Below are 71,790 nucleotides of genomic sequence, written 5' to 3' on the forward strand. Positions count from 1 at the left end.
GATCTGATGTGGAACTGAAAACACTAGCATAGGTATCTCCAACTTGCTTAAAACCCACATTTGTATGAAGACTGATCACAATCTCCTTTCCCAAGGCTTATGGCATCAATTTATTTATTATTATTATACTTTATAATTTCAACTAAACATTCAAAAATGTATCACAAATACCATTCACTGGTTGATACGGGTTGCTGCCAGCGTCCTAGGTATCAATCAAGTACCTTCTTAAGATGAACAATGCTCCGAGTAGCAGAACATATATATTTTAAGAAGTTGCTGTTGTTGTTATTATCATCATCATCACCACCACCTTTATCTATCTATATAAAAATGGCTCTGTGTATGTTCCAGCATAACTCTGGAATACCACAAGCAATTTCAACCAAACTTGGTACACAGATGACTTACTCTTTGGAGACAAATACTATGGGGGTAAGACACCCTTAACACACCTCAGTGTGTGTATTCTGTTATGATACAGCCCGTTGTCCCTTAAAATGGCTTCTACTGTACAGCGCAGTAAAGTTGCCATGGTAATGGCTTCACAGTACTCCACAAGGGGGCTCCCTCTGGTAAGGGGGGAAATCCAACATTAGGAAATAAGTTTGTTCTGGATATATTTTCTTATTTCAGGTTACAAAAGTTTCCTTGCAGAACTGCTGGAACCTTCCTGCTTTGTGTCTAATTATACAAATAGCTACTTATAAATCTGCAAGGTATTTCCAAAGCAGAAAATCAACAAAAAGAGGCGATTTTGCTGGTCCACGCTCCCGCTGATTGAGCCAGAAAGGTATGTCAGTTCTGGAAGGAATATTTGGATCATAACCCAAGCCACAGACTATTACGACTGCATGATAAACCTCATAATGTTTGGCTGCGAAAGACTCATTACATGGAAGCCTCTTTCATAAATCTGACTTGTCCTCAAGTGTCCTCCAGTAATCATTTGGCTTAATATTGGGATATTAAACAAATACGGAAAGATTTTAAAATAATTATTAAAACACAATTAGCTATGCGTTTGACTTAAGAAGCAATATCACTTTTTCCATTAAAAAAAATAAAAGGAAAAACCCTTAAGTTGATTGTGTTGAAGGCCTTTGCACCTTTCAGAGATAATAAAACTGCCAATCAAAGGGATTTTCAAATATGGAAAGGCTCATCCTTTATGTTTTATAGCCCCCTCAGTGAACATTAAAAACGCATTATGAAGCTCTTGCTGCAGTAACAACTACCCCCTAAATCTGCATTCATAACTACTGAAATCACATTTCCCTTCCTTCTGAGCCAGCTAAAGTCCCAGTTGTGCCTTATCCCCACCTATCCTTTTCCACAGCCAAAGAGTCCCGCGGATCAGTCCTGGATGAACTTGCCATTTTGGAAAAATAAAAACAGAATTCTCTATTTCCCCGTAGAGACAGCTTGGGTCAGTCAGTAAAACTGGAACAGATTATGCCTCCTGCCACACCAAATTCAGGCAAAAGACATTTCATAAACGAGTATAGTTGTTCAACAGAAAATATCGCCCCCTTATGTCCAAAGGGGGAATTCCACACTTTTTAAAAATGAAAATATCAGGGATTTAAGAGTTTAAGTTTACTGATCTCTGCGGATAAAAAAGGCCACCTGAGTTCCACAAGGTTTCTCTCAGCTATAATACAATAGCAGAGTTGGAAGGGACCTTGGAGGTCTTCTAGTCCAACCCCCTGCCTAGGCAGGAAACCCTATACCGTTTCAGACTAATGGCTATCCAACATCTTCTTAAAGACTTCCAGTGTTGGAGCATTCACAACTTCTGGAGGCAACTTCTGTTCCACTGATTAATTGTTCTAATTGTCAGGAAATTTCTCCTCAGTTCTAAGTTGCTTCTCTCCTTGATTAGTTTCCACCCATTGCTTCTTGTCCTACCCTCAGGTGCCTTGGAGAATAGTTTGACTCCCTCTTCTTTGTGGCAACCCCTGAGATATTGGAACACTGCTGTCATGTCTCCCCTAGTCCTTCTTTCTATTAAACTAGACATACCCAGTTCATACACACTCTGCTAGAAATAGTTCTCCGTAAGGCAGCAAGCCCTATTGAAAAATAGAATAGAATAACAGAGTTGGAAGGGACCTTGGAGGTCTTCTAGTCCAACCCCCTGCTTAGGCAGGAAAGCCAACACCATTTCAGACAATTGGTTAGCCAACATCTTCTTAAAAACTTCCAGTGTTGCAGCATTCACAACTGTGAGACCTGCTCCAGAATAACGGTCCACATGTACTTTTTCACTATTTATTTATCTGAAAGACTATCAAAATTAGAGTCATGTTTTTTTTTAAAGTTGAAGGAAGCTGTATAACAACAGGAATCAGAATTGGAATAGAGCTGGGACACTTGAAGGTCTTCTAGCCCAACCCCCTGCTCAAATAGGAGACCGTATACTATTTCAGACAGGTGGCTGTCCAGTCTTTTCCTAAAAACCTCCAGGGATGAAGCACCTACAACTTCTGGAGGCAACTTCTGTTCCTCCGGTTAATTGTTCTCACTGTTGGGAAGTTTCTCCTTAATTGCAAGTTGCTTCCCTCCTTGATTAGTTTCCATCCATTGTTTCTCATCTTGCCTTCTGGTGCTTCGAAAAATAAGTTGACACCCCCCCCCCTCTTCTTTGTGGTGGCTCTTCAAATACTGGAATACTGCTATCGTGTCACTCCTATTAAGTTCTTTTCTCTAGTCTAGGCATACCCAACTCCTGCAATCATTCTTCATACATTTTTGTCTTTAGGCCTTTTATCATCTTAATTGTTGGTTCTCTCTCTCTCTCTCTCCCTCTCCTTCTCTCTCTCTCTCTCTCTCTCTCTCTCTCTCTCTCTCCCTCCCTCCCTCCCTCCCTCCCCCTCTCCATCTCCCTCTAATTCTGCATGTAATATAACAGTACACTGACTGGATTCACAACCTATGATCTATTTGGTTCATTTAGAGCAGGGGTGTCAAACTTGCATCCTGTGACATATCAGGACTTTTTTCCTCTTCGCAAGGGACGCAGTGACTAAGACGCTTCACTTGTAGATCAGAGAGGCTGGCATTCACCGGTTCGAATCCCTAGCGCCGCGTAACAGAGGGAGCTCCCGTGACTTGTCCCAGCTTCTGCCAACCTAGCAGTTCGAAAGCACGTTAAAAAATGCAAGTAGAAAAATAGGAACCACCTTTGGTGGGAAGGGAACAGCATTCCGTGCGCCTTCAGGAGTTGAGTCATGCCGGCCACATGACCACGGAGACGTCTTCGGACAGCGCTGGCTCTTCGGCTTTGAAACGGAGATGAGCACCGCCCCCTAGAGTTGGGAACGACTAGCACACATATGCAAGGGGAAGCTTTATCTTTACTTAAACCGGGCAGGGGCAGGGCCAGCATGTGACGCATCTGGTTTGCGGGCTGCGGGTTTGACACCCCTGATTTAGAGAATCCCAGGATCAAATTTTTGGCCTTTGGAGGTAAAACTCAACAATCCTCTGCCTGCAATCAAAGATTCACTGTCTGCCAACTCAATGCATGGCAATCTCCTATGCTGCTCCTACCTGTCTCTTGACAGGTGAGTGCATCTCGAGCAGGGCTGTCAAACTCCCATCATACGCTGGCCATGTCCACACCTGGTTTAGCGAAGGGGGGAAGTCCTGATACATCATGTGACACTGCCATGATGATGCAGCTTGACACCCCTACTTTAGAGTAAGGACTATAATAAAAGTTAGGACATATTTAAGCCATTTATCAGCGCTTCACCAATAATTATCATTAAAGAGTTGCCTCTTTATGAATTCAATGCTTCACCCAAACAGTATTAACAGTCCCTTCATCATATGGATCAATTGGCAGCCATCGCCCCAATTCTTCCTCCCATTTTCTCCTTTATAGAGAAAAGCTAGAGATACTTAAATTCCTGGCATCGTGGTTGATGTTGCTTCCAGTCCCAGAGTGCAAATGACTTTCTTGTTCTAATGAGAAAACAGCTGTGCTGGAGCAGCTCCGTTGCTGAATCCTGCTGTGGTAATTGCCAGCTCTCTGCGTTATTTAGACTGGGAGCTTTCGGCTGCTTGCATCTTGCTGTGTCAATGGAGCTAATGGCTGGGAGAGAGAGAGCCATGTTTCCAGTAGTCTCAGCAAGGGCCATTTTCTGCCCCTTGCCCACAAGACATTTGCTGATGTCGTGCCCTGCTCCAGTCCAACTAGGCCATTTTGAATTGAAATGTCCAAAGGCCACAACTTCTATATAACTATGGAATTCTAGACAAGAAGCAAACTATCCTTTAAAAGTATTTTCAGAAAAGATATTGGAAAAGTGAGGCTCCCTGTAACTTGATTTAGTGATATATATACATACATACATACGTGCAATAAATGGAAGGGTGACTCAGTGGCTAAGACGCTGAGCTTGTCGATCAGAAGGGTCAGCAGTTCGGTGGTTCGAATCCCTAGCACCGCGTAACAGAGTGAGTTCTCGTTACTTTTCCCAGCCTAGCCGTTCAAAAGCACGACAAAAATGCAAGTAGAAAAAACAGGGACCACCTTTGGTGGGAAGGGAACAGCGTTCTGTGCGCCTTCGGCCTTTAGTCACGTCGGCCACATGACCACGGAGACATCTTCAGACAGCGCTGGCTACTTGGCTTTGAAACAGAGATGAGCACTGCCACCTAGAGTCGGGAACGACTAGCACAGATGTGAGAGGGGAACCTTTACCTTTTATGCAATAAATGCAGGTCGGGTATGCTGCTTTTGGAGCCAAAGGTATAAAGGATCCAGCTGGCCCTTCCATTTTGAAAAGGACCAGATTCGAGGTTCGAGGTTCATTTTATTTATATGCCGCCCTATTCCCAACGGGACTCAGGGCGGCGCACAAACCCAAGGAGGGGAAGGGAAACACAAAAACTACAACAAAAGTACAGGGCATTTAAAACAACCAACAGCCACACGATTCGAGAGGGGAAGGGAACTCATCAACCCCAGGCCTGCCAACACAGCCAGGTTTTAACGGCTTTTCGGAAGGCCTGGAGAGAGGTGAGGGTCCGAATCTCTGCGGGGAGCTCGTTCCAAAGGGCCGGAGCCGCCACAGAGAAGGCCCTCCCCCGGGTAGTGGCCAGATGACATTGGCTAGTAGACGGAACCCGGAGGAGGCCTAATCTGTGTGATCTAATGGGTCTTTGGGAGGTAATTGGCAGCAGGCGGTCTCTCAAGTACCCAGGTCCAATACCATGAAGGGCTTTATAAGTGACGACTAGCAAGATTGGTACAGTATGATGCAGGCCCAGCAAATATTCACGTAGGAACTTAAGCATTTTCATTAAGGATAACAAAGCAGCAGGTGGAAATAGGTTGAGGCCTATTGACTATAGCAGCCGCTAAGTGGCAGTAAAGGGACACTCTGTTCAGAGGTTTCTCTCCTGCACTATTTAGCACAGTATTTCTCAGTCTGTGCAACTTTTAAGATGCACAGACTTCAACTCCTAGAGTTCCCCAGCCAGCGTGCGATTCTGGGAGCTGAAATCCACACATCTTAAGATTGTCGCGGTTGAAAAACACTCACCTAGCAGTTGTCCAGATTTTTGTTCCCTAAGTCCCTTGGTGCTGATGCAACCTGCCACATTGTTCTGTTGGAAGAAATGTCCTTCTGTGTTCAGTTCCAAGTGGGGGAAAAGACACTTGAAACATGGAGGCTGCTTGGAAAGATGGTTTAATGGTGGCTTGAGCTCCCGAAGAGAAAAGGAGGGTTACATGCTTCCTGAAGTTGAGAGAAGAAGAAAAAGAGACCGAGATGCTGAAAGTCCCTGGTTTTATGCCCCCTCTGGCCTTTGATCTTGATCTTCTATTCTGATGGGTTGTCAGACTCCTATGAGGCCATGCAGGGACAACTCTATAGGCTGTGTTTTGAGTCCAAGTTTGGTTGAGCATTGCTTCTTCCCAGGTGCCCTGCGGTGAGATGGGTAAAGGGCTAATGCGATCATGCCTTGACCCCGTCGCCCTGGAGCTGAAAGGGGGAGATCTTTGTTATGTAGAATAGACTGGATCTAGGCCCTTTAATGGCCCATGTACAAAGGGTGGCGACTATTAAGAGTGAGTCTGTTTCCTGCCTAAAAACACGTTTCTCTCCATTTCTTACCCAGGGAAATATAATATTCTGCCTTTTCAATATTTCCCAGGATATTTCGTTTTTTCTAGGAGAGGGGTGGGTTTTAACTTCCTACAGTTTTAAGCAAGGAAGCTCTCCGGGCAACCTGTGATGCCATTTTGCTTCTGTGGGGAAGTCCCAAGCAACGACTTCTCTGTTCTTAATGTGGACAAGGGCTGCTCATTTGAGATGAGAAAATACTATTTATGGTTTTGCTTGGCTTGTTAGTTTTCATGACACTGTCGTTGTAAAAATAATTAAAGCAGTGTTTCTCAACCTTGACAACTTGAAGTCCTGTGGACTTCAACTCTCAGAATCCCCCAGCCAGCATAGCTGGCTGGGGAATTCCGGGAGTTGAAGTCCACAGGACTTCAAGTTGTCAAGGTTGAGAAACACTGAATTAAAGCAAGCGCACAGATAAAAGGGTTCAGAAGACTAGGTTTTGGCAAGAGAGTAAACATGGGAGGAATGTGAGTTGGAAACGGTCAGTTCTTCAGAGGGTCAAGCAGTGGTGAAAGGTTACAGATTCGGGCCGGTTTGCCAGAACCAGGAGTAAAAAAAAAAAATGCTTCAAAAAAGTATTTTAAAAAGCCAGCTGCGTGAGAATCAGCGGTGCCTGAGGTTTCTCCTTGCTGAGACGGAAATTTTGTGCGAAGTCCAGCTGCTTTTGCATTGTGCGTGAGTCAGTTGTGCAGCCACGCCCACCCAGTCACATGACCACCAAGCCACGCCCACCCAAGCCACGCCCACTAGACCATGCTTACAGAACCGGTAGGGAAAATATTTGAATTTCACCACTGAGGTCAAGCTATTGTATCCATCAACCCACAGTAAACAGGTTATCTCTGATTCAGACAAAGAAGAAAAACCAAGATTGGTTTGAAAGTCAAAGATCTCACAACAGATAGTTATTTGAAGCTAAGCTATTTTACAAATAGCTATATTTCAATACCTATTCCTGCTTCTTTGTTGCTCCATCATAACTGTTAGGATCAGCAGCTAATCCTTACATCGTATGCATATTTACCTGGACAACAAGTCATTTACTTTACCATGTTACATATTAGGTTGTGGGTACACTTAACTAAACATGTTTAGTAGCTGCAGATTTATATTCCATGGGGCATTTGCTAAACTGTTGTGGCATGGGAATACTTGAAGATCAATATACCCAACCGAGCTGTTATGCCAAGATAAAGATTTTATTATAATTAACATCAGCTGCTAAAAAAAGCCAACACAGTTCTAGGCTGCATAAACAGAGGAATAGAATCAAGATCACATAACGTGTTAATATCACTTTATAAGGCCTTGGTAAGGCCACACTCGGAATACTGCATCCAGTTTTGGTCGCCACGAAGTAAAAAGGCTGTGGAGATTCTAGAGAGAGTGCAGAGAAGAGCAACCAAGATGATTAGGGGACTGGAGGCTAAAACATATGAAGAACAGTTGCAGGAACTGGGTCTGTCTAGTTTAATGAAAAGAAGGACTAAGAGTGACATGATAGCATTGTTCCAATATCTCAGGGGTGTCAAGGTATTCTCTAAGCATCAGAGGGTAGGACAAGAAGCAATGGGTGGAAACTAATCAAGGAAAGAAGCAACTTAGAACTAAGGAGAAATTTCCTGACAGTTAGAACGATTAATCAGTGGAACGACTTGCCTCCAGAAGTTGTGAATGTTCCAACATTGGAAATTTAAACCAGTGTTTTTCAACCACTGTGCCGCGGCACACTAGTGTGCCGTGACATAGTGTAAGGTGTGCTGTGGGAAAATTACTTTATATATAGTCAATATAGGCACAGAGTTAATTTTTTTTAACATTTTCTAATGGTGGTGTGCCTCATGATTTTTTTCATGAAAAAAGTGTGCCTTTGCACAAAAAAGGTTGAAAAACACTGGTTTAAAGAACATATTGGATAACCACTTGTCTGGAGTGGTGTAGGGTTTCCTGCCTAGGCAGGGGGTTGGACTAAAGACCTCCAACTCTGTTCTTCTATATTCTATTCTATTATGTGATTTAAAACTGCATTTGGTAAAGAAACAAGTGAAGAAAGTAGGATTATTATATCAGAATTCCCAATGACTAAAACAATTTTTTGCAGTGTGTGCAAATCAGAAGCCTAGAAGCTAATCACAATATTAGGATTATTCTTTTTTAGCTGGAACAAAATAAAGTGTAAATATTCATAGTTTTCAAGTACTTACCTGTGTAGAGTCTCTTTTCTTTGTCTTCAGACCACTTGTGTTTCCACCAGAAATGTTTCTGCAACATGTTAACTAAGGAGAAAAATAAATCAAAATAAGCTGGAAGTCAAATGCAATTGAACCATTAGCAACATTTTACAACTTCAGACACTACAATAAACAAATAATCCACACATTTTTTCAGAGGCAAGGTGTAGAACTAAGTTTTCACCTGCACTTGGTTCATTTATCTCCAGGTAGGATTGCATGTTGCCAACAGGAAAAATGTTTTGTAGAAGAGCCCTGAAACTTCTCTTATCAGATACATGATTAGGAAGACTCCCAGTTTCATTAGCCCTAAATTGGGGGATCAAATGACATTTAGAAGATTAATAAACTATATAGAAATTTCTTACAATTAACAGGAAACGAAATTTAATAAGAAGATATTAAACCTGTCCCATCAGCTTCTAACTATAAATGCCAATTTCAAAAGAATGGTTTCCTTTGGAAAAAAAATCATATTTCATCGTAAGGTTATGCTGTTCAAACATTTCATAGACATTTCTAGAGTTCTTGTTGCTCTTTCTGTTTAACTATATTAACTTTAACCTGAACCTGGACCAACTTGCTTTCAAACAGAGAATATCTTCAATAAGATAGTATTGTGTAAAGTTATAAGGCACAACTATGCTCTCCAAAACAGATGAAATAGTTTAGAAATAACAAATAGGAGGAAAAGAATAAGTAAAACCAAAATTTAGGTCTGTTCTTGAATATTTCTAAGGCATTTGTAATATCTTAAAAATATTATCCTCTACCTGATCTTGGAGGTTTGGTTTCACCTCCTAATTTGATTCACACATAAACATCAAGCTATGCTTTGATTGCCAGGCCCCATTTGCCTGTATTTTATACATGTTTTATACACTCCAACATTGTACTAACTAACCCATCATGGAAAGTCACAATGTGGCTGCTGTGTTGGTTTTGCTTACTACATGTGAAGCCAGCTATTACAGTGTGTGACCCATGGTTTATCGTTCAGTATACTGCAACAGCCACTTTCTACAGAGGAATTATTGAATCTGTCCTCTGCACCTCCATAACTGTCTGGTTTGGCTCTGCAACCCAACAAGACAGACACAGACTTCAGAGGAGAATTAGAACTGCAGAAAAATTAATTACAGTACTACCAACCTGCCTTCCATTGAGGACCTGCATACTGCACGAGTCAAAAAGTGGGCTGTGAAAATATCTACAGACCCCTCACATCCTGGATGTAAATTGTTTCAACTTCTACCCTCAAAACGAGGCTATAGAGCACTGCACACCAGAACAACTAGACACAAGGACAGTTTTTTCCCCAAATGCCATCACTCTGCTAAACAAATAATTGGATCTGCACTACTATTAATCTCTCATCGTTCCTATTACCCATCTCCCCCCACTTATGACTGTATGACTATAACTTTGTTGCTTGTATCCTTACAATTTATATTGTTTCCTAATAGGATTTGATTGCTTATTTGTACCCTATAACTATCATTAAGTGTTGTACCTTATGATTCTTGATGAACATATTTTTTTCTTTTATGTACATGAGAGGATAATGCATTAAAGACAAATTCCTTGTGTGACCAATCATACTTGGCCAATAAAAGAATTCTATTTTATTCTATTCCTCCTCTCCTCTCTATTCTATTCTATTCTATTCTAGTTTTGGGTTATTCAGTACACGGCCACCAAAATATCTTGGTTTAGTCACAATGTAAAGACATTCCTTGTTAGAAAAACAGATTAATTTTAGATATTGGATGTGGGCCATAAAGAGAGAGGTTAAACCAGACTGCAAGTTACATAGCATTTAATTTTTAAAAACTGCCATCTCAAGTGGTAAGAAAATAGCTTTCTTTACAGTAAATTGTCCCATTCTTTTTTCTTTGCTACTCTCTCAGGAGCGGGAGGCATATGTTAAAAAAGCAATATACAAAATGTATTTTAAAGAAATGAAAAAAACAGGGTTTTTTTAATTTGTACCCAACTTATTCTGTGGGTTTCTTTCTGGTTTGCTCTTGGACATATGTGGTTCATTTACATTTACTACGTGGCTTTTTGTAAATAATCAGATTTTTTTATGCATCAGATGCAGTATTTTAAATTAGAAATGAAGCTTCTGCAATGGTCTACTCAATGCACTGGTTGTAGAAACGACCCAGGGCGAATTTTAAGCTCCCTAAAATTTAAAAATATTAAATGCAAAATTCTGCAAGAATTATTGAGGGGGAAAAGAGTAGTCTAGTTGCAAAACCGCCCTTTATACCTCAGAATTTCAGTGCAAAGTCAACCCCAGTAGTTTGCATGCATTTCAGAAAGAACTTTGGGATTAAGAATACAGTTTTTGAGGCGGGGGCACATTTTGTAAAATCAGCAGCGCAAAAACCTAAAGTTTTCGGACATAAAGGGAAGTCAAATTATTCAGCACTTCTGGACTGCGCATGCGCAACGCTTGCCGCCAGTAGCTTTTCCCGCCCTTTTCCCGCTCGTGGTCTCCAAGTACCGCCTCTTCCGCATGCGTAGAAATAACAGACGCTGCTGAAACGAGCTTCTCTATAACTTCGCAGCGTCCTCGTAACGCATGCGCATGACACGGCCGAGTGGGCCATACCACTCCTGGGTTTCTATAAGGGGGGGGAGCCGTACTGTAGACTTCCAATTACTTCCTTTCGCGAGGGAAGAGAATATGAGCAACTTCGAAATGGAAATAATAGTGGAAGAATTTTGAACTATGCCTACTCCGGAGCACATTTTTTTCCATGGCGATGACAAAAGCCTTGAGTGACAAGTCACGGCGTCTCCCCGCTAAGCGATTTGGCGTGGCTCGTTCTGGGACCGCGGCTTCGGTCCGCAATTGCTGAGGGAAAAGAGGGCGCCGCCATTTTGTCGACAGCGAGGAGAGTTGGAGGCCTCAGCCGGGAGCTTGCCCAAGGTCCTCTCGCGGCCTAGTCGCAACCGATTCTTTCCTGTCCTGCCTAGGCTTCGCGCCAACGGTGAGTCCGACAGTGGGAGGACGAGTCGGGTCGGCAGGCCCGGGCCCTCACGCTGAGGCCGCGGTGACTGAAACCCCGCCGAGCCGCGGTTGCGCGTATGGGCCTTTCTCCCGCGCGCTCCCCGACCCCACGCAGGAGGGAATAAGGCGCCCTTCCCCAGCTGTGAAGCTTCCATATTTAAGGGACTACGATTTCCACCATTTAGCCGGCGAGGCCTTCTTTTGGCGCTGGCACCCGTTGCGGCCCCCCACCTTTCGCAGCCAATTCGTGAGGTGTGGATAGACGCTGAGAGAAATGGAGGTTGCTGGGACTTGTAGTTCAGAGTAAAAAGTGTCGGATCAGAGCAAAACCAGGCTGCCCTGGTACTCCTTATTTCCAAGTACATGCAATCCTCGACTTACGACCGCCATAGAGCCCGACATTTCTGTGGTCGAGTGAGAGACATTTGTCAAGCGAGTTTTGCCCCGTTTTACTTGCCACAAGTTATTAAGCGAATCACTGCAGTCGATAAGTTAGTAACATATTAGGAATATATGGTACAAATGGCTAGAAAATAGACGCAAGGATTATAAAGGTTACTTAAGAGTCATATTAAAGTGGAAAGGTGTTACAAATAATTATGAGTATTGATATAATTTAAATATAAAAGTTATTTATATATATGCATGAATATTTATAGAATATATAGGACAGCGATGTGTACAACTGGAAAGAAAGAAAATTGAAATAACCATTATGTAAAGATGAGCGATACCGATACTGAAACGCTGTAAAGAATGAGAGTGTAGTGTAAATGATGAAATATAAGTGATAAAAATATTTTTTTTTAAAAGATAAGTTAGTAACCCGGTTGTTAAGTGAATCGAGCTTCCCCATTGACTTTGCTTGTCAGAAGGTCGTAAAAAGAGGAGACACTGCAATGGTCATAAACATGAACCAGTTGCCAAGCATCTTAATTTTGATCTCACGGTCATGGGGATACTGCAACAATCTTAAACTATGAAAAAATGGTCCTGTCACTTTTTTCAGTGCGGTTGTAATTTTGAATGGTCACTAAATGAACTGTGCCATTGTAACTTTGAATGGAAACTAAATGAACTGTTGTAAGTCGAGGACTACCTGTGTCTTTTCCTCCTCCCTCTGATTTTGAAAACCTACCGTAAATAAAGGTCGGACTAAGAACTTGGATGGGGGACCACTAGGAAATCCTAGATCTGTCACTTCAGCTGAGAAGTAAAAAAAAAAGAAGTGGGGTGGGGGGAATCCCTAAAGAAGGCAGTAAGCAAATCACTATTCTGCCAAGAAAACTTCGTGGATGTTACCATGGAGCCATGAGAAGTCAAGGAAACTATTTCTGAAAACTGCCAATGAGTTACCTCTTTTGATAGACCAATTGGAAAAAAGAGGAATTTTGTGCGTAATTATTTCAAAAAACAATCTGGTTTCCAGGGTAACATTTATAGAGCGGCGCTCTTAGAGTGGCTAAATTTGTACCTTTTTATGTCATCATAGTGTGTGTTTAGAGTTGTAAATAAACAAAAATAGCACCTTGCAGGAAAATCCATTTGCAACAGAAATTGATTGTAACTTTGAATTTCTGTTAGATCCAGCAATTTTTATTGGCAATTGTTCAAAGGTTGTGCATTTGCCATCCAGTAAGAAATGTGTAAGTGGACTGTTAGGGGCTACCAGCTGGAGGGGGAAATTAGTTATGACATCCCAGAATGATACATGAGTCAATTCAAGAAAATACATGCTATGATACAGATAGTCCTCAACTTAGGACCACAATTGAGCCCAAGATTTATGTTGCTAAGTGAGAAATTTGTTGAGTTTTGCCCCTTTTTATGACTGTTCTGATCACATTTGTTCAGTGAATCACTGCAGTTGTTAAATTAGTAATGAGATTGTTAAGTGAATCTGGCTTCCCCATTGCCTTTGTCAGAAGGTCGCAAAAGGTGATCACATGACCCTGGGACATGGCAACTGTCATAAATATGAGTCAGTTGTTGAGCATCTGAATGAAAATCACATGACCATAGGGATGCAGCAAAGGTCATAACAGTGAGAAAGGGTCATAAGTCACTTTTTTCATTGCTGCTGTAACTTTGAACGGTCACTAAATGAACTGTTGTAAGTTGAGGACTACCTGTATATCATCTTCATTCCATTGATACTGTTAGTGACAATTTTATTCTAAAGCAGTCTTCCTTGGAACAAATGAGACGTAAATCCCTTTTGTGGTAGTGTTTGAACTATAGTACCAATATAAATGTCATATTCCACTTTCTATTTATGATGTTGTTGCTAATGAAACGCTTAATAATGGGAAATAGGGTTTTAATGCATATCCCCCAAAGAGTGGATATGTTTCTTCATGTTTGGTTTTAAAATATATTTTAGAATCAGAAACAGTTTCATCACAAGTAGTCCTCCATTTACAACAGTTCATTTAGTGACCATTCAAAGGTATAATAGCATTGGAAAAAGTGACATGATGTTTTTTCACACAATGACTGTTTCAGCATCCCCCATGGTCATCTGATCAAAATTCAGATGCTTGACAACTGACTCATTTATAACAGTTGCAGTGTCCGGGGTCATAAACCTGACAAGCAAAATCAATGGGGAAGCCAGATATACTTAACTGTGTTACTAACTTAACAATTGCAGTGATTCACTTAACAATTGTGGCAAGAAAGGTTGTAATATGGGGCAAAACTCATTTAACAACTGTCTTGCTTAGCAACAGAAATTTTGGGTCAATTGCTGTCATGTCGAAGACTACTTGTATGCTATTCCTCATTTTATGTATACTATTCCTTTTGTAGCATTGCATGTTAAAAGTTTATTTCTTTAAAGATTTTGTATTTAATTTTTCAGCATACTTACTACTGCGGTAGCTTATAGATAGTTAAAAACAAGATGGGTGTTGTTTTAATTATACATTTATTCATATGCATACACACCTCATTCTCTTCTCTTTGAGGGTAAGCAACATTATTAGCTTGTAATGTAAAAATACAAGATAAAGTAGAATAAACAAATCATAATACTTTATGATTTTGTGTAAGAGAAAGGGGTCGATTTTGCTTTTGCAATGTAAACAAAAGTTGCTGTTTGTTTTAACGTGTTCAGTTGAACAGGGAAGCCAAAAGATGCCCTATAGTCAAAAATTGCTGGTGTCTTGCCTCGCTGGTGGAATTAATTTGCTAATCACCCTGTTCCTTTTTTTAATAGCTGGCTGATGGATGCCAGTTTGGCAAGATTGCAGGGACAGTAGCTGCTTTATAATTTAGAATGTGCATGTAAATATCAACTATAAAATTTATGAGCGTCTGAATGACTACTGTTGGAATTATAATGGTAGTTGTTACCATATCATTAAATGGAATATTTTTGTATGTCAAAAGTATCTGAATGTTAAAAATAAAATACTGAGGCGGACTCAGTTTAATATTGTCCATTCTGATTGTAGGTGGATCTTTAGGTTCCAATCTATCATTTTTCAATTCAAGTTTTGTCCTATAAACAGTATTTAGATTCTGCCATTAGCCGAACCACTGATTACTTCTTTTATAAATTGCATGTTGCTTTTTTATTCATCTGTTCCTTTTCACCCTTCAGTAACATCACGGCGGAGATGTCGGAATACATCCGAGTAACGGAAGATGAGAATGAGGAACCCATTGAGATCCCTTCAGAGGATGATGGGACTGTATTACTCTCCACGGTTACTGCGCAGTTCCCAGGAGCCTGTGGCCTCCGTTACAGAAACCCCGTGTCTCAGTGTATGAGAGGAGTCCGATTAGTGGAAGGAATTCTTCATGCACCAGATAATGGCTGGGGAAATTTGGTATATGTGGTGAATTATCCCAAAGGTGTGTGTTTAAAGCTATTCTTCCTTTTCTTTTAAAAAAATTCTTACAACTATAATAATATATAGCTGGAAATTAAACCAGTTCATAAAACATTTTTTCAGCCATGTGTGGAAACAACTGAATTATTTTAACCTGTTATTCTTTTAAATAATTGGGGAGGGAAACCACAAATACAGTACTAGTATTCTGTCTAACAACATATGCATTCATATTATGAGGTGTTACATACATGGTTATTTAGTAAGGCCCCACTTACTGACATCTAGCTAAATACATATTACAGATGGCATGTGCATAAAAGCTTATTTCCAAATTATTATGCATATTGAACATTATGTTGAATGTATTCAGTTTCATGTTGAGTATACCTTTGTCTGGAGTAACAGTTGAGGTATGCACAGCTCTAACGTTAACTTATGTAATAACTTTGGGAAGGTCTCAATAGTCAAAAAATGCCAAATCCAGTCTAAGCCTTTGACTGCACAAACAATCGTAGTTGGTTAAAGTATAGACTGCCCAGCTTCCAGCAACTTTGGGAGTCTTATGTTGCAATTAAAGTAATCTATGTTTGTGTCCATGGCTGTTTCTTAGACAACAAGAGGAAAATGGATGAAACAGATGCTTCATCAGCCGTTAAAGTGAAACGAGCAGTTCAGAAAACCTCTGATCTGATAGTTTTGGGTCTTCCGTGGAAGACAACAGAGCAAGATCTGAAAGAATATTTCAGCACGTTTGGAGAAGTTCTCATGGTGCAGGTATTTGGCACTAGTTCTTCAAGTCGCACGGCGGCTCTTACAGTAGAATGAAAATTTAGTTTAGCTGGAGAAGGACTCAGACAGAGCCACCTCTCAGCAGGGAAGACCTGCCTCTCCTCCCTCTAGGCCAAATGGAGAGGGTCATTTGAGGGAGAAGGAAGCTGATCTTGTTGCAGCTTTTCATCAGAGACCGTAACGCAGAATGAAAGCTTCAGCTAAGAGACAACATTAGTATTTTTCTATTACATATTTCAAATTAACTTCAGAAGTAAGGTGAATACGGTGACCTTATGCTATTCTGGCCCTATAATTTCTTTTTCTAAACCTAGGTTAAGAAGGACATCAAAACTGGCCACTCAAAGGGGTTTGGTTTTGTACGATTTACCGACTATGAAACCCAAGTAAAAGTCATGTCTCAGCGTCACATGATTGATGGAAGATGGTGCGACTGCAAGCTCCCCAATTCTAAGGTACATGTTGGCATTTGTGGGCTTTATGAATCAAATTGGGCCCAGAGATTCTGTTCTCTGAAGCAGCAGAACAGAGTGGTCTGGGTGTTCCTATGACTTGACAGGGTTTTTCAGGTGGAGCGAAGCACTTCTTAGTTTTCCAATTTCCAATTCCTTGTCATCACTTGAACTTTAGAAGAGACAATTTCAGAATTTGAAATTTTTCTTCGGCTAGTTGCTGCATGTGGGGTGGGGAACCTTTATTGCTTATGGCTTCTGTAATTCTTCCCTTTATATTAATATAAATCTTCTGCATTGGTACCAGCAAAGTCCAGATGAACCTTTGCGTAGCAGGAAGGTGTTTGTTGGGCGTTGCACTGAAGACATGACTGCAGATGAGCTCCGTCAGTTTTTTTCACAATATGGAGAAGTCGTTGATGTCTTCATTCCCAAACCATTCAGAGCTTTTGCCTTCGTTACGTTTGCTGATGATCAGGTATTCACCCAGTGCCCTCTTTGCCCCTGGGGAGCGTGCACTGTTTCCTTAAGCAGTTTTCATAACATTCCCATTTAATTCTGCTGTGTGTTCAACATAAATGCAGCTGGCTTTTGAATTATGAGACATACAAATTGCATATATCCTGTTAATACTTCATTCCTGTCAGCTCCACAATCATTTTAAGGGAGGTTTTCATTCAGGAAAGCTTGATCTAAAGTAACTCAGTATTACTGTGTAATTAGATGCTTCCATTTCATTGCCGCTGTTTAAATAACAACAGGCACAAAGCAAACCTTGTAAATAAGCTGGCTGTTAATCATTTTTGCCCTTGAGAAAGAATGAAGGAAAAACAGCTCTTAACTCTTGTTTGTCTGGGAAGCTGATTAATCTTGCCACAGACTTCTGGGCCTTCATACATTTGTATGAAGCAGGATTCAATTTCCAAATCAGCTGCCTAAGAACCATAATTGGGGTAATTTTGTGGGATGGGCTTCCTTTTAGAAAGCTTTTATGGGGAAATGGGTTTATTGCAATGGTGGGTTCCGGATCCCGTTCCAACCAGCACGGTTGGAACAGGCCTGGCGCCACCAACATGGATGTGCATGGTGCACGCATACGTTGTAGCTGCCAGCGATGCTTCCGCAAGCCTCTGTGATGCTGCTCAGCAGAGCGTCGCGCAGGTGCTGTGTGCGGAAGTGCCGAAGGCTTTAAAGGACAGGTAAGGAGCCTGGGCGGGCAGATGGGCTCTCCAGAGCACTGTACCGGAACGCTACCCGGTATTCCGGGTTGCAGGCGGTATGTTATACTGGGGCATAACATACCGCCTGCAACCCACCACTGATTTCTTGTTTCAGAATGAGTATGAAGTACAATGCAAGTTAAATTAGTATTGCCCAGTCCTGTTTATTCGTTTGTTTTAATAAGAAAAGGAGCGTAGTTCTCCACTGTTGTGAGGGAATTCTAATACTTGGCTAGGTAATCATGAATGCTTCAAACAAGCCTATATATTCATTGCTGCTCTTATAGCTCTTTTTGTGCATTTGTTGTCTCTCTTCCTTTGCTCCTTGGGTGACTAAACCCTTGCTCCTTGTTCCTTACAGGTCGCCCAGTCCCTTTGTGGTGAGGACTTGATCATAAAAGGAATCAGCGTCCATATATCCAATGCTGAACCTAAGCATAATAGCAGTAGACAACTAGAAAGAGGTGGAAGATTTGGTGGTAATCCAGGAGGCTTTGGGAATCAGGGTGGATTTCCTAACCGGGGGGGAGGCGGGGGAGGTGGCGGACTGGGTAACAGCCAGGGCAGTAACATGGGAGGTGGGATGAACTTTGGGGCCTTCAGCATCAATCCCGCCATGATGGCGGCGGCTCAGGCCGCGCTGCAGAGCAGCTGGGGGATGATGGGCATGCTTGCTAGCCAGCAAAACCAGTCTGGGCCGTCAGGGAACAACCAGCCACAGGGAAACATGCAGAGGGAGCAGCAGAGCCAAGGGTTTAGCTCCGGGAGCAATTCCTACGGAAGCTCGAACTCTGGCCCAGCGATAGGGTGGGGCTCCTCCAACACGGGCTCCAGCAGTGGGTTTAATGGCGGGTTTGGTTCAAGTATGGATTCCAAATCATCAGGATGGGGGATGTAAGGCAGGCTGACTCTGATGGGAAATCATTTTTTTTTTCTAGAGCTTCCGGTAAGTATAATCTAAAATGCATATTACTAAAAGGAAAAAAAAAAAACCAACCCCAAATCAATTTGTTCAGTGTGTAGTATATTTCGATAGTATTTTTGACACTTTTTTTCTTTTGTAAGGGGGAAAAAAAGATTAAATGAAGTTTTATAGGTTTTGTTACCATGAGTTGGAATACATGAGTTGGGATTATTGAGTGGCTGAAAGTGAACTGTTTCCCTGACTGGTAAACGGGTGTGCTGCAGTTTAAATAGGAATTTGTAAAGATTGGATTCCTTGTTTTCCTAGTCAGCTGAGATCTTTGCATGTTTCAAAAAAAATGGAAGCCATTTTTCAGAAACTGCATCCTATCCTTATTAATTTTTTTTAATTTAATTTGATCCCCCCCGCCATAAGAATTTTTCTCTCTTTCTCTCCTTCCCCCTCCCCCAAATGTCCTGTGTGGAGAATGCAATGTTGGTGTCGGCTTTTTTTCCTTTTAACACTGTCTCCCTTCTCATACTAAAGTACAGTATGGAGACCTCATTTAGTTCTTGCAGTTCATCTCATTTCAAATGTGTCTGGAAGAAGCACTTCATTGAAAACAGTGCAGTTTAAAAAAAATACACAAACACAAAACACCTATATATAAAAAAAAATATCTGCTTTAGGAATACTCCTGTCTCCATGCTTTCCTCATCCAAGACTCCTTCATCACACTGCACATGCTACGTCTTAAAGATGGTGGGTGTTCCATTTTATCCGCTCCTCTTTTTATTTCATGGAGTCGTACTCAACGCTGTGAACGCAAGGCTGTGAGATGGAAACCAGAAGGCTTGTTTGAACTTCTGAAAACCTTGTGTGGGATTGGATTTGTGGTGCCAAGGCATGTGAGGGCTTGGTATGTGCGAGAAAAAGAAGGAGGCGCATGCGGAGAGAGACTTGGTGGTGCATTATGGGATTTTTTTTTTATTAAAAAAAAACATTTTTTTTCCTTGACGCAATGTCCCTCGATCCTGTGGCTTTGGTGAGAGAGTGTGCGGAGAGCGATGGGAGCAGACGTACGAATGTTTTCCTTGCATTCAAAAACGGACATCTTGATCTGGAAGAACTTAAAAAAGGGGGCGGGAGGAGGGCTTTTTACTTAGTTAAACCAAATTAGTTGGATGTGTTAAGTGAAACGAATATCTGTATATATTTTTTTCTCCTTTATGTCAACTCTGCTGTGAATGCTGTATGGTGTGTGTTATTTTGTTCAATGATCCTGTAAGTGTGGTAACGTGAACCGAAGGTGGGGATTTTTCTGATGGGAACATCCAGTTTGTAGTGTGCTTTCTGCGTGTGTGCTTTTTTTTTCTTCTTCCCCACACCCCCCCCCCCCCCCCAGCAAAGCTCACTTGCAAAGCTCAGGTGTTCCCTTGCGGGTGGAAGTTTTTCTGTCTGTAAGATATTCATATGAATGCTGTTTGCTGAAGTTCTGTGTTTGGATGCTTTTTTATAAGATTTGTCAATGTAGGAAATTCTTAAATAAAACTGATTTAAGTAATACGTGTGTGTGTTTGACAGCCCCCCCCCTGAGCAAAAGAGCTCCTTAAAAGTATCATTTAAGATAAGAATTACGTTTTTTAAAAATGTTTTTTTAGGTTTGCCTGCCTTATGTAGCAGAAACTCCAAAACTAAGACCCAGCCTTATATTTATAGCCTTTGTGATAAACTTATCTGAAATGCAATTCTGTTACATGAAGTTCCCCATCCCTAGTCAGCAGGCATTGGTAATTTCCTGGGTGTAAGCAAAAATCTCAAATAAGTCTATGTTCTCAGGGCATTCAGCCTTGATGGGAATAGGATGCTAAAAACCTCCGTTTCAATGTGGTGAACAGACAAAATATTGGCAAACATTTGGCTCTCAGTGAGTTATACAGTAACAGACCGTTTACTGTCCCTTGCTTGATATAAACCTACAACTTTCATTTGCTACCTAATGGGAGCCGTCAATTTGGTCCCAAATAAATTTATACACTTTAAAATCTCCTGTAGCTCCACTGATTTTCTTTGCATTTCAGCTGAAAATCCTATTTCCTTTTAAAGGATATTAGTGTAGTAGGTGGACTCTTAAAATTATTTGCTGGGTGCTTATGGTGGCGTTGTTGTTCGATACTGATACTGGTTTATTACACCAGAAGATGGTTCTTGGTGTAAAACAGATCTGTGAATATTCCGGAGGACATAATAGTCTTACATTGCATAATCTTTACTTCACCTAAATCCGATCCATTGCCAAAATCTACCATCTGAATTTTGCATTTTAGCACTTGCATTAACACCAGCTACTGCTGCTGAGTAACACTTAATATGGTTTTCTCGGACCTCCCAAGGCTAAACTGTGTCATCCCAGGAAGAATCATGAGGGTAAGTTTGATACCTCACTAGCATGGTTTCAGTAATTTATTTTGGCTTGTATTTATAAAACCCAAGGGCCACTTCTGGATAGAAAGGGGGACCCATGCTGTGATCATTTTAATGCTGCTTCAAGCAGTAAGGGCTCTAACGTCCCTTCCCTCCAATCCCTAAGCATCTTAGAATTGTTTTCAAACATGATTCATATCATTAATTTTTTCGTTAGTGTTGAAAGTGAGTTAATAAACAGAATTCTCATAACTTGATTGTCTGGAGTCTTGTTTTTAACTTTCTGCAGCCCTTGTACGTATTGTGCTAAATGCAATTTAAAGAGGGGAATAAGGAACACAGTCGGTTTGCCACCGCTAGAAGGATTATCTTGCTAATGAGCTTCATTTAGTAATAAGCAGCATTGTAATTTAACAGAGGCCCAATGTGAGCAAATGTGTGTTTCAGCTGCTTGCTGAGCATCTCTTAATTACGGAGACTTTGCTACTCAAATGGACGTGATGGTGACAATTCCTTTTTCCAGTCCAGATTTGTGTGGGCGTGAATTAAATCTTGGCGCATTTTGGTCTCAGCAGTTGAGACCAAAGTCTTACAGCTGAATGAGCAGGGCCTCTGGGGCTCTTGCTCAGCTCCTATGGGCTACATAACGCCTGACACTCTTTCTCTCTCCCTCCCGACCCACCAATTGTCAGCAGTGCCTGTTTATAAAAAGAGAATGCTACTACCTCCAACTCTTTGGTAGCTAATAAAGGAATTCCTTGTATGCTAGGTTGATCTCATTAAGATTAGCTTCAGTAAATGTAAATGAAGGGGAAGAGATTAGCCCCAATGGAGTTAAAGATTTGGACTTTAAAATTGACTGGTAGAAGAAAACGGGTGGTTTTAACAACATGAGAAAGCTGAATAGATGGGAATTATGACTGATGGGTTGCGGCAGGGAATAAGCCTGGGATATCTATCTATCTGTCTATCCATCCTTCTATCTATGATACAATACAATAAAGATACAATAATTTGCGAGGAAAATGTGAACATTGGTCTGGATGCTTTCTGTGAACCTTTCTGATTTAAAATGGACATGGACATAATAATTGAGGCCCCTGTGCAATTTTCACTTGAGGGTTGGTGATAAATCCACAAAGAAGCAGATCTTTCAACTCTGATTGGTTGCATAGCCTAGAGACAGATTCCGTGGATCTTTCTTAAAATAAACCTCAGTTAGCTTGGTGGTGGTGAGGGGCTATAGATGAGCTTTATTAAAATCTACAGAAATGTTTGCGTTCTAGGTTTTATTAGAAAATGCGACAAAAACCAATCAAGAGTGCCGTGCAATTAGGTCCCCCATCCATGACATATAATTGGACACCTTTGTGTAGACCCCGTAGAGCCCAGCAGAGCCACATTCCAAACCCCAGGAGACCAAGCCCCCGACAAACCACCTCTTAGCCTGGGTATCGTAGAACACCAAGGCCCCTCCACTGTCCCCATAGCAAGAATCCTTCCCACCCTCCTCAGTTCCTGCGCAGAGCATGTTTTCTGTCAGCCGGAGCTGCTTTCCTTGCACAGTCCGGTTTGCGTAGGCCGCTTTGCATTTGTTCGACTCGACAACGTCTACCTCGGTGTACAGCAAGAAACGGGACTGCCGGGACCGCTCCGTTTTCCCCCAGCCAGCAATGATTCCTGTGTCGTTTGTCTTCACGCGGAAGCCGGGGTTGTATCCCGGCAAGCAGATTGGAGTGATGTTTTTGTTAACAGGGACTTTGTGTTTCAGTTTAATCAAAGCAATGTCGTTGTCAAAGTTGACGCCGTCGTTCGTGAAGCCGTCATGGACAAAAACCGATTCTGCCCAGGCTTGGTGATAATGAGGGGAGCGTTTGTTTAGGAGCCCCAATTTCAAAGTCAGGGAGGAGGCATCAGCTGGGCTGCCCAGGACGTGAGCAGCGGTTAAGATCCAGTTATCGTATAAAAGGGCTCCACCCCCAGTTGCTCCATGCGCGTCCGTGATTAAAACCTGCCAAGGGAATTGGCCGGGCAGAGCCTTCTGCCCTCCAAAGATACGCTTCAGAGTGTTAGACGTTTGCACTCCACAGACTGGCAAGGAAGAGAAAGTCAGACTTATTAGTTCAGTGAGATTTGATTCTCCTAGTCTCAATCTACAGGACCTAGAAAGTGTGGGGGATTGGATTGTGTGTCCCAAACTCATTTACTTTCCCATTCTTCTCTGCCCCAACAAGGAATTCCAGAGAGAGGGGGTGGTGTTTGATATTTGGATGCCAGGTTTGCCAATCACTTTCAAACACTAAGCTATGAGGCTTCTCTTTCCCCCACCTGGAGAGGTGGTGGTGATTGGTGTCCTTCCCATAACAAAATTCAGAGCTATCTATGGCTGCATTGTAACATTGGCATCTGTTGCAGCTTAATGTGAGACAGGTTTCTTAGTCACAAATCTCAGCCGCTTAAGTATATCGATGCTTAAACTATGGAAATACCAATTTTTTCCTTATTGTGTGGTCTTGCCTTGAGATCTCCCAGGTGCTGAGTGGTTCAACTATCTTCACAAATATGAACGTTGCTTTATTATTGGTAATACTACATGGTGCAGTCTGGTCTTTTCAAATGTTGGCTTGGTTGTTTGATATGTCCCCGATTGTGCAGTTTGATTGGCCAATTAAATAATGGATGAGACAAAAAAAGAAAAGTTGTTTTGTTCTATACCCAGGTTCTTGGGTATAGGTTTTATTTAAAGGTTGCAATAAGGGGTATTTCACATCTGAAAAGTTTGTAATACCTCTCTTTAGCCTTGCATAGTTTCTTTTGTATAGTTCAGGGGTGTCAAACCCAAGGCCTGGGGGCCAGATCTGGCCTGCGGGGTGCTTAGATCTGACACATTGGGTCACCCTGAAAACAGGGCCCGCAGTACCTCTGCCAGTGAAACGGGTTCCCAAGCTCAGTTTCTGGCTGCATCAGCCTCCTGCAATCCTCTGCCAGTGAAAAGGGAGCTCAAGAGGCCGTGTGCAGAGTGTTCGGGCTGCCACAGGCAGCCCTGACATGAGTGACATCAAGCAGGCCACGCCCCCTCTGCCCCCTCCCAAAGATGAAACAACCCTCATGTGGCCCTCAATGAAATCGAGTTTGACACCCCTAAAAGTGAAATAGTTATGCTTTCAGTCACCTTTGATCATATGGGTATGAAAAAATCTGCAGATTTTTTTAAAAAAATATTATTTTATACCTAAGATTCTACACACCCACACACATACACACAATTATGCACAGCTGGCAGATCAGGAAGGGAAAACTTTCTGCACCACTTGGAGCAGATTAGCAGCACAAAACAAGGAAAGGGTGACATTTGCCTGAGATCATATCCTTGTCTTATGTACCTGTTGTAGAGCACTTGCATATATATTACCTGGTTCACAGACCGGAGGTGCTTTGTTTCCCTTGTGATCCTTCCAGAAACCATCATGGGCACACCGGTAGTTACCTGCATAAACGGTATAGCCTTGGTAAAGAGAGATGCCACTCATACTTCAAATTGCAGCCAGCTCTTTTACACCAGTATTAAATACTGTCCTAACCCTCACCAGAAGGTCCCAATTTGCATTCCATAGTTTACTGATACCTCCTGTAGGAAATGGCCAGGCTGAACCCTGCGGGTGGAGTTAAGCACATCATCAGTTCAGAGTCCCTTTGCGCCCACAAGAAATATACCATATTTTTCAGAGTATAAGACACACTTTGTTCCCCCCTAAAAGAGGGTAAAAATTTGGGTGCATCTTATACACTGAATGTAGCCCCGCCAGCCCCCACCCTTTGGCCTTTGCCTCCTTGCAGCAAATAGCAAACAGCCTGTTTCAGCTTCAGCAGAAGCAGCTGATTGTCGGTTGGATTGGCCACCTGACCAGCAACTGTTTCAGGTTGCAGGGATTGCCATTGCCGCCTCCGCGCGCCCCATTTTCAGCCTCCACATCCCATTTTTGCCCTCTCCGTTCCCTGGTTTGGTCTTCTGCGCCCCTATTTTCTGCCCATTCTGATCCCTGGAAGGGGCATAAAATGGGGTGTGCGGAGGCTGAAAACAGGATGCGGAGGCCAAAAATGGGGCGCGCGGAAGTGGCAATAGGCTTTGGCAATCCCTGCAGCCTGAAACCCCTGATCTTCGGGAGCTGCTTGTGCTAATCAGGCTGTGCTGAAACTGAAACTGAAACTGACTGTTTGTTGCAAGGAGGCAAATTGCTGGGAGGCAGATTTTTTCCCCCTTCTTTTCCTTCCCAAAAGCTAAGTGCATCTTATAGTTCAGAGCGTCTTCTACTCTGAAAAATATGGTAAGTCCAGCCCTCCTTCAATTCCATGGACTATCTACTGCCAATTTGCCTTGACCGTTAGTAGTATAGATTCTGGTTTAATGGTAGTATGAAATAAACTCATACTAATTTTGGACCGAACACTGGCTCTCAATTTCTTGCACCTGGCATCTTCCTCATTGCATAGACTCTATGCATAGCAATGCCAGAATCCTTATGCCCTTGTTCCACCAGATTTACAAATGCCTTAAGTTCCACCAGATTTACAAATGCCTTAAGTTGAGTTAAGAGATGTTTTTACTCGATAGGCGTGAACATGTTGCTATACCTCAACAATTAAGGCAAGGCACTGGTGTTTAGTCCAGCATACGTTTTTGGGGGGGTTCATGGAGCATTTCTTACTGTTTAATTGTCATAAGCGTGTCAAATTCTCTCTCCATGTGCTGATCCACAAACGCCCAAAGCATCACTTCATTTGCACAGGCGGGTGGGGAGGTCTGAATAGCCTTAGTGAAACTGCAAGATTTGCAGAATTCATTTTCTAAAACACTGGATTGTTGGCTTTTTTAAAAAAAGTCTATTGAGGAAGTCAAATAAAAGGGGAGAGATTTTCAGAATTACGGAATATTTCAAGGTTCAAGAGAATAAGAATAGAATATCCTGGGTGAAGATCCTGCTAACAAGAATGCAGAACTACTACTCCTTTACTTTGACAAACTCCCGCTGGGATCGCAGGAAGATTTTTCAAGCAAAATTGAAGGTTTGCCTATGTCACAAAATGTTTTTCTTACCAGAATGGCCAGTTTTCAGGGCGTAGAAGGGGCTTTCACAATTATATTTGATTTCAGCTTGATAGGTAGAGATCTCTCTTCCGGTGACATACACAAGCGTGCCATTGGCTATGTCATTGGCAGGGCCGCAGTCAACAACTGAAAAGGATCAGGAAGAAATATTAAGCATCTGAAGGGCTGGAAATGCAGACAACAGTTACAAGAAAGATCAGGATAAAAATAGTGACAGGTGGCAGAGAATCTTGTCCCAAGTCAAAGATAATTTTTTTCTGAGACTTAAATTGTGGGTCTTGAGTATCTCATCAGAGATCTGTAACCCAGAGGCTTTTGTTTTAATTCTTACAAATTCTTTCACTCAGCTTGTAAATAACATACATTACATTCTGCCTCTTTTAAGTGTCTCCCAAATGACTTCTGGAGCATAGAATCAATTTTAAAAGAAGGATTAGAGGATGAGCAGAAGCGAGATAAAAGATTTTTGTGTCTGTTTAACTCCCCTGTTAAACCAAAAACCGGGACATATGTCAGGCTTGAGAACAGATTTCCACCAAGAAAAAAGTAACATATCTTGAGGACTGCAAGTCTCATGTGGATTCTGGGCAGAAGACCTACTGGTGCATTGGGCCATTGGCTTGTTCCAGGCCCCATCCTTTTGGCAGGTTGCTTTGAACGATTTCACAATCAGTTTGTTCTGTGGGAGGCAAAACGAAAGATTTCAGGGAATTTGTCTTGCAATTTGAGAACGCCTTGGTTGGTAATCATTCCAAAAACAACAAGGCAAAAAACCGTGTTGTGTCCTGCAAGAGCTTGATGTCCCTTCACCCCAAACCAGGAAGCTCAAATTGCCAAGAAGCTGCTGATTCTCTTCTACAGAGGAATTATTGAGTCTGTCATCTGCACCTCTATAACTGTCTGGTTTGGTTCTGCAACCCAACAAGACAGACACAGACTTCAGAAGATAATCAGAACTGCAGAAAAAACAATTACTGCCAACCTGCCTTCCTGCATGAGTCGCTGCACGAGTCAAAAAGAGGTCCGTGAAAATATTTACAGATCCCTCGCATCCTGGACATAAATTCTTTCAACTCCTACCCTCAAAACGACACTATAGAACACTGCACACCAGAACAACTAGACACAAGGACAGTTTTTTCCCTGAATGCCATCACTCTGCTAAACAAATCATTCCCACAACACTGTCAAACTATTCACTAAGCCTGCATTACTATTACTATTAGTCTTCTCATTGTTTCTATCACTCATCTCCTCCCACTTATGACTGCAGGACTGGAACTTTGTTGCTTGCATCCTGATGATTTATATTAATATTGATTGTTTCCTGATGGCTTATTTGTACCCTCTGACTATCATGTTGTACCTTATGATTCTTGACGAATGTATCTTGTCTTTTTATGTTCACTGAGAGCACATATGCACCAAAGACAGATTCCTTGTGTGTCCAATCCAGTGGTGAAATTCAATTTTTTTTACTACCAGTCCTCTGGGCGTGGCTGGGGAAGGATACTGCAAATCTTCATTCCCACCCCACTCCTGGGGCAAGGAGATTGCAAAATCCCCATTCCCTCCCCACTTCAGGGGAAGGATACTGCAAAATCCCAATTCCCACCCCACTCCAGGGGAAGGATACTGCAAAATCCCCATTCCCTTCCCATTCCTGGGGAAAGGATATTGCAAAATCTCCATTCCCACCCTACTCCTGGGGCAAGAATATTGCAAAATCTCCATTCCTACTCCACTCCTGGGGCAAGGATACTCCAAAAGTCCCATTCCCTCCCCACTCCTGGTGCCAGTCAGAAGTGGTATTTTCCAGTTATCCAAAACTATGCAAATTTTCCGCTACCAGTTCTCCAGAACCTGCTGAATTTCACCCCTGGTCCAATCACACTTGGCCAATAAAGAATTCTATTCTATTCTAACCACCAAGACCAAAACTAGGAATTTAGGTTAATAACAGCTCAATATTAAAAGCCTTTATAATGTACAGTGTTTTTCCACTCTGCGTGATTGTTTTGGCCCAATTTCCACAGCTAAAATTTATACCGATCTGTATAAGTTGCCTACCTGTAGAAGTAAAACAAAACAAAAACCTGTGAGAATATTACCTCCAAAAGTGCGTAGCCCATGTTGCAAGTGAGGCTGTAGAAGTCTTTAAAAATATATTTTGCCTGCACTGGAGAGATCCGGCCGTTGGGTGGCGCTTGAGGGTCGGGGCACGGCAAAGCTGCAGAGTTGGAAAACAAGGGGGTGGGGTGGGGAAACAGCCTTGATTTCCTACTTTTTGTCAAAATGCAATTAGATCATCTCACCGTTCTTACTGAACTCTACATTTCAGATTTCTGTTCTACTAGTTTTCCTAGTCTGAATGGAAATTTAATCTATGCAATGTAGGGGTTGTATTATTGATCCCACGGAACTCCTCCCAACTGTTTCAGCAACCGTCTGTACAATTGGCATAACTTGCCTCAAAAGAATTCTAAATACCGTTGACTCGAGGGTCAACATAAGTACAGGTAGTCCTTGACTTAGAACAAGTGACAGCCACTGCAAAAGATGACTTATGACCATTTCCCACACTTAACGAACGTCGCAGCGTTCCCCACAGTCACGTGATCAAAACGGAGATGCTTGACAACTGACAACATGTTTATGACGGTCTCAGTGTCCTGAAGTCACGCGATCCCCTTTTGCGGACTTTCTGACAAGCAAAGTCAATGGGGAAGCCAGATTCACTTAACAACTGCGTGACTAACTTTAACAATTGCGGTGATTCACTTAACAGCTGTGGCAAGAAAGGGCACAACAAGCGGGGCGAAACTCACTGAACAATGGACTTGCTTAGCAACAGAAATTTTGAGATCCATTGTGCTCGTAAGCTGAGGACTACCTGTATCCCAATGAGATTTCCAATTTGCTTCCCCCCCCACCTTCATTTTTACTATGCTTTCCTCTCTCCAAACACTATTAATTTGCTTTCTAGTACAGTTGAATTGCTATGGACACAAGGGTCCTCAAAGTACAGGCCACGGGCTGGATACAGTCCGCTGAAGCCATTAATCTGGCCCGCATGGCACCACAGGGCTGCCCCACTCACATCGCCCACCTAGAGAGAGGGAGGGAAGACACACACACACACACACAAGGTAGCCACATCCCTTCACTAACCTGCTTTCCACCCCCAGGAGCATAACAAATTAAAAGTTTGATTTGTATTGTTTTATGGGCTGCTAAATTGGCCACACCTACCCAGTCACATGTTCACTTAGCAGGGGTGGGTTCCGGATCCTGGTGCAACCAGTACGGTGCAACAGGGCCCGGCGTCCACCACATGAACGCGTGGAGCATGCGCACGTTCGCAGCGCGTGCATGCATCCTTGTCTCCTGCGATCCTCCATGACGCTCCAGCTGCTCGGCAGAGTGTTTCGCAGGTGCTGTATACTCCGTGTGCGGAAGCGCCAAAGAGCTCAAATACAGGTAAGGTGGGCCCTCCGGAGCACCGTACCTGAACGGTATCTGGTGCTCCCAGCAGGCACCAGTACGCCCGTACGGGGCCGTACTGCCTGCAACCCACCACTGCCACCTCCGGGGCCCCAACAGTCTGAGGAACCGTGAATTAACATGGCTTTTCCCCAAAGCTGTCTAACCTGTTGTGCTATAGCTGAGCTTCCATCCGGCATGAACACCAGAAAGGTCAGTGATGAACGTGATATCAACCGTATTGCTCCGCGTTTCAATTTTGGGAGGTGGGGAACTGCCACAGAAGGGACCATATTCTTTCTTGGGAGTCTTAACCTGGAAAAACCACAAAAGATAAGTGCTTTATAGCATCCGACATCCAGGTATTGCAGTCTGGCTCGGTCTGATGCCACCGTTTAAGAAAGAAATGTCTTCGGTTATGGTTTTAAATTTCCTTTATCTTATTTTAAATACCATATTTTTAGGACTATAAGACACACCAGAGTATAAGACTCACCACGATTTTGATGAAGTAATTTTTTTGTAAAAAAGGTGTTGCACTCTGCAGGCCTCCCAAACCCACTGCACGCCCCATTTTTTGCAAAAAACCAAAAAGGGGGGGGGAGAGCATGCAGAGCTTTGGGAGGCTTGTAGAGTGCTCCTGGGGGTTGGGGGGGTTAAAAAGGAGCAAAAATGGCCCTCCCCAGCCCCCAGGAGCACTCTGGAAACCTCCCAAACCTCTGCACGTCCATTTTTGCAAAGGTGGTGGCGGGGTTTCAGTAGATCAAAAATGCTGTATTCAGTGTATAAGACACACCCAGATTGTCACCCTCTTTTGGGGAAGAAAAATGTGCGTCTTATACTCCGAAAAATATGGTATGTTAATTTTAACCCAATCCAAAATGGAATTTGTCTTGTTGGGAGGCTGCAGAAATCGTGTGAAGTTCATTGGATTCACTGTGACCCAAGTACCGCGTGGTTTTAGGATATGTCATTCAATAGGCATCCCCCCTTCAGTGTGATCCTACGGTACAGAGAGAAAGGGCTTTAGAAAGAGTGCAGAAATCGGCCATGTTTTTTTTTAAAGCCAAGTTTTAAACTTATTTCAGATTGCACCTATAAATTGAAATGATTGTGTGGCAAGTAGTTTTTTTTTTTCAGGGGGGAAATCCTTTTGAGCAAAATTCTGGAAAGCCTGCAATGAGGTGGACCTCATGTCTCACAAGTGTGATGAAATAGAAATATATTGAAAGTATTAATTTAATTTGAAGGTGTCTTGTGGCAATGACTGGCTTCATACATCATACTCGATTGTCATGTAATTTGTCTTGCCTTTGCAAGGCCTTTTTATCAGTTGTTTTAAAGCCATTCCGTTTCTTTGGTGCTTTGCTGTTTGCTTCCTAGACTTCGTAAAGATAGGAGCAGGGCATATACATTGGTAGAGAGATAGAGAGATACTGTGTTTGTGAACTCTTTTAATGTGGAATAGAATAGAATAACAAAGTTGGAAGGGACCTTGGAGGTCTTCTAGTCCAACCCTCTGCTTAGGCAGGAAACCCTACACCACTTCAAACAAATGGCTATCCAACAGCGTCTTAAAAGCTTCCAGTGCTGGAGCATTCACCACTTCTGGAGGCAAGCTGTTCCACTGATTAATTGTTCTAACTTTCAGAAAATTTCTCCTTAGTTCTAAGTTGCTTCTCTCCTTGATTAGTTTCCACCCATTATTCTTGTTCTACCCTCAGGTGCTTTGGAGAATAGCTTGACTCCCTCTTCTTTGTGGCAGCCCCTGAGATATTGGAAGACTGCTATCATGTCTCCCCTAGTCCTTCTTTTCATTAAACTAGACACACCCAGTTCCTGCAACCGTTCTTCATATGTTTTAACCTCCAGTCCCCTAATCCTCTTTGTTGCTCATCTCTGCACTCTTTCTCAACATCTTTTTTACATCGTAGCGACCAAAACTGGATGCCGTATTCCAAGTGTGGCCTTACCAAGGCCCTACAAAGTGATATTAACCCTTCACGTGATCTTGATTCTATCCCTCTGTTGATGCAGCCTAGAACTGTGTTGGCTTTTTTGGCAGCTGCTGCACACGGCTGGCTCCTATTTAAATGGTTGTCCACTAGGACTCCAAGATCCATCTCACAGTTACTACTATGGAGCCAGGTACCACCTATACTGTACCTGTGCATGTTGTTTTTCTTGCCTAAAGGTAGAACCTTACTTTTTCCACCATTGAATTTCATTTTGTTAGATAGCGTCCAATTCAAGTTTGTCAAGATTCTTCTGTGTCTTAAGCCTATCTTCCGGAGTGTTGGCTATTCCTGCCAGCTTGATGTCATTTACGGCTTAACATATCTTAAGCCCATCCCTTTGTAATTTATTCAACAAATCATGACATAGGCTGCTTTGTGAACCCTGCCTCTTTGTTAGTTACCTGCTGTGAATTAAATAGAGCTATGTGAAAAATCCAGATTTCTAGCACATGGAAAAACCTCTCGAAGCAATCCCACTGACCTTCAGGATGTCATAGGGACACAGCACTTCTGGATGGTCTTCTACATCAAAGAGTCCCACAAATTCTAGGATGACCATGAAACCTTCTTCCACCCGGATGCTATAACTGCACTCGGATATTTTAGGATACGGGTTGGGATAATTGGGGCTGGAGATTACACCAGTTCTTGCTGTCAACACCTTATTCGGACAGTGCGCTGAAAGAAAGGGGGAAGAAGAAGGAAAATAGAAGCCTTCAGAAAAAATGTATGGTGTTTTTTTAAAAAAAATACATATTCAGTTCACATTTGAGTTTTGAACCAAAAGACCTTTTTGAATCCTAGGCTGATATAAGAAGAAACGAGATGCAAACATCAGCATTCCATAGGAAGCTGGCTAACAGGAGATTGAAGTGTTCATTTATCTGAGCAAGCACAGATTATCCTTGACTTGCAATGGTCCTTGTTTAATGACTGTTCGAAGTTACAACAGCACGCTGAAAAGTAACTTACGGTTGTTTTTCACACTTAACAACCGTTGCAGCATCCCCATGGCCACGCGATCAAAATGCAGACGCCTGGCAATGGAACTCATGTTTATGGAATGGAATGGAATAGCTTTGTTAATAACTCTTTGTTAATAACTTTGTTAATAACTCTTGTTATTCTATTCTCTATTCTGTTCTCTATTCTATTCTAACTCTTGTTATTCTATTCTATTCTCTATTCTATTCTCTATTCTATTCTCTATTCTCTATTCTATTCTTTCTATTCTATTCTCTATTCTCTATTCTCTCTTTTCTATTCTATTCTCAATTCTATTCTCTTTTCTATTCTATTCTATTCTATTCTATTCTTTCTATTCTATTCTTTATATTCTATTCTCTATTCTTTATATTCTATTCTATTCTCATTCTATTCTTTATATTCTATTCTATTCTCTATTCTATTCTTCTATTCTATTCTTCTATTCTATTCTATTCACTGAGCCGAGGTGGCGCAGTGGTTAAATGCAGCACTGCAGGCTACTTCAGCTGACTGCAGTTCTGCAGTTCGGCTGTTCAAATCTCACCGGCTCAGGGTTGACTCAGCCTTCCATCCTTCCGAGGTGGGTAAAATGAGGACTCGGATTGTTGTTGGGGGCAATATGCTGACTCTGTAAACCGCTTAGAGAGGGCTGAAAGCCCTATGAAGCGGTATATAAGTCTAACTGCTATTGCTATTGCTATTGCTATTCTCTATTCTATTCTTTATATTCTATTCTATTCTCTATTCTATTCTTATATTCTATTCTATTCTTATATTCTATTCTATTCTCAATTCTATTCTTTATATTCTATTCTATTCTCTATTCTATTCTTATATTCTATTCTATTCTTATATTCTATTCTATTCTCAATTCTATTCTTTATATTCTATTCTTTATATTCTATTCTTTATATTCTATTCTTTATATTCTATTCTATTCTATTCTCTATTCTACTCTACTCTATTCTACTCTACTCTACTCTACTCTACTCTACTCTACTCTACTCTACTCTACTGCCATCCCCTTTTTGATATCTCCCAAAAACAAGCCCCCTCCCCACAACTCTGTTCGCTGTTGCCAGATGTATAGGAGAGGTAATAAGAGTTTCCGTGATTAAAAAAACGAAAGGAAAAAAAAAAAGAGTTTCCATGGTAAAATCCAGCACTGTATCACTTTTTGACGGTGACATATTTATAGCCACAGTGTCTCCCTCTGATAACCCAAGGTAGGACTTCCCATCTAACAAATCTCTGCTAATTTCCCCTCCGTGTACCTTCCATTTAAATTTAATGTAAATTACATATAGTGAGTTTAATTACGCCATTACAAGATCCTCTCTTCTGACAGGTTAAAGAAAAGGTGTGTGGGGGGGGGGGTTATCTGGGATTGCATGTCATCCTGGAGACCGTAGGTTGTATATCACGGCCTTAAGGAATGCCAGAGAATAGAAGAAGGGAGAAATTGAACACTGTGGAATCTAGCGTTGCTGCACCCTGAACCTTTTCAGATAGAGCTGGCAGACCATTAAAATTTAGATAAAGGTAAAGGTTCCCCTTGCATATATGTGCTAGTCGTTCCCGACTCTAGGGGGCGGTGTTCATCTCCATTTCAAAGCCGAAGAGCCAGCGCTGTCCGAAGACGTCTCTGTGGTCATGTAGCCAGCATGACTCAACGTCGAAGGCACACGGAAGGCTGTGACCTTCCCACCAAAGGTGGCTCCTGTTTTTCTACTTGCATTTTTTAATGTGCTTTCGAACTGCTAGGTTGGCAGAAGCTGGGACAAGTCCCAGGAGCTCACTCTGTTACGCAGCGCTAGGGATTCGAACCTCCAAACCGCTGATTTTTCTGATCGACAATCTCAGCGTCTTAGCCACGGAGCCACCGCGTTTCCCATTAAAATTTAATGCAGTTCAATGAATGATTAGATGGTTTGGGCACGGGTAAGAGAGCCGTATCGACAGAGGTGTCACACAGGCACTGTTCAATTAATACATAATGTAGCAGGCATTAATATTAATTCAGCATTCCTTATCAAGGGTTGTATTTCTGTTTTGTAGACACACACACACACACACACACACACACCTTGCACAAAAGCAGCCTTCTCTCTCTCTCGCTCTCCCTCCCTCCCTCCCTCTTCCCTCCCCCACTTTCTGTCTTTGCCCATAAACCTCAACTGAGTTTTAAGAGTATCAATAGAACATTCAATTACATTTAGGCCTCTCTCTCTCTCCCTCCTTCCCTCCCTCTCTCTTTCTCTATCTCTATCTATCTGTCTGTCTGTCTCTCTCTCTATATATATATATATCAAGATATATATATATGTGTGTAATTGAGAGCATTCAATTACACTTAGGCTTCTATCTATCTATCTATCTATCTATCTATCTATCTATCTATCTATCTATCTAGCATTCAATTACACTTAGGCCTCTCTCTCCCTTCCTTCCTTCCTCCCCCCCCCCATATATATATATATATATATATATATATATATATATATATATGTGTGTGTGTGTGTGTGTGTATACATATATATATATGAGATAATTGCACAGTTGCAACACAAATGTAACAAAGGCAACAGTAAAAATAATGGCTCTCTGTCTGGATGGTCTCTTGTGATGAGCCGATAGACAGAGAAAGGAAGCAGTGAACTTCCTCCCATATTTGAGCATATCAGGGGTTGTGACATAAAATACATATATATGAGAGTACACACACACACACACACACACACACACACACACACACACACACACTGCAGTGCCACCCGAGACCTTAACTCTGAGAAAGAAGCCTATCTCAACTTGTAAAAGTGTGATTGCCGGATCATTAAGTCCGAAATTAACAGTTGCCCATAAATTTGCCTACTGAATGGACTGGAAAAAAACATGGCAAAGACGGACGAGTAGAAAACAAAGGCAGGAGAAACTGGTGGGTTCTGTAAATGAGCCGAGATGATATGAAGCATAAACCATGATTTACCAACAGGGATGGTTTAAGTCCTGCAGTAAGGTAGACGGAAAGTGTTACAGGTTAGGGCCAACTGTGAAGAGTTCAACTTCACACTATCTATGGATGTCAAAGCTTAACTGTCAATTCCCCACTAGAAAGACCCTAATTTGAGATGATGGGTCTTACGGGGGAAACAAACCAAGAGTTGCTTTGAACTTTAGGTTCCTAATAGGAAGGAGTCGTGCGGTGGCCTAGAGGGAGAGCTCTCGCCTCACAATCAGGAGGCTGTGAGTTCGATCCTAGGTAGAGGTGGATATTTTTCTCTCTCTGGGCACACCGAGAATATATCTGCTGGACAAAACTCCGCCTTGGTGACAGGAAGGGCATCGGGCCATTCTGCTAGTTCCATTCAGTTGCCCAGACCCTGATGCAAGGGATTTTGGGGTCGTTAAATGAAGATGATGATGAAAGGAAGTAGGTTGGCAGGTGGGGGCAGCGCTGTAATTAATTCCTTCCCCAATTCTCCTCCCCAAGTGTTTTATTTCCTCCCTAAGGCTCCTTACATTAAGGGAGAGAGGGGCTTTTGGAAGTTGATGGAGGAAACCAGGAGGAAGAACCTCTTTCTGTTCATCTATTTTAAAATGCCCAGTTTCTAGTGTGAAATAGTTGGACTATGAAGCACTAATATGGTGAGATTTGGGTGGACAGGAAAACCTGTCTTCTCTGGCATCAAATGACATGGGAGCTTACTGTGATTCTGAATAGAATAGAATAGAATAAGAGAGATGGAAGGGACCTTGGAGATCTTCTAGTCCAACCCCCTGCTCACGCAGGAAACCCTAGAGCACTTCAGGCAAAGGGTTATCCAACATCATTTTAAAAACATCCAGTGTTGGGTCATTCACAACTTCTGGAGGCAAGCTGTTCCACTGATCAATTGTTCCAATTGTCAGAAAATTTCTCTTGAGTTCTAAGTTGCTTCTCTCCTTGATTAGTTTCCACCCATTGCTTCTTGTTCTACCCTCAGGTGCTTTGGAGAATAGCTTGACTCCCCTCTTCTCTGTGGCATCCCCTGAGATATTGGAAGACTGCTATCCTATCTCCCCTATTCCTTCTTTTCATTAAACTGGACATATCCAGTTCCTGCAACCGTTCTTCGTATGTTTTAGCCTCCAGTCCCCTAATCCTCTTTGTTGCTCTTCTCTGCCCTCTTTCCAGAGTCTCCACATCTTTTCTACATCGTGGCGACCAAAACTGGATGCTGTATTCCAAGTGTGGCCTCACCAAGGCCTTATAAAGTGGTATTAACACTTCACGTGATCTTGATTCTGTCCCTCTGTTTATGCAGCCTAGAACTGGGTTGGCTTTTTTGCCAGCTGCTGCTTCAACCTCACTCTAATTCCTCTTTTCCCCCCTACGAAACCTGCCAGATCTGTGTTGGAGACCGTTTCCATATAGGATGCTTTGACTGTACGCTCTTCTCTCCCCTCCTCGTCTAGTCCTCTCAGGCCAATTTTCAGCCCAGCTTGTGACCTCTTTTACGTTTCCCTTTCCCCTCGTGTTGAGCACCATTGCAAAATAAAACATTGCAGGAAATGTGGGACAGGGTGGAAGCCATTTTATTAACCACAGGAGGCGAGTCGCAGGAGGTGGGAGAAGCGGAAGGAAGAGCTAGATGCCGAATGACTGCAGCCCTCCATGGGTCTTCAGGAGAAGACTACACAGGTGGCCCCGCTGTCTCCATCTCTGCCTAAGCTGGGGAGCGGCAAGTTTATTTCACGCTGGAAAATAGAAAAGGGAGAACGAGAAAGATGGGAATGAAGAGAACGACGCTGGCGAATGTAATCCTTCCTGAGTGAGTGGCATAGCGGATTTATGAGCCTCGGTGGCGCAGTGGTTGGAGGGCAGTACTGCAGGCTCCTTCTGCTAACTGCTGGCTGCCTGCAGTTTGGCAATTCGAATCTCACCAGGCTCAAGGTTGACTCAGCCCATCCATCCTTCTGAGGTGGGTAAAATGAGGACTCAGATTGTTGGGGGCAAAAGGCTGACTCTGTAAAACGCTTAGAGAGGGCTGTAAAGCACTGTAAAATGGTATATGTCTAAGTGCTATTAAGCATAAGTCTAATCTTGTCATTGTACTTAAATACAACGAAATTGGTTATTCCTTCCTTCCTTCCTTCCTTCCTTCCATCCATCTACCCATCCATCCATCCATGGTGCACAGTGGTTACAATGCAGTATTGCAGGCTCACTCTGCCCACTGCCAGGAGTTCGATCCTGACCGGCTCAAGGTTGACTCAGCCTTCCATCCTTCCAAGGTGGGTAAACTGAGGATCTAGATTCTTGGGGGCAAAAGGCTGACTCTGTAAACTGCTTAGAAAGGGCTGTAAAGCACTGTGAAATGGTATGTAAGTCTAAGTGCTATTCCTTCCTTCCTTCCTTCCTTCCTTCCTCTTTCCTTCCATCCATCTATCTATCCCTCCATCTATGATGCACAGAGGTTAGAATGCAGTATTGCAGGCTAACTCCGCCCACTGCCAGGAGTTCGATCCTGACCGGCTCAAGATCGAGTCATCCTTCCATCCTTCCGAGGTCCATAAGATGAGAACCCAGATGGTTGGGGGAAAGAGGCTGACTCCATAAACCACTTAGAGAGGGCTGTAAAGGCACTGTGAAGCAGTATATAAGTCTGAGTACTATTGCTATTATAATCTGCCTTTTCTAGAGTTTCTGTTGACTTAAGTTGTTTTAAATCCCAATGAAACGTGCAGCACGTTCCAAGAACAAAGCAGTTGCATAAACAAATTAGGGAAATGATGATTAAAAAAAAAACATTAAAAAGTTCAGGTAGCACACTCCGGCCAATTTTTGACCACACCATCCTCCCTGCTTTTAGGAAGTGGACTCACCTTTGCAAGTTTTCTTGTCCTTGTGCAGAAGGTAGCCAATGTGGCAACTGCAATAAAAGCCACCCAGGTAATTGTGACAGTGGTGGTCACAAGGCAACTCGCCATCCAGCTGCCCTTCGCACTCATCAATGTCTGAAAGAGAAAAAAAAAACCAGAAATGGAGGACCAAGACTGGGGGCAAGGCTTGTAGAAGTAGCTGCTCACATGCAACATGGGAAATATCAAAACTGGATTGCAAGCTGTATTAGTTTATGGGCCTCTTTGGTGCAAAGCTCTCTGGCTTTCCATGCCTTTTTTGCGTAAAGATAAAGGCTCCCCTTGCACATATGTGCTAGTCGTTCCTAACTGTAGGGGGGCAGCGGCATTCATCTCCGTTTCAAAGCCGAAGAGCCAGCACTGTCCAAAGACGTCTCCGTGGTCATATCGCCGGCATGACTCAACTCCTGAAGGCGCATGGAACGCTGTTCCCTTCCCACCAAAGGTGGTTCCTATTTTTCTACTTGCATTTTTTTACGTGCTTTCGAACGGCTAGGTTGGCGAAAGCTGGGAAATGTCACGGGAGCTCACTCAGTTATACGGCGCTGGGGATTCAGACCGCCGAACTGCCGACCTTTATGATCGACAAGCTCAACGTCTTAGCCACGGAGCCACCGCGTCCCTGGCCTTTTTTAGACCTCTCCAAAATTCTGCGGTACAATCCCTGTGGTTTCCCGCCGTTTTGATTTACGCGCGAAACTAACCTGTAACTTCTGAAGAAGCACATTCTATGTGAAAAGGAAGACCACAAAACCAGATTTAAAAACTCTTATTTTGCCCCCTCGTACCTATTTCTAAACTTATATATTATTGATGGTGTCACATGGCAATGATTCCAGATTTGCCTTAAGAATGGTTTCCAGGAAATGCCGGACACTGAACTATCTGACGACAAAATAGGTGCCAATTAAGGCAACCTATGATCATATCAGATCGGTGCCCATTGGACTCAGTACTGCCTCCATCAATGGGGTCTCAGCCAGACCCCTTTCCCATTATGTTGCCACCTTTCCCCACCTCCCTAGAGTCATCAAAACCCGGAGCCGCCTATATTTCCTCGTCTCACCTTCAGCAGCGTAGAAGGCCTCAAAGCCCGTGAACTGTTTCTCGTTGGAGTAATCCGATCGGAAAGTCACTTGTAAATTGTTATCAATGGAGCGGTATATCTTTTTCCCAGGGGCCTCCTCTGTGTCAGTGCTCTCTTGTCCGCAGAGAGTGGCCACGACCTTACCTGCTGAGTTCAGCTGTAAAGCAAACACAGTGAGCTTTGCTGTTACTTGGTCTCCCTTAGCAATAGCAATAGCGCTTAGACTTACCCCAGCAATCTAGGTCCTCATTTTACCAACCTGGCAAGGACGGAAGAGTGAGTCAACCTTGAGCAGTTCAGGATCGAACTGCTGGCAATTGGCAGAATTAGCCTGCAATACTGCATTCAGACCACTGTGCCACTACAGCTTTTACCTACCATCCATCTATCACTATTTCATCCATCCATCACCTTTACTCTCTCTCCTTCCCTCTCAATTATCCATCCATCCATCCATCCATCCATCCATCCATCCATCCATCCATCCATCCATCTATCTATCACAATAGCACTTAGATTTATATACTGCTTCAGCCCTCTCTAAGTGGTTTACAGAGTCAGCATACTACTCCCAACAATCTGGGTCCTCGTTTTACCGAACCTCGGAAGAACAGAAGGCTGAGTCAGCTTTGAGCCGGTTAGGATCGAACTCCTGGCAGTGGGGAGAATTAGCCTGCAATACTGCAATCTCACCACTGCGCTACCATGGCTCTTGTAGCAAAAGACGTATATACCGCTTCAGCCCTCTCTAAGCAGTTTAGAGAGTCAGCCTCTTGCCCCCAACAATCTGGGTCCTCATTGTACCGACCTCGGATGGATGGAAGGCCGAGCAAGAGAATCTTGTTCCAATTTTCTCTGAGCTAAGCCAATAGGAAACAAGGGGTCAGGTTGCTCATTCGTATGAAAAGTGCTCTCGCATGTGGGTCTACACAGTATCTATCTCAACATGCACACCAAGTGATGCCACCTGGCAGTTGGACGTACTTTGACATAGTCGTATTCGCACTGGTAAGACAGCTCAAGGTTGAAGTGAGTGAAATAGATGCGGATGGCGTAGCCCTGCGGCAGGGTGATATTCCATATCCTCTCCTTGCTGTTAGGATAGACGTTGGGGAAATCTGGGGAGGCGATCCTCCCGTACATTTTGTCTAGCCGAAGAATGTCGCCAAGTATCCCAGGCCACAAAGCGAGGAGGAAGCAGCAGAATCTGTGCCAGAGGAAATGGGGAAAGTTACACACGCATACAGACACAGATACACAAAACCCTGCAGCTGGCTGATCCTTCACTCATGCTGACTGTCATTCCCTCTTCCTTCCTCATCTCCTTTCCTTCCTCTTCAGATTTCTCAGCCTGGCTGCCATCATTACCCCTTTAAAAAATATTCTGTAAAACTAAAAAGTCAGATATAAAAACTGTTTCAATTCTGTCACTAAAACAGGTGCACATTGATTGAATTTTGTAAACTACACCAGCGTAGACTTACAAGCTTCCAATTCTTTTTTTAAAAATGTTTTTATTAAACAGTTTTTCCCCATTTTTTAAAGACCAATATCATCTTTGCAACATTTCCACATCAATAAGCCTCCATTATACTCTTTTTATCCGTACATGTATACCTTTATCTATCTATCTATCTATCTATCTATCTATCTATCTATCTATCTATCTATCTATCTATCTATCTATCTATATCTTTACACATATTTTATCTAATATAGTAATTTATACTTATATTTCTTCTATACATTACTCTTTCAATGTATTTCTACACAATACATCTTATATCTATCTATGTACATATATTCCTCTTATAACTATTATTCTATGCTATTTTATATACAATATATCTTAGATTTCCCCCCTCTTATTAATTATGCGGTTTTATGATCTTTTCTAATTTCTTAATCTTCTTTCCTTTAATGCTTTCTTATTCTTTGCATCTTTCCTCTAGCCATAAATTCCATACTAAGTAATACTCAGATTCTCCCAAATCGGACGAACTTCAATTCTTATCTGTCCAAGCAAGAATTGCCAATTTGTCTTCACTGTCATCGCCTATATCGAAGCTGAATTTAAGAAAGCCCACTAAGCTTCATTAAACAGAAGGAACACCAGAAGAAAAGGCACGGTTGATCAAATTAAATACTGATTTAATATGGTATCTTGTCTCTCTCCCTCCATCCCCCGAATAAGAATCCTCACGGAAGCAGGACGCGACCCTGTTCTTCTCCATTAATTTATCAAACAGCCTACTAAAGTCATGTAAGTTGATGGAGGACATATTGTCTCCAGAAATTCAATAGGTCTGCAATAGCGGGGTGGCGGGGAGGGGGGGGAGGAGAAAATCACGCCAACAGATGAAGGGAACAACTTGATAAGCACAGAGCAACCTCACAGCAAGCCATGCGTTGCCCAAAGGAATTGAATTATGAAAGCATTTCCTCATCGAAACAAGATAATGGCAGTTCCATAGATATTGGTAGAAATCATTACATTGGAGAGATTACAGATTAACAGAGTTGGAAGGGACCTTGTAGGTCATCTAGTCCAGCCCCCTGCCCAAGCAGGAGACCTTACACTATTTCTGACAGATGGCAATCCGGTCTCTTGAAAGCCTCCAGGGATGAAGCTCCCACAACTTCCGAAGGCAACTTCTGTTCCATGGGTTGATTGTTCTCCCTGTCAGAAAGTTCCTCCTTGTTTCCAGGTTGAATCTCTCCTGGTTCAGTTTCCATCCATTGTTCCTTGTCTGGATTTCATGTGCTTTGGAAAATAGCTTGAGCCCCTCCTCTCTGTGGTAGCCCCTCAAATATTGGATGACTGTTCTCATGTCTCCCCTGGTCCTTCTCTTCACTAGACTAGCCATGCCCAGTTCCTGCAACCATTCTTCATATCTGTCCATATCTCCAATCCACTAATCATCCTGGTTGCTCTTCTCTGCAATCTTTCTAGAGTCCCAACCTCTTTTTAATAGTGTGGTGACCAAAACTAGATGCAGTCTTTGTGGAGTCTTACTAAGGCTTTATAGAGTGGTATTAGTACCACTGATTCATCAAATTTTAGCTTTTTGCCCCTTCACACTCTCAATTTGTTCTCCTTCCCACATAAGGAGACAAAAACTAGGTTCTTCCCGGACACCAGGTAGTATCTCAATGTGTCATAGAAGAGATTGCTTCTCTTGTGGCTACCGACGTTTGGTTTTTTTAACAAGGATCAGTGAGATTTTGCTGGTCAACAGTGTTAGAACGAGTTCACACCAAGACCCCCGTTTCATTCCAATCATGCCCAGAACATACCTCATCACAGCGGCGTTCCTGTCTATTTCCACCCAGATTTTTGTAGTCAGTAGCTTTCTCCGGCCTGTTTACGTTGTTTTTGAGGAAGGCTTTTCCTCTGTTGGTTCAGAGAATGTTTGTCTGAATTTTGAACTCTGGTCTTACGTTTCTCTCACACAGGCAAGTGGCGGAAGTTGGGACGGGCTCCCGTTGTTTGCTTCTCGCCCCCCCCCCCTTTTCTTCGTTCCCTTAAAGAAAGACACACCTTAGAAGTTTTCTTTTAACGTCTAAGCTTGTTCTGGGATACAGCAAGTTGACCAAAAAACCCCAAGCCCCAGCGCTTGTGGGTGAAGTGAGTGAGATAAAATGGGGAACTTACAAGGAAGTACATGATTTTGTGAGTTGAGGGGGGGGTGGAGGGTTTGTGTTTGGCAATAGCCATTGTGTTTCATCAGCTGGGTCTTCCCCGCTCTTGTGTAATGTCCGTGAGCATATCAAAAATCCAGGCACCTCTCCTGCAGCTGGAGAAAGAAAGAGGGGAGGGGAAGGAAAGAAATATTTTCATTTTATCGGAAGACACTTTGTGGCAGTGGTGAAATTCAATTTTTTTAAACTACCGGTTCTGTGGGCATGTCTAGGTGGACATGGCAGGGGAAGGATACTGCAAAGTCTCCATTCCCTCCCCACTCAACACGCAGGCTCAGAGTAAGGGTCAGGAGTGTCATCTAAAAAATTCCTGTGTTTGATTCGTGTCTCGGGGGAATGAACCCAGATAATTTATATCTGCCGCTCGTTGCAAAAAGTAAACTGCATATAAACCAGAAATCTCCCAGTTCAATTCCCTGCAGGCACCAGTGCTAACAATATACCTGTGTGTTTTCAGCTAACACAAAATTGCATAGTACACAATGTTCCAACCAGGTTCTATAGCCCATCTGAAGCTTGTCGGGTGCATTAAACAACGGCTGTGCAATTTTTTTTTTCTTTCTGAAATCAATGTCCCATTTTCATCATTGCGACAAGCAGTGTACAAGCGCTGAAAGATAATGGGTGATATTCTCGGGAGCAGATGTCAGGTTGGCTCCGAGCTCAGAAGTGAGTCATAAAAACCCCTGATTCCCATCCAATTGCATCTTCAGCTTCGCGAGAAGAGCTATCCCAACGTTATGCCTTTGCACTTTGCTCAAGTAGAACCTCCTACACCTTCAAGAGACGGCGGACTTGTGTCGTGTGTTCTGAGCGAGGCTTCCCAAGAGCCTGAAGCAAACTCCTTGTCCTGGCAAAAAAACTTTTTATTAATTTCCTGTGAATTCTGCTCCTTCACATCCAGCAAAGTCTTTCAAGGGAGGATTTACAGTCACAGACCTTATCTGGCTTGGAGAGCTGTCAGGCAGATATCTTTGCAAGGAGTCTCAGAGAGTCACGAACCAATGAAGCGAACTAATTGTCTCCTGCAAACTCCACTCCCCTTTCGCTCCTCTTTTGTTCCCTCTGGGAGGGGCCATTCATCATGATATCAAGTTGGCCATTCCCACCCAGTCACATGACCACCTAGCCACACCCATCCAGCTGGTCATTAGGCAGATCGTACTAGTGGCCCGCAAGATTTAAAATTATGAATTTAGTGGTCCCTGAGGTCCGAAAGGTTGGTGACCTGTTCTGACCCCCACCTTGCCCATTCAGAAACTACAGCCAAACAGAATGTTCAAAGGAATGTTTTTATCAGTCCCGGCTCTTGCTAGCTGCGAGCCCAAAATAAACACAGATACCTCTCGCGAATCCATTTTACCATACGAGATGGCAAAACTGCCGCTCAAAATCGCAAACAATGGGTGGCGATGGTTCGGGATGCATGCGACTCTACAGCGAAGGGATTGGCGATGCCGTACCGACGCTAAAGACTTAAGTCAAGTAAGTCAAGTCAAGTCAAATGCTCTGGCAAAAGTAAACTACAGCAAAACAGATTATATAAATCAAATCACTTATCCAAGTGCTTTTTCTCGATGGTTGCAAACAAATGGAGAACTTGACTAGAACAGAAACGGAACGTTGACTTCTGCAACCAGGGCGTGGCACCATCAGTCTTTTATCCGCAGGAGGAGATCCTAACTAGCCACAGCTACTCGTTATCATCTCCTGTGAATCCTCAATTGTTTCTTACTTCGGTCAGCCCTTCTCCTGTGTGCATCCTGAAACCACTCACAGGAGGTTTCTGTGTCAGAGTCTGATAGCAGCTCCAAAGGCTCCTACCGAGCCACAACACTGACCCATGGTCCAGTCTATCCCCTCATGATCCCACCCAAATCCTAGACAAGCCCAACCCTGCTTAGCTTGGGAGCACCAACAAGGTCTGGCAGCTGCTACTTCCGCAGAATCCGCTATCAAAGACTCATTATGCATTTAGCATCATCCCTACCTCCAGTTTTGTATAATGCAGTTGGAACAGTTTCTCCTGTCTGTTTCTGTGACAGTCAGTTGTTGTCCAACTTTCCCCTGGCTTTCTTCCCCCAACCTTTTCTGCCAAGATTGTTGCTGCAAATCAGGACTTAAATAAAACGAGCCTGCAAACAGATCACGCTCTTGTCTTGATTTGTGGACTTGGCTCAAGCCGTAGATTTGGCACACAGGCACATTAAACAATTGGCTAGCATTGATGGCCAGCAGTAATGCCCTCATTTGCAGAAGGTGAGCCTCGGGATATTCAGCTACTTAGGCTGCGCTGCACTAATGCTCTAATCCATGCACGCTGCCCCGATTCCTGCCCTCGAAGATGGCTCGGCCTTCCCCAATATGGGCCTTCCAGATTTAACAGAATAACGTTGGAAGTTGTGACCATAAATCCTCCCTTGAAAGACTTCGTTGGAGGTGAATGAGAAAAATTCACAGTAAATTAATAAAAGGTTTTTTTTGTCGGGACAAGGAGTTTGCTTCATGCTCTCAGGAAGCCTCGGTCAGAACACGGTCTCACAGGGCCACCAATTTCAGCACGAATTGAAATAAGTAGAATATTATTTTAATTCTGTTTTAGGGTACTTATGGAAAAACAATGCTGCCATAAGGCTAATGGAGAACTCCTAATAAAGAAGCAGCTTGCACCCTATAATTAAGAAATTAAGGTGGGGAAGACAATAAGCTGAAGGCTGCAGTTTAGGGAGGCAGAATTGGGGACACACAAACGTTCTGCGATGAAATAATACAAACCGACAGACTTTGTGTTCCTCTCCTCTCCTGGTTGGTCTAACGCAGCTTGCTGCAATTTGGCAGATAAATTCGGACAACGGTTTTCATAATTCTGCGGTTAATCCCAATACATCCACGAAAGACTGGGGCGACAGGTGTTCCAATAGCTGAGGGGTTACCACAAAGACAAGAGAGGGGGGGTCAACCTATTCTCCAAAGTACCTGAGATCAGGAGAAGACGTATCCTGTGGAAGAACATTAAAGAGAGAAGAGAATTAAGGTGAAATTTCCTGACAGTGAGAAAAATTCATCAGTTCAACGGCTTCCCTCCAGAGGCTGTGGGTGCTCCATCACTGGAGGTTTTCAAGAAGAGACTGGAGAGCCACTTGGCCAGAATGTTATAAGGTCTCCTGTTTGAGCAGGGAGTTGGACTGGAAGACTTCCAAGGTCCCTTCCAACTCTTGTTATTCTAGGATTGAATTCTCCAAAGCACCTGAAGGCAGGACAAAAGAAGCAGTGGATGCAGAGATTAAGTGAGGTACAAAGACCACTCTATAAAACCCTTGTAAGACCACACCTACAGTGCTGCATCCAGTTTTGGTTATCACACTATAAAAAAGATGTCGAAACTCTAGAAAGAGTGCAGAGAAGAGCAACCAGGATGATTAGGGGACTGGAAGCTAAAACAACGGTTGCAGGAACTGGGCCTGGCTAGTCTAGTGAAGAGAAGGACTAGGGGAGACGTGATAGCAGTCTTCCAATATTTGAGGGGCTGCCACAGAGAGGAGGAGGTCAAGTTATTTCCCAAAGCTCCCGAAGGCCAGACAAGGAATAATGGATGGAAACTGACCAAGGAGAGATTCAACCTGGAAATAAGGAGAAATTTTTTGGCAATGAGACCAATCAACCCATGGAACAGAAATTGCCTTCGGAAGTTGTGGGGGCTTCATCACTGGAAGCTTCCAAGAAGAGACTGGACTGCCATTTGTCAGAAATGATGTAGGGTCTCCTGCTTGGGTGGGGGTGGGGGTGGGGGTGGACTAAATGACTTACAAGGTCCCTTCCAATTTTGTTAATTTGTATCCGAAAGTAATCAAGGAGAGAAATAAGGAGAAATTTCTTGACAGTGAGAACAATTAGTCAGAGGAACCTTTGTCTCGAGAAGTTGTGGGAGCTTCATCATTGGAGGCTTTCAAGAAGAGACTGGACAGCCACCTGTCAGAAATGGGATAGGGTCTCCTGCTTGAGCAGAGGTTGGACTAGAAGGCCTCCAAGGTCCCTTCCAACACTTATTCTGTATTTAGCCTAGAAAGTCTCTAAGGGGAACTCCCAACACTGATGATCCATTAGCAGCCTCCGAGGACAGAGCAGGTCAAGGACACAGGATCCATTGAAGCAGAAACTTGTTAAGTCTCCCAATTCTTTCAGCTCCTGTTTCTGTCGCCCCTTCAGTTCTCAAAGAAAGGCCAAGCGTGTGAGTGACACCTGGCCTAATGCAAGTGGATGTGTTTTTATGGAAGCACCCTAACGAAGGCTGAAAAGATTTTTAAAATGTTTCCCTCCCTCCCCTCGCCTCCCAGTTTCTCTGTACCTCTAAGCTTCTTCTCAAGGTAACATTACAATTAAACAGGAAAGAAGATCTGGCGGCTGTGGACCGGGAGGGTGATGTGGTGTGTGTGTGTGATGGTTTTGCCAGGACTGAAAATAAATGTTGTGGTCCACTAGCAGAGCTGGCAGCAGACTCAGACAGTGAGGAGGCTGGGGAGGAACATGGGCCAGTCCTGGAGTCTGGGGAAGGCTCTGATGAGGGAATTGGAATTGGAATTGATTTTATTTGTAGGCCGCCCTTTTCCCTGAGGGGACTCAGGGCGGCTCACAGAAACCAGGGAGAGGGGAATACAATACAATACAATACTAAGACAACAACACATAATAAAAATAATACGCAACATGCATACAACATTCGGGCGGGGTAATGGTCCTTATCCCCAGGCCTGACGGGCGAGCCAGTTCTTCAAGGCTGTGCGGAAGGCCTGGACGGTGGAGAGGGTACGAATCTCTACGGGGAGCTCGTTCCAAAGGGTCGGGGCCGCTACTGAGAAGGCCCTCCTCCTTGTGGTTGCCAGCCGACATTGGCTGGCCGATGGAATGCGGAGGAGGCCTAACCTATGAGATCTTATAGGCCGTAGGGAGGTAATTGGCAGAAGGCGGTCTCTCAAGTATCCAGATCCACTGCCATGTAGGGCTTTATGGGTGGTCAATAGCACCTTGAAGCGCATCCGGAGATCGACAGGTAGCCAGCGCAGCTCACGGAGGATAGGTGTAATGCGGGTGAATCGGGGTGCACCCGCAATCACTCGCGCGGCTGCGTTCTGCACTAGCTGAAGTCGCCGGATGCTCTTCAAGGGCAGCCCCATGTAGAGCACATTGCAGTATTCCAGCCTAGAAATCACGAGGGCCCGAGTGACTGTTGTGAGGGCCTCCCGGTTCAGGTAGGGTCGCAACTGGCGCACCAGGCGTACCTGGGCGAATGCCCCCCTGGTCACAGCCGCTATATGATGGTCGAATGACAGCTGTGAATCCAGGAGGACTCCCAAGTTGCGAACCCTCTCTGAGGGGTGTAGAATTTGACCCCCCAGCCTGAGTGTTGGATTAGTGGCCGAATTTTTGGGAGGAAAACACAACAGCCACTCGGTCTTTTCTGGGTTGAGCACAAGCTTGTTAATCCTCATCCAGTCCATGACGGCTTCGAGCCCCCGGTCCATTACGTCAACCGCTTCATTGATTTGGCACGGGGCGGACAGATACAATTGAGTATCGTCCGCATATTGATGGTATCTAATCCCGTGCCTACGGATGATCTCTCCCAGCGGTTTCATGTAAATGTTAAATAGTAGGGGGGATAAGACCGAACCCTGCGGCACCCCATATTTCAGGGGCCTTGGGGACGATCTCTGCCCTCCCACTAACACCGACTGCGACCTGTCCGAGAGGTAGGAGGAGAACCACCGTAACACGGTGCCTCCCACTCCCACCTCCCGCAGTCTTCGCAGAAGGATACCATGGTCGATGGTATCGAAAGCCGCTGAGAGGTCAAGGAGGACCAGGATGGAGGGATGTCCTTCATCTCTGGCTCTCCAGAGATCATCCATCAATGCGACCAAGGCGGTTTCAGTGCTGTAACCGGGTCTGAAGCCTGACTGGAAGGGGTCTAGGTAGGGCTCTGTGTCGGAGGCAGAGAGGGGGCCAGGGGTGTCTGACAGTTATCAGCTGCCTTCAGAGTCAGATATCAGTGAAGCAGAGGAACAGCTGGAGCCTTTTCCCAACGTGCGCATGCGCAGAGTTGCCAGATGAAGGGAACAGCTAAGGAACAAGGGTCAGCTTGGGAGTAAGGCCATAGGTGGATGGTAAATGGCCCCTCCCAGAGGACATAAAAGAGGAATGAACGGGGAGTGGAGTTTGCAGGAGACAATCAGTTCATTCCTGCATTCTTGCCAAATATTGCGGCGTCTGAAAGATATCGGCTTGGCCACTCTCCAAGCCTGATAAAAGTCGGTAATTGAGAGCTATCTTGAAAGACTGTGAGAGAAGAATTCACTGTAAATTAAATAAAAGGGATTCACCAGGATGTGGACTCGGCTTTCTTGTTGCTGGGGAAGCCTAGGTCAGAACAATAAAGCAATAAGCCAGGAAAGGGAAGTGGGCTTGATTTTTCAGCCACAAAAGGAGGTTTTCTGTTGCAAGTGGGTGTGTCTCCTATCAGAACTGACAGTCTTGCTTCCATCCACAGCGTGCTGGGATCCATCAGCTGAATTGTTAAGTCTGTGCATGTTAGGAACTTGCCAGTTTTGCCTCTCTTGGATGTTACAAGTAGGAAAGAACCCAATTCTCATTTCTCAAATCTTCCAAGGTGCCTTATTGAACTCAGAAAACTGGCCCTGATCTGTGAGCGTGGATATAGAAGCCGAAATTGCAGGGGGGGGGGAGTAGGAGGAGAATAAATATCAGATTTAAGATTTTCTTTTGAAGGGGATCGTCTTAGTAAGACAATAAGACTATCTTTTAAGATGGAAATATTTGTTCTGATCTAGACTTCCCCAAAAAGCACGAGGCAGAATCCCGGTCCCGACAAAACCCCTTTTATTAAACGAACGTGAATTCCTCTCCTTCACATTCAGCAAAGGTCTGGCAAACAGTCTTTCAAAGGAATATTTATGACCACAGACCTTATCCAGCTTAGTAACTATTTTCCAAATGAGGTGCTGTGCAAGGGGCAAAGAGTCTCTGAGATTCACGGACAGATCTTCACACTCTTAGAAATGAATCTAACGACCGAATGAATTGTTTCCTGCAAAATCCCACTCCCCTTTCGCTCCTCTTTTATTTCCTATGGGAGGGGCCAATCACCTTCCACTTGTGGCTTCACTCTCAAGTCTACCCTGAGTTGTTCTTTTCTTCTGGCAGCTCGGCACATGCGCACACTGGGAACAGGCTCCCAACTGCTCCTCTGCCTCACTGCTGTCTAGCTCCGTAAACACCTGATCACTGCCAGACAGCCTTGGCCCGATCTCTCCCTCCGATGCAGAGCCTTCATCCGAGCCTTCCCCAGCCTCCAGGACTGGCCCATGCTCCTCCCCAACCTCCTCACTGTCCAATTCTGCTGCCAGCTTCCCTGGAGGGCCACAACAATATTTTGGATTTAAGCTGTGGATTCTGGCTGCCTGCTCTGATGTGCGGTAATAAGGGAAGAGACCTCATTTACCTCCAGATGCTCAAATTTGGTGTTTTCTATAAGAGGACTTTTGAGTTTTTCATGGATTCTCCCCCCCATTCTGACAGGCCACGTCCTTCTCAAAAGCAGAACTTGTCAAGAAGGCCTTCCGAAGGCATTTGGAGTTCGCCATTTTTGTTTTCATGGTATCCTGGCCCTCTCAATTCCTGGCAAATAGATGGGGAAGAAATGGAGGTAGTGACCGGTTTTATTTTCGTGGGCTCCAAGATCACCACAGATGGGGACTGCAGCCAAGAAATTAAAAGACAGCAAAGTAAAAAGCAGAGACATCACCCTGCCAACAAAAGTGTGCATTGTCAAAGTTGTGGTTTTCCCAGTTGCAATGGATGGCTGTGAAGGTTGGACCATAAGGAAGGCTGAGCGCCAAAGAATGGAGGCCTTTGAACTCTGGTGCTGGAGAAGAAGACTCCTGCATTGAGTCCCTTGGATTGCAAGGCCATCCAACCGATCAGTTCTAGAGGAGGTCAACCCTGACTGCTCTTTAGAAGGTCCTAAATCCTGAAGAGGGAACTCAGATACTTTGGCCATCTAATGAGAAGGAAGCAGGACTCCCTGGAGAAGAGCCTCATGCTGGGAACGATGGAGGGCAAAAGAAGAAGGGGGCGGCAGAGAATGAGGTGGCTGGATGGAGTCACCGAAGCAGTCGGCGTGAACTTCAATGGACTCCAGAGGATGGTAGAGGACAGGAAGGCCTGAAGAACATTGTCCATGGGGTCGGACACGACTTCGCAACTAACAACAACAAAATCAACCATTTTTGTTTTCATAAACAAAAATTGACGATGCACCTTTCAGAGCAGCTGATCGGTTGAAGGGAAAAAAAAGTGGCTTGAACCCATCTGCCCGCCAATTGGCATGACAGAGAGCGGCTCATTCATTCTGATTAGCCGGCCCCTCAGAAGGTGGGCGGAAAAGGTGAATCCGGACAGCTGCCCTGTGTGCTGTGAAGAGAGACCCATATGGAGAGTCCTAATACCTATTAAAAGACATCTGTGAGCTAAATTGAAAGAATAATGGCTCATCCCTTGGCGTGGCAGCCCAGGAGGCAGACTTCAGCACCAATTCATCAGAGGCAATTTCTGGTCCTTACAGCCCTGTTAAATTCAGCCTAGCGGGCGGGCAGGAAATTAAGCCCCTGTCAATGGCAGGGATGAAAGAGGATAATTTTCCTCTTGCCGTTTTTTTAATGGTCTCCCTCACCCCTGGTAGTAAATACCACCATACTTCCAGCTCTTCAATTCTTTTCAATTGCATGGAGAACTTCTGACCAGAAGAAAAAAAATTAGGTACCTGATGTGGTGTGGTATGGAGGGCCACACAATCCATCATTCGTTTAACAATTTTGTGATTATTGCTGCACACTCACACGTAGCAATAGCACTTAGACTTATATACCGCTTCACCGGGCTTCACAGCCCTGTCTAAGTGGTTTACAGAGTCAGCCTCTTGCCCCTGACAATCTTGGTCCACCTTTTACCCACTGCAGAAGGGTAGAAGGCAGGTTTAAGTTTTGTGCCACAATTTCTCTGTTTGAAATATTCTGACAATTCTACAGAGGAATTATTAAGTCTGTCATCTGTACCTCTATAATTGTCTGGTTTGGCTCTGCAACCCAACAAGACAGACACAGACTTTAGAGGAGAATTAGAACTGCAGAAAAAACAATGGCTGCCAACCTGCCTTCCATTGAGGACCTGAACACTGCACGAGTCAAAAAGAGGGCTGTGAAAATATCTGCAGACCCCTCGCATCCTGGACATAAATTGTTTCAACTTCTACCCTCAAAACGACACTATAGAACACTGCACACCAGAACAACTAGACACAAGGCCAGTTTTTTCCCCGAATGCCATCACTCTGCTAAACCAATAATTCCCTCAACACTGTCAAACTATTTACTAAGTCTGCATTACTATTACTATTAATCTTCTCATCATTCCTATCACCATCTCCTCCCACTTATGACTGCTTGTATGGCTATCATTAAGTATTGTACCTTATGATTAGTGACTTTACTTTTATGTACACTGAGAGCCTATGCACCAAAGACAAATTCCTTGTGTGTCCAATCACACTTGGTCAATAAAGAATTCTATCCTATCTATCCTATTCCATTCCATTCCATTTCAGGCAGATGAGAATGTGATTAAGTCAAATCTCTTTGACTTGGGAATGGGAAACAGGTGAAAAAGTGACCACTTTTATATGTTTAAAAGAAAAGAAAAAAACCTTATTTTCTGGAAGGGAAGAATTAAGATTTATCAATATCCTGATTTCCTTGTATTTCTGGGTACAAATTGGCCACTATTATTCCATTAAGGAAGTTGATGGGCCCAGCCTGGAAAGTAAGTTTTCTTGTAAAAAGTGTCCTCAGCCTGGGAGAATTTTCTGTTCTGAAGCTCCCTGCTCTTTTGGCTAAAGTAAATCTGAAGTGCCTGGAATTAAATTAGCCCTGTGAGGTTTATGGATCATTATATCTCTTGCAAATTCTAGTTTTATTGCCTGCGTCATGCATTTGAATGCGTTTGTTAAAGGCCAATTTATGAGATTATAGGTACATTTTTCCCAGCTTTCTTTTGGTGTAGTGTTATTTATTAATTTTCTAGCTGGATACCTGTGCTTTGTGACAAAACTATGTGATTGGGCAATGCAGGAGAAATCCAGTTTACTCCAGTTCAATCCATTAGATCAGTGGTGGACTATCTCTCATGCCGCCTTGAATGCGGAAGCAGTTCCATAGATGGAAGGTGTAGACATTGTGGTGAGGTACTGTAAGGAGCCCCAGACCGCTCCTGAGTGAAGGAGTGGAACATCTGCCAGTTTGAACTGAGGTAACAGAATGTGAAGCAACTGGCAGTTGGAACAGAGTTCTTTTCAGGTGGGGAGTGGGAGTAGAACTCCTTAGCATCAGAGCCTGTTAATTACTGTATACAAAATACTAGTGATCTGATGGTCATTTCAAAAAATCCTTTCTTAGCGAGCACCTAGAAGCCAAGAGGAACATATATGCCAAATTTCAAGTTTGTAGGCTTTATGGTTCTGGAAATATGGCTTTTATATATATATAGATAGATTTAATACTTTTTTTTTGACTCTGGCATTTACAAGAATTGTCGTTCTCACTGTTTGGTGACAGATCAAGTAGGCTATAGCTTCAGAAATTTGGGGATGGTGGCCTCAACAATGATGCTGCATAAGGAGAAGTGTCTGTTGGCTCTCAGTTCTTGTATGTTCTACTGAGTTAGTCGTACACTTTGTCCTCTTCATTTAGGACAGTTTAGCCCATTGATATTTCCTATTGAAACAAAGAAAAAAAAACCTTGAATTACTCATAATGACATAACATTCTGGTTCCACCACAAAACCGCGGTAGACTAAAGCGCGTGTGACTAAAGCGCGGTGACAAAACTGCACCGTCAAAACTGCGCGACAACAGCGCGCCAACAACAGCGCGCTGTAACATAACCCTAAACCTAACCCTAAACCTAACCCTAAACCTAACCCTAAACCTTACCTTAAGTTAAATCGCGCTTCTGTCAGCGCGCTGTTGTCGGCGCGCTGTTGTCGGCGCGCTGTTGTCGGCGCGCTTTTGACATCGCGGTTTTAGCGCCGCGGTGTTGTCGGCGCACTTTTGACGTTCGCAGTTATGTCGTGCCACGAACATTCTTCCTGTTCAAATGCTGGCTGTTAATTTTTCCTCTGCTCCATTAAGCATCTATGATTCAGCTGAAGAAGCAAAAACGGCATAAGAATGAAGGCTCTTCTTTGAGTTGCCCTCTTTGGTGTCGTCTCCCCCCAGGTCGCCTGGGCCCAACAGCTCTTAGTCACAGCAATCAGACCCTGGGCATGCTTTCTCACTGAAGAGTGGAGTTACAATGACAACCGAGGTCATGCTGGAATTGCCCAAGACAAGGAAGGGACAGCCAGCCTCCCAACTGACCTTCCTCTCACTGGCTATTAATCATCATCATTTGTTGTGGCCCACTGGTGGCCTGCGGAGCTGACAGCAGAGTTGGATGGTGAGGAGTTTGGGGAGGGACATGGGCCAGTCCTACAGTCTTGGGAAGGCTCGGACGAGGGCTCTGCGTCGAAGGCAGAGAGGGGGCCAGGGCCATCTGGGAGTTAGGTGCTGCCTCTGGAGCCTCCAAAGTCAGACATCAGCGAGGCAGAGTGCTCACTAGCGCAGAACTGCCAGAAGGCAAGAACAGCTAAGACGAAAAAGATGTGGAGACTCTAGAAAGAGTGCAGAGAAGAAGAACAAAGATGATTAGGGGACTGGAGGCTGAAACATATGAAGAACGGTTGCAGGAACTGGGTATGTCTAGTTTAATGAAGAGAAGAACTAGGGGAGACATGATAGCAGTCTTCCAATATCTCAGGGGCTGCCCCATAGAAGAGGGAGTCAAACTATTCTCCAAAGCACCTGAGGGCAAGACAAGAAGCAATGGGTGGAAACTAATCAAGGAGAGAAGCAACTTAGAACGAAGGAGAAATTTCCTGACAGTGAGAACAATTAACCAGTGGAACAACTTGCTTCCAGAAGTTGTCAGAAATTGTGTAGGGTTTCCTGCCTAGGCAGGGGGGTGTACAAGAAGACCTCCAAGGTCCCTTCCAACTCTGTTATTCTATTCTAAAAGGGACTACTCGGGAGTAAGGCTTGGAGGTGATTGGCCCCTCCCATAATCCATAAAGGAGGAGCAAAGGCACGTGAATCTTTGCAGGAAGCAACTTTGTTCATGCTGGTGAGTTTACATTCTGAAGCTCCATTTTGATTCTTTGCTCCTTGTGGCCTTGCAAAGTTAATTGCCAATTAGGTCTTTGGCAGCGTTTCAAGGAAGATAAAGGTGGGTGCTTATCAGCCTTATTCCGAAGGACTTTGGCAGACTTCTGTCAGACTCTTTACAAACTATTTGTGACTTATTATGGGCTATGAATGCACATAGTTCACAGCCTTTGAAATAAAAGGAGGATTTTTGGGACTAAGCGTGTGCTTTTCACTGTAATCAGGAAGCCTAGATCAGAATATCATCTTCTTTTAACGACCCCCCCCCCCCATAATCCCTTGCGGGGTAGAGTCTGGCCAATTGAATGGCGCTAGCAGAGTGTTTTAATGGCCGGATGCCCGTCCTGTCACCAATGTGGAATTTTGTTCAGCAGATATATTCTCAATGTGCCCAGAGAGAGAAATATCAGCCTCTACCTAGGATTGAACTCGCAGCCTTGTAATTGTGAGGCTAGAGCTCCACCTCTAGGCTATTGACAAGACACAGTTTCTGTGCTTAGTTTGTACTCAGTTGTGTGCACCACATTCCCACGTTAGACCACTTGAGCAATTCACCTAATCTGAATGCTTAACCGTGGGGAATCCCGTCCTGTAAACATAATCAATGCTCTCCACGCAAGCACGTTCACAGCTGGCTGTTTTCCTCTCTGCCAGTTTGCCGTGGCGGTGCCCTTAATCTTCTGCCGGGTTCCCAATTTCATACGTAAAACTGGGGTTCTGAATATTTACAATGTTGGCTGCTTGTTTGTGGGTTCGAGCTTGCAACCTCCTTTTAGAAATGTGAACTCACATTGTTGTGTACGTCGTGTGTTTTGTTTTTTCTTGTTTGTGCTTTTCTTTCGGTTTTTAAAGGTTAAAATGTTCAATAGAAACTAAAAAGGAAAAAGAAAATCACGTTCCGAAATGGATTCTTAAGTCTTGCTTTTACAAAAGTTGCGTCTAACGTGTTGCCGAAGGTTAACCAAAGGGGGAAAAAACGGTCTGTCGCTCACTGGAAGTAGAGAGTTGGAAGTTAATGCTATGGAATGTTAGCCAAAAGGAGGACTGCTCTCAGGGCAAAATTTGGGGAGGATTTGGGAGAATGCAGCTTGAGGGACGTAGTTGAAAAAAATGTTCTTTCTCAGTGGAATTATCACTTTGGAGCAGGACTCTGTATTGCTAGCAAAGCTGCCCGAGGGAAGAGCCAGCCCCATAACTGGGGCATTGATTGGAGCATTGATGCTTCCTTTTCATCCCAAACCTTGCTCCTGAAGTCAAATCAGATTTTGAGCAAAGCTAAGGAGGCGTGACTTCACTTGCTAGTGAAGCAATGTTTACCGTCTACATGTTATCAGTACTGTCCAGAGAGTGCCTAGTAGTTTTATCAGCAGCTTGTTTCCCCATGCAACTCCCAACCTCAGGAGTGATTTAAGGGGCATTAGAACAAATTGGGAGACACCATAATATCTGTCTGCAGCTCTAGCCATGTCCGTTGCCTCAGGCATCCACTCTTCTTAGCATCTGACGTTTTTCCTGAAATTTCCCCCCATGAGGAGGGGCCAATCAGGAGCTGCCCTCCCCCTAGTTTGAGAGAGAGGGAGAGACAGACAGACAGACAGGAAGAAAGAAACAGAAAATGAGAAAGAGAGAGAAAATGAGAAAGAAACAGAAAATGAGAAAGAGAGAGAGAATGAGAAAGAAAAAGAGAGAGAATGAAAGAGAGAATGAGTAAGAGAATGAGAAAGAGAGAATGAAAGAGAGAATGAGAATGAGAGAGAATGAGAAAGAGAAAATGAGTGTGTATGTGTGTGTGAGAGAGAATGAGAAAGAGAAAATGAGTAAGAGGGAATGAGAATGAGAGAAGGTTGTGTGTGTGAGAGAGAGAGAGAGAATGAGAAAAAGAATGAAAATTGAGTGTGTGTGTGTGTGAGAGAGAGAGAGAATGAGAAAAAGAAAGAATGAGAAAGAGAGAAAATGCGGAAGAATGAGAAAGAGAGAAAGAGAAAGAAAGAGAAAGATGAGAGCGTGTATGAGAGAGAGAGAGAATGAGAAAGAGAAAATGAAAAAATAAAGAGAAAAAAGAATGAGAGAATGAGAAAGAGAAAAAGTGTGTATGTGTGTGAGAGAGAGAGAGAGAAAGAGAAAATGAGTAAGAGGGAATGAGAATGAGAATGAGAGAAGGTTGTGTGTGTGTGTGAGAGAGAGAGAATGAGAAAAAGAATGAAAATTGAGTGTGTGTGTGTGAGAGAGAGAGAGAGAATGAGAAAAAGAAAGAATGAGAAAGAGAGAAAATGCGGAAGAATGAGAAAGAGAGAAAGAGAAAGAAAGAGAAAGATGAGAGCGTGTATGAGAGAGAGAGAGAATGAGAAAGAGAAAATGAAAAAATAAAGAGAAAAAAGAATGAGAGAATGAGAAAGAGAAAAAGTGTGTATGTGTGTGAGAGAGAGAGAGAGAGAAAGAGAAAATGAGTAAGAGGGAATGAGAATGAGAGAAGGTTGTGTGTGTGAGAGAGAGAGAGAGAATGAGAAAAAGAATGAAAATTGAGTGTGTGTGAGAGAGAGAGAGAGAGAGAGAGAGAATGAGAAAAAGAAAGAATGAGAAAGAGAGAGAAAATGCGGAAGAATGAGAAAGAGAGAAAGAAAGAAAGAGAAAGATGAGAGCGTGTATGAGAGAGAGAGAGAATGAGAAAGAGAAAATGAAAAAATAAAGAGAAAAAAGAATGAGAGAATGAGAAAGAGAATGAGAAGAGTTTTTGTGTGTATGTGTGTGAGAGAGAGGGAGTGAGAGAAAGAGAGAATGAGAAAGTGTGTGTGTGAGAGACAGACAGACAGACAGACAGACAGAGACACCGGAAAATAAACAGAAGACTCTGCATCCCAAGGTCCTCAGGCCATGCTTTATTTGTCAATGAAATCATCACAAAATCAGAGTTTGTGCTCTGATGGGGGAACGGAGAGAAGCCGGAAGAAAAGGAGGGGGGGGGCATCACCACAGAAGGCAGGAGAGTGCCGGCCGGCCACAGCTTAGCAAGACAAGGGGTGGGAATGGACTCACAACCAAACTGACCCAGTCCTTCACCTTCAATCCTCCCGTCAGACCTTTGCAGCCTTTTGCCAAGAGGCGTGGGCTTAACTTAGGTCGCAAAATGTGATGAGAAAACCCCTTCCCCCACCTCCCCCACCCCCACCCCCGTCTGCCGACCGAGACTCTTCTTTTTCTTTTGTTTTCTGGCCCAACATACACAACAAGAACAGCTCCAGAAGCCAGAAAGGCCCCCCCGGGGCAGTGGGTGGATTTGTTAGCAAGCCGTGTAGGTTTTCCAGAAGAAGTTTTTGCACGGAGTTTTGCGGTCTCGCAGGCTGAGGTGTGGTGACCGCCCCAGCACCAAGGGCTCTTCCTCCAGTTTCCTCTCTAGGGGATCTTCAAAATCGGAGAAAGCCACCGGGTCACGATCTGCTGCGTCGACTCCATTCAGGAGCCCTGCGAGCATTTTCAGGACGAGGCTTTTCTGAGCTTTGGATGGCTCCTTACGGTCGTGACGGAGGCAGGAGAGAGAGGGGGGGAGAGAAAAAAGAGAGAAGGCACTGTGAGATGTTTTTTACTCCTTGCAGGAAAGGGGTTTTTTTTTAAGGGTGGGGGGAACATAGAGATTATGGAAGAGAAGAGAATAACGGACTAGAGATGAGTGGAGTGGAGAGGAGACTGGAATAGAATAGAATAGAATAGAATAGAATAGAAATAGAATAACAGAGTTGGAAAGGACCTTGAAGGTCTTCTAGTCCAACCCCCTGCTCAGGCAGGAAACCCTAAACCACTTCAGACAAAGGGTTATCCAACATCTTCTTAAAAACATCCAGTGTTGGAGCATTCACAACTTCTGGAGGCAAATTGTCCCACTGATTAATTGTTCTGTAATGGCTCCTCTCCTAACTTGAGAAAGTGAAGACTCAAGATGACCCCGTGATCCCAAGTCATAAATATGAGTCAATTGCCAAGGGTCTGAATTTTGATCACAGGAACATAGCGGTACTACTAAGAGCATAACTCTGAAAAACTGTTCTAAGTCACGTTTTTTCAGTGCTATCGTAATTTTGAACGGCCACTAAATGAACTATTGTAACCCATGGAACAAAAGTTGCCTTCGGAGGTTGTGGGAACTTTATCCCTGGAAGTTTTCAAGAAGAGATTGGACTGCCATTTGTCAGAAATTGTGTAGGGTCTCCTGCTTGGGCAGGGGGTTGGACTAGATGACCTACAAGGTCCCTTCCCACTCTAGTGTATCCATATCTAAATCGAGGGCTACTTGTGATAAGGAGAGCACAGTAGAAATAACAGATCCATGGCGTTTGCAAGGGACTTCCTCCCCCCACCCCCCGCAAGGAAATCCTATTCATTGTCTGAGCATAGCTGGATAAGCCAAACATTGCTGGATCTGGTTTGAACCCAGATAGGTGGAAATCCAAGGGAATTCCGGGGCCGTAGGGTAAAGAGACAGAAAAACTGGAACGCCTCCCTGAAGAAATCATCCCCATTTGCAAGCCGGCCTCCTTCTCTTTCCAACAAAAAGTTTCCATCAGCTTGACTTCATGTTTCCTTGACTTCGCATTTATGCTCCTCTCCCCAGAACCAGAACGATACACCAGCACACAATAGATACAAACTCAAGGTAAACCATACCAAACTCGATTGCAGAAAATACGACTTCAGCAACGCCTGAAATGCTCTACCTGACCCTGTGGTTTCTTCCCCAAAGCCTCATAGCTTTAACCTAAGACTGTCTACTGTCGACCTCACCCCATTCCTAAGAGGTCTGTAGGGGGGTGTGCATAAGCGCACCACCGTGCCTACCATCCCTGTCCTACTGTCCCCATTTATTCGTACCCATTTCATGTATTCATAATCTTGTATATATTATTTGATTGTTGCTTGTAGAAGGGGATGAGAGACAGGTACCTTGGTCTATATACCAAACAAATCACCCACTGGGATCCCTGTATCAAAACAACTTACCTTATGTGCAGCCAGAACCGGAAAATAGCATTTAACACAGCACGGTCCTTAAACAAAATGGTTCGGTTGAGCTCTGCATACGTGGGACTGGTTGGGGTAGATTGCAGGGGTGTCACCGAAATATAATTTCATCATATTTTATCTATATCTTAAATTACTCTATTGTATTGTATTCTATTGTATTCTATTACAATTTCATTTTAAGCTGTATTTTATTCCCATTCCATTTTAAATCATATTTTATTCCCATTCCAGTTTAAATCGTATTGTATTCCCATTCCATTTTAAGTCGCATTTTGTCAAATTCCATTTTAAAATTGCTTTTATCAAATTGTCATCCTAATTTTGTTTCTGGAATTTTGGCACTTTGATACGGCCCAAGGACTAATCAATAGAGACTCAATGTCAATATATTTATTCTCTTATACACTCTTGACAAAACAAACCAATAAAATAAAAATAAATCAATAAAGAATGGGACAACTCCCCGCGGCCAACTCGCGCGCGGGACAATTATTCAAGAATTCGATTGAATTCATTTAATTTAATTTAAATTTTGGTCATTCACCTTTCCTTTCATCTCTCCTTTGGCATCCTTTCTTCAATGATTCTATTCCACTATTTCTTTGGCATTAATGTAACTCTTTCCCCATGGCGAGTTTAGGTCTCCCAAATTGGGAGGGTGGTTTTCTTGGAGTCCCTGTGCTCCGAGGACAATCGCTCCTTTCACTCCGGTTGACCTTGTGTCCACTCCAGGTCCCTGAGTGTGAACTCTTAAGCTCTCAAGATATCTTTTGAAAGGATCTCCCTCCATCTGCACTGATCTCTGTGACACTGGGCTGCCCACGGGGAATGAGAAAGCAGCTAATTCTCTTTTTTCAAACTATGCGTAACAAGGACATATTGGGGGGGAAAGTCCCTGCAGGAGGATTTCTCCCTAAGCCTCCTGACCTTTCCCGCTGGAAGAGCCTGATTTTAAATTTTCTATGAACTGCTAATTTGGTTCTGCAACCCAACAAGACAGACACAAACTTCAGAGGATAATCAGAACTGCAGAAAAAAACAATTACCACCAACCTGCATTCCATTGAGTACCTGGACACTGCATGAGTCAAAAAGAGGGCTGTGAAAATATCTACAGACCCCTCACATCCTGGATGTAAATTGTTTCAACTCCTACCCTCAAAACGACACTGTAGGGCACAGTACACTAGAACAATTAGGCAAATGCCCAAATGCCATCACTCTGCTAAACAAATCATTCCCTCACCACTGTCAAACTATTCACTGAGGCTGCATTACTCTTACTATTAGTCTTCTCATCATTCCTATCCCCCATCTCCTCCCACTTATGACTGCAGGACTGGAACTTTGTTGCTTGCATCCTTAACGATTTATATTGATACTGATTGTTTCCTGATTGCTTATTTGTAACCTATGACTATCATTAAGTGTTGTACCTTATGATTCGTGATGAATGTCTTGTCTTTTTAAGTACATTGAGAACACATAGCACTAAAGACAAATTCCTTGTGTGTCCAATCATACTTGGCCAGTAAAGAATTCTATTCTACTCTACTTTACTCTACTCCTATTCTATTCTATTCTCTATTCTATTCTACTCCTATTCTAGTCTAGTCTATTGTACTCTACTATTCTATTCTCTATTATATTATATTCTACTCCTGTTCTATTGTGTATTCTATTCTACTCTACTATTCTATTCTGTTCTACTCTACTAGTCTAGTCTAGTCTAGTCTACTCCTATTCTATTGTGTATTCTGTTCTATTCTACTCTATACTCTTCTATCTACTATTCTATTCTCTATTCTTTTACTCTTATTCTATTGTGTATTCTATTCTATTCTACTCTACTATTCTATTCTCTATTATATTCTACTCCTACTCTATTCTATTCTATTCTATTCTATTCTAGTGTATAGATAAAGTATGTTCCTAACCCAACCACCAGCAATTTATGGCTCTCAAATGGATTTGGAACACTACCGATGATCCGAGAAAGGTGATTTAGAAAATAATCTGTCCCAGATTGCGTTTGTCTTGGGGACACAGCCTAATGAAGCAAGGATTCTGCAATTGTTTTCAGACTGTGTGTGCTTTATCTCTTCCCCACTTTTCTCCCCTCTGTGGCGAGAGGGCACACTGAGCTCCGGGAAACTAGCTTTTGAGGCAACTCATAAAAGCTGGCATTGTTATTCTTTACTATTCTATTACCCTCCATTCCTTTCGCAGTTCTCAATGGAGGATTAAACAGCCTATATTAACTCTCCCTGCTTTCTGATCAGTTATTCCCCCCCCCCCCTTGTTTGTCTCTGATTCCTTTATGGGAACCACACTGCTCTTAGGAGAGGAGAAGAGAGGAAAGGGGAAAGAAGAAAGAGGAAAGGCAAGGAAGGAGGGAAGGATTAGAAAGAGAAGGAGAAAGGGTAGGAGGGGGAAGAGGAAGAGAGGAATAGGGGAGAGGTAAGGGAAGTAGGAAGGCAAAGGAGAGAAGAGAAAAGGGGAGAGAAGGAAGGAAAAGGAAAGGAGAGGAAGGAGGGAAGGGATAGAAAGAGAAGGAGAGAGGGCAGGAGGAGGAAGAGGAAGAAAGGAGTAGGGGAGAGGTAAGGGAAGTAGGAAAGGCAAAGGACAAAGGAAGGAAGTAGAGAAGAGAGGGAGGGTGAAAAGAAAAAAATAGGGTGGTGATAATACAAAATAGGTGTATGGGATGGTAAGCAAAGCAACCCAAAATGTATATTTTAACTTTTTATATGGAAAAACAAATAAGTAAAAAGTGATAAAAGATAAATAAGAACAATAACTATGGGAATGTATACCTGTAACTATATATAAGAGAATAAAATTTTTTAAAAACTTTTTAAATTAAAAAAATGCACACCCCTGATTGTGAAAAAAAAATCTTTTCCATGCCCCAACGTCCATCCAACAAAAAACATGGACTACTTCATGAAAGGCTTCCTCTTTTTCAGATATTGAAAGAATGTCATCCTCCCTCCCCCCCCCCCAACTCACCCTGCTGGTCTGTGCAGAAAAGTTATCGTCTCCCGGCAAGGCAGCCGTGCACACCGTCCAGGTCAGCAGAAGTACCGCAACAAACCTGCCCATCGGCATGACGGATAAATTTCAGGGAGCTTTTGCGAGAGAGAAGCTGGGAGGCAGACCCGCTTCAGGATATTCTGCCCGGCTGCTGCATCTTCTCCTTTTATAAAGCACTCCCCGGTGCTGTGCCAGGTGACGGGAGCCGGGGAGAACTCTCTCCCAAGCCAATGAGATTTGAGACAAGTGGCAGCATCAGCTGTTAGAGGAATGAGAATAGAGAAGTAGGAGCGACCCCAGGGGATTGTGACATAACAGCAGAAACGGGTAGGTAGACAATTCCACTGGAGGATGAGGATGATTGAAATTTATTTATTTAATGGGTTTGTCAAACATGTAAAAGATAACAGGTGTAAGTATACCACCTAGGCTTGAAATTTTAGGCCTGGATAACCTTGAACTACACTGTCTACATTCCGGCCTGAGCTTAGTGCCCAAGATAATCTGTCATAACTACTTTTACTTCAACGGCAATAACACAAGGGCTATCCATAGACACAAACTAAGTGTCATCCGTTTTAATCTTGATTGCAGGAAAAACAATTTCAGCACTAGAGCAGTAAATGTGTGGAACACCCTACATTATCCTGTTGTTAGTTCCTCTATCCCTCCCATACCTTTTACCTTAAGCTGTCTACTGTGGAGTTTACGCGTTTCTTAAGAGGTCCCTAAGGAGCCGTGCATAAGCGCACCAGCGAGCCTACCATCCCTGTCTTACTGTCCCATTTATATGTACTCTTTTTATGTGTTGATGGCTATGTTTTGCTTATTTATATCCATTTATTTGTGCCATTTTTTTCACGTGTTTTCACCCTTGTTTCCTTGTACTTGTCGACAAATAAAATAAGTGTAAACATGATTATGAATACTGGAAATTAGTACGAATAAGTGGAGACGACAGGACAAGGATGGTAGGCACGCTGGTGCGCTTATGCACGCCCCCTTTTCGGACCTCTTAGGAATGGGGTGAGGTCAATAGTAGACAGTCTTAAATTAAAGTTTTGGGGGGATTGGGGATGTAACAACGGAGTCAGGTAGAGCATTCCAGGCGTTGACCACTCTGTTGCTGAAGTCGTATTTTCTGCAATTGAGTTTGGAGCTGTTTGAGTTTTGTATCTGTTCACCTGTGTATTATTGTGGTTGAAGCAATAATACATTGATAGGTAGGATGTTGTAGCAGACAATTTTGTGTACGACGCTTAGGACAGACCTTAAATCGGTGTAGTTCTAGATTGTCCGAGCCCAAAATTTCAAGCCTGGTGGCATAAGGGATTCTATTGTGAGCAGAGGAGTGGAGGACTCTTCTTATGAATTATCTCTGGACTCGCTCGCTTGTATTAATGTCCGATATACAGTGTGGATTCCAGGCAGACGAGGCTGTATTCGAGAATTGATCTGGCAAAGGCATTGTATGCCTTGGTTTAGAAGCTTCGCAAGATTAGTTTGACAGCTCTTAATACCTTTTTGGCAATGCTGTTACAGTGAGCTCTGGGGCTTTAAATCATTTGAGATGAGTACTCCTAGGACCTTGGCAGAGTGAGGGGTTGTCTGTGAGGTCGTATTCACCCAGCCTCTCCCCCTAGATTCTTGCCTCTGGAAATTGAGAAAAAAATTCCACAGCTGAATTGTAGATTTTCTCCCCACTCGAGGCTTAAGTCCAGCAAACAGCACAATTTAAAAAAAAAAAAAACCACCACAGGGCATTGATAGCACGCATAATCCCCATGTGTTCTGAAATAACAAAACTTGCGAAACAAAAAGACTCTGACATTCAAGGAAGACTTTTTCCTCCTCTGAAATGCAATTTCCTTTCCTGGTGGGGCTGAATTCTACCCTGAGAGACCAGAAATTGTGGAATCATCTGAAATTCCCTCCTCTTTGTATGACTAGTGAGAGGATAGTTTTATCAAAGAAGTCGTGGGTTGGATACCCATGCTTCGCTATGGAACTATGTGATCGGGCTTGATAAATTGACAGTTAAACCTTGAACATTAATGAGTAGTTATGTTCGGCCTCTCCTCTCTCCTCCTCTCCTTCAGGCTTGCCCCACAGAAGCCTCTCCTCTCCTATTCCCCTTCTCTCCGTTAGGCTGGCTCCATTGATCCTCTGCTATCCCCTTCTCTCCCTCAGACTTGCCTTACAGAAGCCTCTCCTATGTTATCCCCTTCTCTCCCTTTCAGGTGGGGAGGGGAAATAGAATGTCTAACTTCTTAGCATCAGAGCATTTTTCAGGTGGGGAGAGGGAGTAGAATGTCTAAACTTCCAGCCCGCAGCCCCAATGTGTCACTGGCCATGCCCACGCCCAAATGGCAGTTGGAACAGAGTTCTTTTCAGGTGGGGAGGGAGAGTAGAACATCTAAGTCCTTAGCGTCAGAGCGTGTTAATAATAATATAAGAAATACTAATGATCTGATGGTCCTTTCGAAAAATCCTTTTTTAGAAAACACCTAGAAGCCAAGAGGAACATACATGCCAAATTTCAAGTTTTTAGGCTTTATGGTTCTGGAGATTGTGTGATGATGCATGAGTGGTATTTCGCTTTTATATATATAGATGAATGGCTGATGGGGAACTGTGTAAAATCTGATCAGAGGCCATAATCACTGATCAGAGTAGTCCCAAAGGTGCTTTTTCCAGGAGGTAACTGGACTCTCTTGTTTTTTTCTTTTATGACGTTTCGCTTCTCATCCAAGAAGCTTCTTGAGCTCGGACACTATCTGACATTTCCCTACTATCCTATCAGAGCTGAAGAAGCTTCTAGGATGAGAAGCAAAACATCCTCAAAGAAAAAAGTCCAGTTGCCTCCTGAAAAAACACCTTTGGGACAACCGTGACCTGGATGATTGAGAATCTCTAGAGACTTTTAGCTACACAATTTGGGATGAGGATCCTTGGAATGGTCTGGGAGTAGGAATGGATTTCCAAAGGGGAAAAAAAATTGCAGACTACAGGAACCATTTGCACCACTCAGGTGATTCTGAGGACACAGACAAACTTCCAAGGGGCCTCAACGACCCTCTAAAAGGATGCAAACGACCAGCTGTCTGCAAGGAATATAAATCCTTCTATTATTCCCCACCATCCAGTCAGAGCTGAAGAAGCTTCTTGGATGAGAAGTGAAACATCTTCAAAGAAAAACCAGAAATCCAGTGGCCTCTTGAAAAAAAACAGCACCTTTGGGACGACCATGGCCCGGATGTCTGAGAATCTCTACAGAGACATTGATGAAATTCAGAATGAGGAAATCTTCTTCTTCTTCTCCATTTGCCACCCCCCAGTAAATATAATAAAGATTTTAGTTGATTAATCTACTGCTGACATATGTCAACTTTATACATCTGCCTTGGTTGGTGAACATACTTACTATTGTGGTTTCCTGCTGGACTTCTCTTTTGTTGGTGAGATTTTCTAGAACAACATCTTGCGTTGCCTCTATAAAAGCTCTCTTGTTCAGAATACAACACATGTTGCCAAACTTAAGCCCAGTGCTGTAATGTTCCTTACAATAACATATCCATGAAAATTGAATTGGCCCATAAACGGCAGTTTTAAAGAACCCTATTCTTTCGAATTGCAGGATAAAAATTAGAAATAGCCGATAACGGAAAGCCCAGGAGGGGAAATTATGTAAGATGCCTCTGTAGAAGGTAGAATTGAAAGGCATATATGCATGCACCCACCCTAATAGGTTGCTATAGTTATTGCAACTAGTTCTCCACTTACCAACTCAATGGAGCCCAAAATATCTGTTGTGAAGTGAGACTTATTTTTTTTAAAAAAAGGTTTTTTGTTTTTATTCTTCATACATACATACATTCACAAAAATACATTCTCATAGTTGTTATTAATATTGTGTGTGTTTCTTTTAACATTTATAACAATTCTTTTCTCCCTCTAAAGATTTAAATATATATGGTAATCTCTACCTGCCATGAGCCGAGGTGGCGCAGTGGTTAGGGTGCAGGCCACTTCATCTGACTGTTATCTGCAGTTCGGCGGTTCTAATCTCACCGGCTCAAGGTTGACTCAGCCTTCCATCCTTCCGAGGTGGGTGAAATGAGGACCCAGACTCTGGGGGCGATATGCTGACTCTGTAAACCGCTTAGAGAGGGCTGAAAGCCCTATGAAGCGGTATATAAGTCTAACTGCTATTGCTATCTCATACATCCATCTTGTTTTCCCGCAACCCTACTCTTCCTTCCCTCTCCTTTTCTCCTTCCCTCCTTTTTCTACTTTCTTCTCTACCCTTCTCCTTTTTCTTTTTCCCCTTCCTCTCCCCCACTCCTCTCCTCTTCTTCCCCTTCATGCCCTCTCTCCTACTCTTACTTGCCCTCCATGTCTTCCTCTCCTTTCCCCTTTCTCCTTTCCCTCTCCTTTCCTCTCTTCTCCTCTCCTTCCTTCCTTCCCTTCCTCTCTCCCTTCCCTCGATCCCTTGTTGTGATTACTTATTTTCCCCTTCAATCTATTTTCAGGACGATGTTGGAACAAACTGGGTTCTGTATTTACATAACTTTAATTCCCTTGAAGTGAGACCTTTGTTAAGTGAATTCTGCCCCACTTTACAATCTTTCTTGCCACAGTTGTAAGTAAATCATTGCAGTTGTTTAGTTAGAATATAGACTAACAGAATTGAAAGGGACCTTAGAGATCTTATAGTCCAACCTGAGTCCTTGGGAGAAGGGCGGCATATAAATCCAATAAACCAACCAACCAACCTCATGCTCAGGCAGGTAACCCTATATCTTTTTAGACAAATGGCTGTCCAATCTCTTCTTAAAAACATCCAGTGTTGGAGCATTCACAACTTCTGGAGATAAATCGTTCCACTGATTAATTGTTCTCACTGTCAGGAAATTTCTCCTTGGTTTCAGGTTGCTTCCCTCCTTAGTTAGTTTCCATCCATTTCTTCTTGTCTGGCCTTCAAGTGCTTTGGCAAATAGCTTGACTCCCTCTTCTTTGGGGCAGCCCCTGAGATATTGGAAGACTGCTATCATGTGTCCCCTAGTCCTTCTTTTCATCACACTAAACACCCAGTACAGTGTGGTGGGATTCAATTTTTTTTAACTATTCATTCTGTGGGCGTGGCTTGGTGGGTGCAGCATGGCTTGGTGGGCGTGGCAGGGGACGGATACTGTAAAATCTCCATTCCCACCCCACTCCAGGGGAAGGATATTGCAAAATCCCCATTTCCTCCTGATCAGCTGAGACTCGGGAGGTAGAGAACAGATGAGGGCAGGGCCAGTCATAGATGGTATTTATCGGTTCTCTGAACTATTCAAAATTTCTCCTACCGGTTCTGCAGACTGGTCAGAATCTGCTGAATACCACCTCTGACCCAGTTCCAACAACCGTTCTTCATATGTTCTAGCCTCCAGTCCTCTACTCATCTTTCTCGCTCTTCTCTGCACTCTTTCTAGAGTCTCAACTCTGTTAATAACATGTTGCTAACTCAACTGTTTTAGTGACATGTTATTAAGTGAATCTGGCTTCTCCATGAGTTTCAGCCCTCTGCAGGCTTCAGAAGGGCTGGGGCTAGGCAAAAATGCTTCCATTTTTGTGAAAAATGGGCAAAACCGGGCCATTTTCCACAAAAACAGAGAGTTTTTTTGCCTTCCCTCAGGCCCCAGCAGCCTTCTGCAGGCTTCAGCAGGGCTGGGACAAGGCAGAAACGGGGGCATTTTTGCTTTGCCCCAACCCTTCTGAAGCCTGCAAAGTGCTGCTTGGGGCTGAAGGAAGGCGAAAACTTTTTTTTCCTACTTACCTCTTCAAAATCTTGGTGCGTCTCATACACCGGTGCGTTTTATAGTTCAAAAAATATGGTAAAAGCAATCGTCAAGCAGACAGTTCAAATCTCAGCCGAAAGCACAGAAACGTTGTGCAATTTCACTGCTGTGCAATCAGTTTGGTATGCTGTAGTACAGTGGTGTGAAGTCTCTGGCCTAGAAAACAGGAGGTTGTGAGCTCAAGTCCTACCTCAGGACTGGAAACTGTCTGCTTGATCTCGGGCCACTTCCTGCCCCTCAGCCCAATCCACCTCACAGAGTTGTGGGTATTTTGGGTAAAACTGGAGGCAGCGGAATTAGGAGTGTTTGCCACCTTGAGTTATATAAAATAAAAATGCAAAATATCTTAGGTTGATATTTACGTGAGCGAGATTTGAACAGCTTGACACAAGGGTCAGATATGGGAGATTCCATTCTGTTGTGACTCAGCAGAAGTTTGCTGTGAGTTGAGTCGGGATGCAAGATTAACAATGCAGCTGGGGCTCATTAGTGGCGTCTTCTGGTGATAAAAGGAAGGATGCTGCCACGCCCTGGTTGCAGGAGTCAACGTTCATCATTCATTGTTCATCGGTCGTGGTTTGTGAGAGACACTTGGAGAAGTGATTTGCTTTCTGTAACCCTGATTCAAAGAGACACTTGGAGAAGTGCTTTGCTTTCTTTTTGGACACCTGGTTTTGCCGTAAGAGTTTTGTTTTGCATTCTGTTATCTTCTTGCCAGAGACTTTGTTTATGTTTATTTTTGGGCTCGAATCCAGTCTGAGCTGAGGACTGATAAACTTCTTTCCTTTTAAGTTTGTCTGCCTGTCATCTGTTAACGGGCAAGGAAGGGGGGACAGAACACCATTCTATACCCTACAATGAGCGTCTCTGCATTTGTGGAGCAGCAGAGGTAGAAGACCTGGCTCACATCCTATTGGATTGTTGCTTGTATATGGGGTTGAGAGAAAGGTACCTTGGTCCATATACCAAACAAATAATGACCCATTGGGATCCCCATATCAAAACAACTTACTTTATGCGCTGCCAGAACCTGAAAATAATATTTAACACAGCACAGTACTTAAACAAAATGGTTTGGTTGAGATCTCCATACGTGGGACTGACTGGGGTAGATTTCAAGGGTGACACCATATAATATAATATAATTTTATCACATTTTATCTATATCTGAAATTATTGTATTCTGTTCCAATTTCATTTTAGACTGTATTTTATTCCCATTCCATTTTAAATCGTATTTTATTCCCATCCCATTTTAAATTGTATTTTATCAAATTACATTTTAAATTGCTTTTATCAAATGTTAGTAATAATTTATTTCTGGAACTTTGCACTTTGACATGGCCCAAGGGCTAATCAATAGAGACTCAGTCAATGTAAAATAAAAATGCCTCTACAGTCATTAATGATAATAAAATTAAGTAGCTGGCATTTGACACCCTCTTAAGGTACGTTTAACTAAACAAGAGAAAGAAGTCCTTTGGAGAGAACTCCTAATCTTACCCTGCTTATGTTATTCTGCAGTTGTATTTGGTTTCTTTATGTAGAACAACATTAGAGCACAATTAGGATCCAATCGCACAATAACAATTGTGCAGTTGACTGGTGGATGGATTCTCCATTGTGAAAGCCCTGCGATGCTCCTCAAGTTGTGGAAGGTGGCCATTTTCAGCACCCTGGACAGAGGCAGATTTCTCCTGCAAGAAGGGAGAAGGAACCTGGCTGAAAGCCAGATTTTCATGCAACCATAGAGTCATGGGGTTGGAAGGGACCTCGGAGGTCCTCTACTCCAACTCCCCACTCATGACAAGAGTCCTGGTACTATTCTGGAGAAATGGTTGTCCAATTTTTGTCTTGAATACCTTCAACGATGCAGCATCCACAACACCAACAGGCAAGCTATTCCCTTGATTAATCCTACGCACTTACTGTCATACTAAAAAGCAGAGACATCACCCTGCCAACAAAAGGATGTCTGGTCAAGGCGATGGTTTTCCCAGTTGCAATGGATGGCTGTGACAGTAGGACCATAAGGAAGGCTGAGCGCCAAAGAATGGAGGCCTTTGAACTCTGGTGCTGGAGAAGACTCCTGCGAGTCCCTTGGACTGCAAGGTGATCCAACCGGTCCAACTGGCTCAAAGTTCACTCAGCTTTACATTCTTCCGAGGTCGGTAACATTAGGAGCTAGATTGTTGGGGGCATGATGCTGACTCAATATGCTGACTGCTTATATATATATATGTATATGTGTGTGTAT

At 43.3% G+C, this 71,790-nt stretch overlaps 2 protein-coding genes across 2 annotated transcripts; one reads left to right on the forward strand and one right to left on the reverse strand.

The window, feature by feature from the left end:
• The first annotated feature begins 11,049 nt into the window (after positions 1–11,049).
• Positions 11,050–21,279, forward strand: TARDBP (TAR DNA binding protein). The gene is made up of 6 exons (XM_032231995.1): positions 11,050–11,376; positions 15,004–15,257; positions 15,849–16,012; positions 16,342–16,482; positions 16,787–16,957; positions 18,061–21,279. Exons 2-6 carry the CDS (start codon positions 15,020–15,022, stop codon positions 18,595–18,597), a joined length of 1,251 nt encoding a protein of 416 aa, XP_032087886.1. The 5' UTR covers positions 11,050–11,376; positions 15,004–15,019; the 3' UTR covers positions 18,598–21,279.
• A 1,020-nt stretch (positions 21,280–22,299) lies between these two features.
• MASP2 (mannan binding lectin serine peptidase 2) lies at positions 22,300–43,273 on the reverse strand. The gene is made up of 11 exons (XM_032231859.1): positions 42,911–43,273; positions 40,598–40,820; positions 39,593–39,770; positions 38,491–38,622; positions 32,117–32,313; positions 29,785–29,932; positions 28,246–28,364; positions 26,735–26,813; positions 26,123–26,260; positions 24,440–24,514; positions 22,300–23,118 (listed from the first exon to the last, which is right to left on the reverse strand). The coding sequence occupies exons 1-11, from the start codon at positions 42,913–42,915 to the stop codon at positions 22,343–22,345; spliced, it is 2,070 nt and encodes a 689-aa protein (XP_032087750.1). The 5' UTR covers positions 42,916–43,273; the 3' UTR covers positions 22,300–22,342.
• Between the last annotated feature and the right edge of the window lie 28,517 nt (positions 43,274–71,790).

Source organism: Thamnophis elegans, chromosome 15 (assembly GCF_009769535.1).
Source record: "Thamnophis elegans isolate rThaEle1 chromosome 15, rThaEle1.pri, whole genome shotgun sequence".
NCBI lineage: Eukaryota > Metazoa > Chordata > Lepidosauria > Squamata > Colubridae > Thamnophis > Thamnophis elegans.

Coding starts and splice junctions, on each gene's coding strand:
- TARDBP (XM_032231995.1), top strand. CDS start 15,020: ATGTCGGAATACATCCGAGTAACGGAAGATGAGAATGAGGAACCCATT. Junction 16,013..16,341: donor GAGAAGTTCTCATGGTGCAG/GTATTTGGCACT, acceptor TTCTAAACCTAG/GTTAAGAAGGACATCAAAAC. Junction 16,483..16,786: donor GCAAGCTCCCCAATTCTAAG/GTACATGTTGGC, acceptor CATTGGTACCAG/CAAAGTCCAGATGAACCTTT.
- MASP2 (XM_032231859.1), bottom strand. Junction 38,623..39,592: donor GGCCTTCTACGCTGCTGAAG/GTGAGACGAGGA, acceptor TTTCTCTTTCAG/ACATTGATGAGTGCGAAGGG. Junction 24,515..26,122: donor CCTGAAAACTGGCCATTCTG/GTAAGAAAAACA, acceptor CCGTTTATGCAG/GTAACTACCGGTGTGCCCAT.